This window comes from Somniosus microcephalus, chromosome 11, assembly GCF_052327205.1.
Source record: "Somniosus microcephalus isolate GS21.2 chromosome 11, FLI_Smic_1.0, whole genome shotgun sequence".
Lineage (NCBI taxonomy): Eukaryota > Metazoa > Chordata > Chondrichthyes > Squaliformes > Somniosidae > Somniosus > Somniosus microcephalus.
Window position 1 is genome coordinate 199,711,959 of NC_140997.1, and position 69,580 is coordinate 199,781,538.

The 69,580-nt window shown below is 44.7% G+C and overlaps 1 protein-coding gene across 2 annotated transcripts; it reads left to right on the forward strand.

The window, feature by feature from the left end:
- The first annotated feature begins 5,548 nt into the window (after positions 1-5,548).
- On the forward strand, positions 5,549-49,546 carry LOC147111116 (caspase recruitment domain-containing protein 19-like). Of its 2 annotated transcripts, XM_086001676.1 has the most exons (6): positions 5,550-5,864; positions 24,996-25,132; positions 30,750-30,903; positions 31,595-31,663; positions 36,680-36,751; positions 40,290-49,546. In XM_086001676.1, exons 1-6 carry the CDS (start codon positions 5,858-5,860, stop codon positions 40,403-40,405), a joined length of 555 nt encoding a protein of 184 aa, XP_085857802.1. In that variant the 5' UTR covers positions 5,550-5,857; the 3' UTR covers positions 40,406-49,546. The 2 variants fall into 2 exon arrangements, with proteins under 2 accessions (XP_085857803.1, XP_085857802.1); XM_086001677.1 differs by lacking the exon at positions 36,680-36,751 and having other exon boundaries at positions 5,549-5,864.
- The last annotated feature ends 20,034 nt before the right edge of the window (positions 49,547-69,580 follow it).

Here is a 69,580-nt window from a genome sequence, read left to right on the forward strand (position 1 = left end):
TCAATCTCCCCTCTATCTCATCCTCTTACTGTGGGCCTGCAGCCCTATGGGGCTTCTCATCATTCTGCTGCTTACGCACAATTGTGCAGCATGCAGCAAATGATGCTATTGGAGACACTCATTCATTCAATCTCTTAACGTTATCGCTGTGCACAGCACCCAGGCCGCAAATCTTTCTTGCGCCTTCTGACCTATCAGTGGACGATATGTCTGACAGGGTCAGGGGCGTTTTTGCAGTGGCGCTACTTAAAGAGCAGGTGTCGGGCGGCCATTTTAATTTTGGCCGACTGCCAGCACCTGCCCCCTTTCACTTTTGTATGCGGGGTGCCGGCCGCGATCGCTCAGTCTGGCACTTCTCGAGTGCCGGGCTGTTTTCATGGCACCCCGCTCCCAGGTGGTCCAGCAGGGCCCCGGTGCGTGCGGCGCTAGGCCCCTCCCCTTTAATCAGGGGCGGAGGCCTGCAATGACATGGCGCTGCTGCACGTAGCGTTGTGATATTCAGTCATAGCACCCCACCTCCTGCTTGGGACGCTACTACTGAACTTATGGTGGAGGGGCCCTAACTTTTTTGGGCCGCTAAAATTAGCGCCCCGGTGACGTTAGCACCCCAAAATGGGGCCACGCAATGTTTCCGCCATGAACTTTCAGGGCATGGCTGTGGGGAGGTGAAAGATGGCAGGAGGAAGTAGGGAAGGGGCAGGACATTTGACTGCATTGTGGGGGGGGGGGGGTGGGAGAAGCAGAAAGTAGTTGCAGAGGGAAGGAAGGGTGCTCAGAGCTGATGGGAGTGGATGGCGAGGGGCGATAGGTGGGAGCAGTGAGGGAAGAGTGGGAAGAGATTTGAATCCTTCGCCCCACCATTCTCAAGACGTTTTAAAGGGTTTTCCAATAGTAAGCTAGAAAAGTCTGTTACTTAAACAGTAATGAGTGCTATCAGTGCTATTTGCAATTTGAATAGGGGGTTCCCCAGTCAGTTAGTGTGGGGGAACGCCTTAAGGAAATCCTGCCTGCGCTCAAAGTAAAGCCACATTTCTCACTGTAAGCAGGAATCTGCTTTAAATTGATGGTGTTTTTGCTTTTTAAAAGCAGGACAGCTTTTAAAAATGCGTAAAATGCCTAACTTGCATTAGGCTTTGTAGTCTTCGAGGGACACACATCTCCACTTCAGCAGAAGATTAGTACATTGTGCTTCATATGGTATAATGTTCCTCTCCTTAGAAAATAGCACATCCTCTAATAATATGGATCGCTACATTGCTAATATATTTAAAATATAAATAAATTAAAAATATATGTAGAAATGATAGATCTTAAACAACACCTTTACAGTGGGAACGGTTTTGTAAAAATAACATTCCTGGCCTAAAGTGGGCTTTGGCTTCATTAGAATTAATATTAGATTAGCTCAGCTGTACTGTTTTATTTTCCTCTGTAAAGCAACAAAAAGGCCAAAATATCTCATTCTGAATATATAACACAGAATATTTGGCAGCATTGTTCTGAGGAATCCGTTTTTGAATTTTTCACATCCTGTAGTGAATGATGTAATTGAATAAAGTAATTCAGCAGCTGATGAAAATGAAAATACAGTTTATGATGAAATGTCTGAAACAGTTCCAAAGTGAGCCGAATTGAAATGTTGTGAGATCTGCTATTTTGTTTATAGCTGAGGATGAATACCTTGAAGCTGCTGTATTGGAAAGTGAGAGCTTCATGTCTCTGTGAGGAGAATTTATTGAGTAAGTATCTTATTTTCAGATGGCTACTTTATCACGCTTTCACTTTTTCGATTTTACATAGCACATCCTCAAAAAACAGAGTTAAATATGCAAGCAAACTGTCAGTGTACTCTAAATGTTAGTCTAATAAGTCTGGCCCTTTAACTATATTAAATGGGAAGGAAAGTGTAGGAGTGAATACTTTTGTTCAAAGTACAAAGGGTTACTTACTAGAAATGTTGTCATTTTTTCCAAAACTCTTCTGAAGGATCTCCCAGCCTTCTAGCTGCTCCACTGTTGTCGATTACGGGCAGCCGGCCATGTGGCACAGCCTAAAGGCTGCCCAAACCTTGGAAATCATTACAGACTGGAAAATCTGACCATAAACGAGCAGGGGGGGACCCTGTTTGAGGATCTCCATTTCTATGGTGATATTAATATTTTTTTAAAATTATGAAATGAATTTCTGGAAAGAATATCATATTGCTTTATAAGGGGAAGTACGCTAAACAAAAAGTACTTTCACTACACTTTACTTACCCTTTAAGTCAAGGATGTCATTTGAAAAATTAGATGTCAGTGTATTTTTACCTGACATTTGCAATTTTTTGGGGGGGGGGAGGGGCATAAAAATACAAATAAATTCAACAAAGGGAAGTGCAGAATCCCAAAAGACTATGCAGTTCATCTGCTGGTTCCAAAACTAATAAACCTCAATTAGCTACTTCCTCAGTGATCAAATTCTCTCTCAGCTTTTTATGCAATCTGTCTCCATTGTTTCCATGGACAATCTGTTCCACACATTCACCACCCTCTGTGTGAAGTAATGAAATCTAAACTGTCTGTGTGCCTTCCCTCTTCTAAGCTTGAATTCCTGTCCCCTGGTTTGGGAGTTTATGGCAATATGAAACATATTATTGGGGTTTAATTTGTCTATTCCCTTAAAAATCTTAATTACTTGAATAATACATCCCCTGAGCCTTGCTAGAATATGGCGAGCAGAATGATACATAATACAGCAGTTGTGGACATACAAGTGCCTTGTACAAACTTAAGAACACCTCCTGAGATTTGTGCTCTATCTTTCTGGCTATCTTTCTTTACACTTTCAGTGGCATATTTGTCTGAATTTTCTGTTTCTTTCGGTACTTCCTCTGTTACCACAGTAAATTTAGCTTCTGTGCAGGGGAGAAAACCCACAGACTCCTCCAAGAACACAGAAAAGAAGGATTAGTTTAGTATGCATGCTAATCTTTGCTCCCTTGATATCATGTCATCTTTGGGTTCTTTCATAGGTCCCATTACTTTATTTTTCACCTGCTTACTGTGAATACATTTATAAACATGATTAACAGTTCTCAACATTCCCTGTTATCCTACCTCCTTTATCTCGTTTGTATATTTGTTTTGGTTCACCGTGCTACTCCCAACTTTACACTTTAGGGACATTAACCTAGAAAGTGAAACACGCAGCACCCATTTTTCAAGCAAAAACAGGCACGGAAGGGTACAATATGGTGTACGGCATGCGCATGCTTATTTCGTGCCAGTTATGCACCGTATTGGTTAGGGCATCCTGTAGGAGCCCAGGTCGTCCGCCTGAAACTAGCTTATGCAAACCTGGGGCCAAGCGGCTATTTGTGGCCCCAGCAGCTATTTCAGGCCCCTTTACAAAATTGTTTCCCAACTGACTGTAGCATGCACCGTGCATGCTGTGGTCAGTTTTCTCAAGCAAAAAACAGCCAAACCAGCGGTCTTTAAAGGGACTGCTCGAGGTTGCCAGCACAAAGGTAAATTATTTACTTGCCTCAAGGTGGAGCCAGAATGAGCATGAGTGCTGCTCCAGGCTCCAGATTAAAACTGTGGGGTGCTGCCAGCCTCTGCTCACCCCGCTCCCGATCTCCTCTTTCCCTGGACTCACCCTGGGCCTGTGCCAGCGCCCCAGTGGCCAACTTGCATCCTCTTCAGGACCGGAACACTGGGGCACGAGTGGTATCCCCTGCACGCCTGTTGCATCCTGATGATACTATAGAGGACCTATTATGCCTAGTCCTCTTGCACAGCAGTTTTGGTGTGGCAACTTGTGACCACAGTTAGGTCCAAGCCCGAAGCCGAGTGCAAACCAATTTCAAGGCCAATGTCTTTTTTTATATCATTACCTCTTGCATTATTTCCATTGTTGCTCATATTGGGCTTGCCCCTTCTTTCCTAGTACTGTAGTATGCATCTGTTCTGTACTCCGCAGACAGTATTTCTAAACAGAATCTGCTTTTCCCTTCTAACAGTGCTGTCCAGTCCAGTTTACTCAGTTTACCCCTTGAAATCTGCCTTTCTAGAGTTGAATATTATCCTCTTTTCCATCATAAGCCTATCCTTAAACTCTACCATATTGTGGTCGCTGTTGCCAACTCTGACCTGCTCTACTACTTATTGGTTGTTACTTAATGTCAGGTCCAATAATGCCCTTGCTCTCATGGATTCATGTCACATTTTTATGCTAGGCACTGCATCACCAACCACTCTCACAAGCAGACTTTGCATCCCCAAAAATCCAGAGTGTATCTTTATATCTGCCCAATTTCTCAATAAATGATAGCAAGGCCCTGACATTGAACAGGGAATCCTTGCCAATGAACGCTGACTTAACTGGAACTTCAGTAGCTGGATTGATTGCGTACTTTATCAGACCGAGATTTTGGCTATAAGCCAGCAGGCAGTTTATTTAACTAAGAACAGGTATATGAATAATACTTTTATACTCTCATTTACAAAACAAAGGCTGGGCTATATTTCAACATCACTAGATCCCTGAAAATTATTGCTCTCTTCTTATGTGACAAAACCCTATGTTAGAGTCAAATAGCCTAGACCCCCTCCTGACTATAGACTGATTCTCTAGCTGGATTTAGGCAACCACAGATAAACTCTCAAATTGAGGCTTCGAGCCTACCAAAGGACTACAGCCTATCCAAATAGTTTAATCTTCATTATAATTAGGTTTCCTTTCACATAAAAGGCTACAGCTCCCCTCCAATTTGTAACTCTAGGAAGTAATTTGTACCTTATATAGCCAGTGTCAGCTGTGGCTGAGATGGTAGTACACTCACCTCTGGGTCAGAAGGTTGTGGGTTCAAGCCCCACTCCAGGGAGTTGTGCACATTAAGTTAAGTTGACACTCCAGTGCATTGCTGAGGGAGTAAGTGAAGAAAACGTTATTCCCAATGTCCTGGCCAATATTTCTCCCTCAACCAACATAACAAAAACAGATTATATGGTCATTTTCACAGTGCTGTTTGTGGGAGCTTGCTGTGTGTGAATTGGCTGCTGCCATTCCTGTGTGACTTCACTTGAAAAGTACTTCATTGGCTGTAAAGTGCTTTGAGATATCCAGTGGTCGTGAAAGGCGCTATAGAAATGCAAGTTAAAAAAAATGTTTACACAACCCTTGACATTGTTGAACAGGGTTTCTGTGATGCCTATTATATTGAAATCTCCCTGTCTAACAAGAAGCTCCAGGTGTCCTATTTTATCCTTGACTCCTATAGAACTTTAAGGCATCCACTTCCCCCCATATCCTACACTGATGTGTTTATTTATTTTGTCATAATTTCCCTGGGTACACTGTTATAGTCTGTGCCTGCCTACACCACTTGCAACGTCATCTAGCAGCCCTATAAACATCTAGCTTCTATATCTCTTCTATCTCCATTTTCTTCTCTCTAGGTGTCTCTTTGCCTCTTCCTCTTGCCTTTTATTTAAATGTCCTCTCCTTACTGTATTATTTCCCATCTCAAAACAAACGCCCTGTCCACCACCTGCCTGATACAGGCTCAAATCGAAAATTGCCCCCACTCTTGGCAGCATCTCACTGAGCCGGCCTCCGGTAGTTTAGTTAAATGTAATCCTCATTCGCCCTCCTCCTGAACAGACACCTCTACCAATTTTAAAAAAATGTGATCTCTACTTATTTAAACAACGTTGCCATGTCTCTCTCCGTGAGGAGGGAAGCGTTTTTCCGCCTGTAACCCGACACCGTGAGGTGGGGCTCTGACTTGGGCTTTCTGTCGGCTGGAGAAAGGAAACGCGGAAGTCAAGAGTCAGTGAGCTGGGGTAGAGTGACGGAGCCGAGCGGCAGCGCCATGTCAGGTCAGTGCCTAGTGGGACCGCAGAAAGTGCGGTCAAACCTCAAGAGGGCGAGAGCATGATGGAGCGGCCAGATCGGGTGTCCCCCCCCCAAAGCCTGGGGCTCCGTGCATTTGGTTAATTTTAACGCAAACGGCGGGCGGGGGGAGCCTTGCACTGGTGGCGCCGCCGCCTTGCTACTTTCTGGCATCTGTATGGTTTGGTTTTGTTTTGTTTTGGGATTTTCCCTCCCTTTCGGTGCTGCCTGTGATCCCCGCTCCCAAAGCCTGTCCTTGAATGATTCGTCCGGACACCACACACAGCGCCAGGGCGCAACCAGCTAACCTTGGCACCATCAGGCGGCGCCTGTCCTGTCATTGCAGATTACTCATCTAATCACAAACTTAAAAACTACCTTTCCATACTCTTTGCATTAAATCTGAACGTCAGTCCCAGGAGCAATTGGATTACATTTTGGCCAAACGTCTTATGCCATGATTATATACGTATGAAGACTGGCACTGCACGACCCAGGCCAATTCCAATTACACCAGTAAATGCCAACTCGTTCTAGATTAAAAACATTTAAATGTGCGGACCACATGAAATTACGTAACACGTTATAACACGTTTACAATGTGATTGTATGTATATGTGTATTTTAAAATTTTCAGCCTTGTTTTCAAATCCTGCCATGGCCTCACCCCTCCCTATCTCTGTAATCTCCTCCAGCCTCACAACCCACCAAGATATCTGCGCTCCTCTAATTCTACCCTCTTGAGCATCCCTGATTTTAATGGCTCAACCATTAGTGGCCGTGCTTTCAGCTGCCAAAACACTAAGCTCTGGAATTCCCTCCCGAAACTGCTCCGGCTCTCTACCTCTCTTTCCTTCTGGGCGGTCTACACAGAGCGGGATTAAACAGAGTGGACTTGAACAGAGTGTTTTATTTGGGAATTTGGAAAGAGTGGGAATTTGGAGAAGAGGAGTTGTTGCTTTTTGCCTACACTACTTGTAGTGCTTTGTGTTACAGGTAGATATTTAAATTCAGTACTCTTAACTTAATCTAGTAAGTAGTCAAGAAACTACACTGTAAACGAAGTTACCTAATTAAAAAATTTAGTTAAATTTAAATAAAACAAGGTCATATAGGGATGGCAGTGCAGGTGGTGTGCCGCAACTGCAGCATGTGGGAGTTTGTGGAGAGCATTGTAATTCCGGACAACCATGTTTGCAGTAAGTGCCTGCATCTTGAGGAACTTCAGCTCCGAGCTTCTGAGCTGGAGTCTGAGGTGCAAACATTGCGGGGCATTAGGGATGGGGAGAGTTACCTGGACATTTTGATCCAGGAGGCAGTAACACCCTTTAGGTTAGGTAGTGGTACAGGTCTGGTTAGTGGTCAGGGAAAGGAGGGTGTGACTGCAACTCAGGCAGGTAAGGGGACCCCAGGTGCAGTGCTGGAGGAGCCTCAGCCTTTGCCCTTGTCCAATAGGTATGAGGTTCTTGCTGCCTGTGTGGATGAAGGAAAAGCCAGCAGGATGGATGAGCAAGCTGACCATGGCACCATGGTGCAGCAGGCCATTCAAGTGGGGGGAGTGAAAGGGAATGTAGTTGTGTTGGGGACAGTATAGTCAGGGGGCTAGATACTATTCTCTGCAGCCGCGGTCAAGAGTTCCAAAGGTTGTGTTGCCTGCCCGGTGCCAGGGTTAAAAATATCTCCAGAACTTGGAGTGGGAGGGGGGAGGATCCAGTTGTCGTGGTCCACGTAGGAACCAACGACATAGGTAGAACTAGGAATGAGGTTCTGCTGAGGGAGTTTGAGGAGCTAGGATCCAAATTAAAAAGCAGAACCTCAAAGGTAATAATCTCTGGATTGTTACCTGAGCCACGTGCAAATTGGCACAGGGACAAACAGATTAGAGGTTTAAATGCGTGGCTCAAAGAGTGGTGTGGGAGGAAGGGGTTTCAGTTCATGGGGCACTGGCACCAGTACTGGGGAAAGAGGGAGCTGTTTCATTGGGACGGGCTCCACTTAAACTGGGCTGAGACCAGTGAAGGGGGCGGTGGGAGGATTCAGGAAAGAGCAAATTTAAAAGCAGTGTGAAAAATGTCAACCATAGTAGAGTTTGGGGTTAAAAATAAGCAGAGTGGGTCAGGAAAGGACAGAGAGAGTAACAAAGGTAATAAGGCATCAGTGACTAAGTTGACATCAAGGAAAAAGAGAAATAAGTTAAAGCTAAAGGCGCTATATCTGAAAGTGCGAAGCATTCGCAACAAAATAGATGAATTAATAGCACAGATAGGAATTAACAGGTTTGATCTAATAGCCATAACGGAGACATGGTTGCAAAGTGGCCAAGGTTGGGAACTAAATATTCCAGGATATTTAATTTTTAGAAGAGATAGGCAAAATGGAAAAGGAGGAGGGGTAGCCCTGATAATAAAGGATGGGATAAAGACAGTAGAGAGAAAAGATCTTAGCTCTGAAAATCAAGAAGTCGATTCAGTTTGGGTGGAGCTAAGAAACAGCAAGGGGCAGAAAACATTGGTGGGAGTTGTTTATAGGCCCCCAAACAGTAGTTGTAATGTAGGGCAGAGTATAAATCAGGAAATTAGAGGTGCATATAACAAGGGTAATGCAGTAATCATGGGGGACTTTAATCTACATATAGACTGGGTAAACCAAATTTGCAGTAATAGGGTGGAGGACGAATTCATGGAATATATGCAATATAGTTTTCTAGATCAGTATGTTGAGGAACCAACTAGGGAACAGGTTATTTTAGATCTAGTATTGTGCAATGAGAAAGGGTTAATTAATAACCTTGGAGTAAAGGGGCCTTCAGGGAAGAGTGACCATAATATGATAGAATTTTATATTGAGCTTGAAAGTGATTTAGTTAAATCTGAAACTAGGGTCTTAAATCTAAACAAAGCAAACTAAGTAGGTATGAGGGGTGAGTTGGCTAAGGTAGATTGGGAAACTTCATTAAAAGGTATGACGGTAGAGAAGCAATGGCTAGCATTTAAAGAATTAATACATAATTTACAACAAATATACATTCCTTTAAGGCTCAAAAGCCCCACAGGAAAAGGGATCCAACTGTGGCTAACAAGAGAAGTTAAAGATAGTATTAGATCAAAGGAAGAGGCTTATAATGTTGCCAAAAAGAGTAGTACGCCTGAGGATTGGGAGGATTTTAGAATTCAGCAAAGGAGAACCAAGAAATTGATAAAGAAAGGGAAAATAGAATATGAGAGTAAACTAGTGAGAGACATAAAAACAGACTGTAAAAGCTTCTATAGGTATGTAAAAAGGAAAAGATTAGCAAAAGTAAATGTGGGCCCCTTACAGGTTGAGACAGGAGAAATTATAATGGGGAATAAGAAAATGGCAGAGAAATTAAACAAATACTTTGTGTCTGTCTTCATGGAAGAAGGCGCAAAAAACTTCCTGGAAATAGTGGAGAACCAAGGCTCTAGCGAGATTGAGGAACCAAAAGAAATTAGTATTGGTAAAAAAAATAGTACTGGAGAAATGAATGGGACTGAAAGCCAATAAATCCCCTGGACCTGATGGCCTACATCCTAGGGTTTTGAAAGAGGTGGATATAGAGATAGTGGATGCATTGGTTGTCATTTTCCAAAATGCCTTAGATTCTAGAATGGTTCCCGTGGATTGGAACGTGGCAAATATAATTAAGAAAGGAGGGAGAGAGAGAACGGGGAACTACAGACCAATTAGCCTGACATCAGTAGTAGGGAAAATGCTAGAATCTATTATTAATGATGTGGTAACAGGGCACTTGGAAAATAATAATAGGATTGGGCAGATAGTAAATTAATTTAAATTAATTAAAGGGAAGGTCATGCCAGGAGAGCCCAGCCCCGTGATATGCTCCTCTTGCTCTATGTGGGAATTCAGGGACACTGCCGGTGCCCCTGATGACCACGTGTGCCAGAGATGCATCCATCTGCAGCTACTAGCAGACCGCATTGAGGCGCTGGAGCTGCGGGTGGATGGGTTGTTGAGCATTCACGATGCTGAGAGGGTCGTGGATAACACGTTTAGTGAGTTGGTCACACTGCAGGTAAGGGCTGCACAGGAAGATAGGAAATGGGTGACCACCAGGCGGAGCAATAGAAGCAGGCAGGTAGTGCAGGAGACCCCTGTGACCATTCCCCTCTCAAACAGGTATACCAATTTGGATACTGTTGAGGGGGATGACTCACCAGGGGAAGGCAGCAGCAGCCAACTTCCTGGCACTGGGGGTGCTCCTGCTGCCCAGGAAGGGAGGAAAAAGAGTGGGAGAGCAATAGTGGTAGGGGATTCTATAGTAAGGGGAACAGATAGGTGTTTCTGTGGCCGTAGACGTGAATCCAGGATGGTTTGTTGCCTCCCTGGTGCCAGGGTCAAGGATGTCACTGAGCGGCTGCAGGGCATTCTGGAGGGGGAGGGTGAACAGCCAGAGGTCGTGGTCCACATTGGTACCAACGACATAGGTAAAAAGAGGGATGAGGTCCTGCAGCAAGAATTTAGGGAGCTAGGTGGAAGATTAAGGAGCAGGACCTCAAAGGTTGTAATCTCTGGATTACTCCCGGTGCCACGTGCTAGTGAGTATAGGAATAGGAAGATAGAACAGATGAATGCGTGGCTAAAGGGATGGTGCAGGAGGGAGGGCTTTAGTTTCCTGGATCACTGGGTCTGCTTCTGGGAAAGGTGGGACTTGTACAAGTCGGACGGTTTACACCTGAACCAGAGGGGAACCAATATCCTTGCGGGGAGGTTTGCTAGCACTGCTGGGGGGGGGTTTAAACTAACTTGGCAGGGGGATGGGATACAGAGTGGAGCTATAGTAGGGGGTGATTTACAGCCAAATACGGAGGAAAAAACAAGTCAGTTGGGAAGGCAGAGCAAATATGTGAAGGCAAAAGGGAATATGGCAGGGCTGGAAGGCATTTATTTTAATGCAAGGAGTCTTGCAAATAAGGTGGATGAACTGAAGTTGTTGTTGAACACATGGGAGTACGATATTGTTGTTATCACGGAGACATGGTTGAGGGAGGGTCAGGACTGGCAGCTCAATATTCCGGGGTATAGAATACTCAGGCGAGACAGAGGGGGGTGTAAAAGGGGAGGGGGTGTTGCAATATTAATTAAGGAGTCAATTACTGCTGTAAGGAGGGACGATATATTAGCGGGTTCCTCTAATGAGGCCATCTGGGTAGAACTTAAAAACAAAAAGGGGGCAAGCACTTTGCTGGGAGTGTACTATAGGCCCCCAAACAGTCAGGGGGCGATAGAGGAACAGGTATGTCGGCAAATCTCAGAGAAGTGCGAAAATAATAGGGTAATAATAGTGGGGGATTTCAACTTCCCCAATATTAATTGGGATAGTCAGAGTGTGAAAGGCTTAGAGGGTGCAGAATTCTTAAAGTGCATCCAGGAGAGCTTTTTGAGCCAACATGTAGAAAGTCCTACAAGAGAGGGGGCGGTACTGGACCTAATTCTAGGGAATGTAGCCGGGCAAGTGGTGGAAGTGTCAGTAAGAGAGCATTTTGGCGACAGTGACCATAATTCGGTGAGATTTAAGGTGGTCATGGAAAAAGACAAAGACGGCCCGGAAATAAGGGTTCTAAATTGGGGGAAGGCCGATTTTAATATGATAAGGCAGGATCTGGTCAAAGTGGACTGGGAGCAGCTACTTATAGGAAAATCCACATCAAAACAGTGGGAGACTTTCAGAAGGGAAATAGAGAGAGTACAACGCCAACATGTTCCTGTAAAGGTCAAGGGTGGGACCAACAAGCAAAGGGAACCTTGGATGACAAGGGATATACAAAAATGCATTAGGAAAAAAAGGGGGGCTTTTGGCAATTACAAAAGACTAAAGATGGAGGAAGCCCTAGAGGAGTATAAAAAGTGCAGGGGCATACTTAAAAGAGAAATTAGGAGGGCGAGGAGGGGCCATGAAATAACACTGGCGAGCAAAATAAAGGAAAATCCTAAGATGTTTTATAAGTATATTAAGGGCAAGAGGATAACCAGGGAAAGGGTAGGGCCGATTAGGGACCAAAGTGGCAATCTGTGTGTAGAGCCAGATGATGTAGGCGGGGTTTTAAATGAATTTTTTGCATCTGTGTTCACTATGGAGAAAGACGATGTAGACATAGAAATCGGGCAAGGGGACTGTGACATACTTGAACATATTAGCATCGAGAGGGAGGAGGTACTAGCGGTTTTAGCAGGCCAAAAAGTGGATAAATCCCCAGGCCCGGACGAGATGTATCCCAGGCTGTTGTGAGGCAAAGGAGGAGATTGCAGGGGCTCTGACACAAATTTTCAGAACCTCTCTGGCCACAGGGGATGTACCAGAGGACTGGAGAACAGCTAACGTAGTACCATTATTCAAGAAGGGTAGCAGGGATAAACCAGGGAATTACAGGCCAGTGAGCCTAACATCTGTGGTAGGGAAATTATTGGAAAAAATTCTGAGGGACAAAATTAGTCACCACTTGGAGAGGCAAGGATTAATCGGGGATAGTCAGCATGGCTTTGTCAAGGGTAAATCATGTCTGACCAATCTGATTGAATTTTTCGAGGGGGTGACTAGGTGTGTGGATGAGGGAAATGCTGTGGATGTGGTTTACATGGACTTCAGTAAAGCTTTTGACAAAGTCCTGCATAGGAGACTGGTCAAGAAGGTAAGAGCCCATGGGATCCAGGGTGCCTTGGCGCGTTGGATCCTAAACTGGCTGAGTGGCAGGAGGCAGAGGGTGATGGTCGAAGGTTGCTTTTGTGACTGGAAGCCTATATCCAGTGGGGTACCTCAGGGATCGGTGCTGGGTCCCTTGCTGTTTGTGATCTACATAAATGATTTGGAGGAGAATGTAAAAGGTATGATCAGTAAGTTCGCAGATGACACGAAAATTGGTGGGGTGGTAAATTGCGAGGAGGAAAGCCTCAGGCTACAGGACGATATAAACGGGTTGGTCAGATGGGCGGAAAAGTGGCAAATGGAATTTAACCCTGAAAAGTGCGAGGTGATGCATTTTGGACGGACAAATAAGGCAAGGGAATACACAATGAGTGGTAGGACCCTAGGAAGTACAGAGGGTCAGAGGGACCTTGGTGTACATGTACATAGATCCCTGAAGGCAGCGGAACAGGTAGATAAGGTGGTTAAAAAGGCATATGGGATACTTGCCTTCATTAGCCGAGGCATAGAATATAAGAGCAGGGAGGTTATGATGGAGCTGTACAAAACGCTGGTGAGGCCACAGCTGGAGTACTGTGTGCAGTTCTGGTCGCCTCACTATAGGAAGGATGTGATTGCTTTGGAGAGGGTGCAGAGAAGATTCACCAGGATGTTACCTGGGATGGAGCGCCTCAGCTATGAAGAAAGGCTAAACAGGCTGGGGTTGTTTTCCTTGGAGCAAAGAAGGCTGAGGGGGGACCTGATTGAGGTGTACAAAATGATGAGGGGCATAGATAGGGTAGATAAAGAGGAACTTTTCCCCTTAGTAGGGGGGTCAATAACAAGGGGGCATAGATTCAGGGTAAGGGGCAGGAGATTTAGAGGGGATTTGAGGAGGAACTTTTTCACCCAGAGGGTGGTTGGAATCTGGAACTCACTGCCTGAAAGGGTGGTAGAGGCAGGAACCCTCACAACATTCAAGAAGCATTTGGATGAGCACTTGAAATGCCATTGCATACAAGGCTATGGACCAAATGCTGGAAAATGGGATTAGACTGGACAGGGATTGATGGACGGCGCAGACACGATGGGCCGAAGGGCCTCTTTCTGTGCTGTAAAACTCTATGACTCTAACGCGGATTTAAGAAAGGGAAATCTTGTTTGACGAATCTGTTAGAGTTGAGCTTGTAACTAGCAGAATATATAAGGGGGAACCAGTGGATGTGGTGTATTTGGATTTTCAGAAGGCATTCGATAAGGTGCCACACAAGAGGTTATTAAACAAAATTAGGGCTCATGGGATTGGGGATAATATACTAGCATGGACTGAGGATTGGTTAACGGACAGAAAACAGAGAGTAGGAATAAACGTGTCATTTTCGGGTTGGCAGGCTGTAACTAGTGGGGCACCACAAGGATCAGTGCTTGGGCCTCAGCTAGTCAGTGATTTGGATGAGGGGACCAAATGTAATATATCCAAGTTTGCTGATGAAACAAAGCTGGGTGGGAATGTAAGTTGTGAGGAAGATGCAAGGAGGCTTCAAGGGCATATAGACAGGCTAAGTGAGTGGGAAAGAACATGGCAAATGGAATATAATGTGAAGTTATCCACTTTGGTAGGAATATTAGAAAAGCAGAATATTTTTTAAATGGTGAGAGATTGGGAAATGTTGGTGTTCAGAGGAACTTGGGTGTCCTTGTACACGAATCACTGAAAGTTAACATGCAGGTACAGCAAGCAATTAGGAAAGCAAATGGTATGTTGGCCTTTATTACAAGAGGATTTGAGTATAAGAGTAAAGACGTCTTACTGCAATTATATAGGGCCCTGGCGAGACCACACCTGGAATATTGTGTACAGTTTTGGTCTACTTACCTAAGGAAGGATATACTTGCCATAGAGGGAGTGCAACAAAGGTTCACCAGACTGGTTCCTGGGATGGGGGGGATTGTCCTATGAGGAGAGATTGAGTAGACTGGGCCTATATTCTCTAGAGTTTAGAAGAATGAGAGGTGATCTCATTAAAACATACAACATTCTTACAGGGCTTGACGAGGTAGATGTAGTGAGGATGTTTCCCCTGGCTGGGGAGTCTAGAACCAGGGGTCACAGTCTCAGAATAAGGGGTCGGCCATTTAGGACTGAAATGAGGAGAAATTTCTTCACTCAGAAGGTGGTGAATCTTTGGAATTCTCTACCCCAGAGGGTCAGTCGTTGAGTATATTCAAGACAGAGCTCGATAGATTTTTGAATATTAAGGGAATCAAGGGATATCGGGATAGTGCAGGAAAGTGGAGATGAGATAGAAGATCAGCCATGATCTTATTGAATGGCGGAGCAGGCTCGAAGGACCAAATGGCCTACTCCTGCTCCTATTTCTTATGTTCTTAAAGACGCTCCTTAAAACCTACCTCTTTGACCAAGCTTTTGGTCATGTGCCCTAATTTCTCCTTATGTGGCTCGGTGTCAAATTTTGTTTTATAACCCTCCTGTGAAGCGCCTTGGGACGTTTAACTATGTTAACGATGTTATATAAATACAAGTTGTTGTTGTATATAGGTTTGTAAATGGACACAGTAGAAATTGGGATAGCTGGCTCTTTTTCCTATATAAAATGCATTCCTTTAAACTTCCAGCTATTCCGTAGTTTCAATTATGTTTGCTAAGGTAATCTGGAAAGCATTACGTTCACAAATCAGTATGGAAACACTGGTAAGGAGTGTAATTATGTTTTCACGGCATCTACTGTTTCCACAAATTAGGAACAGACCCTCAATCAATGGAGTCTAACAGAAATTGGTTTGAACCCATTCAGGAAGAATTTGAACTGGTTATCCAGTGCTTTGAAAATTGGATTGCGTATGGAAACAGGAAGCAGTCTGAATTGAGAATAACAGTTTAAATAGGCCATGAAAGAGACATACTGACTCAGAATTTGCTGGAGCAGGGAATTTTGCGGTGTTCCCCGTTGGAATTTTTATCTCATCATTCAGCTCGGAAAAAAATGGCACTGCTAATTGCTGGAAGTGCGAGCTGATAATGTGCGAGGTTAACAGGGCATCAGGAACCTTGGTGAATGCCAGGACTAACAGTCTATCTCCCTAACCAATGAGAGTGAAGGATTGAGAAAGAAACAGGAGCAACAGAGAAGGAAATAGGGTGAATTAGTCAAATTAGATACAGAAAGAGAAATCAAGATGGGGAAAGAAAGATTGTATTAAGAATGAGGAAAAAAGAGATAGGAAAATAAGTAAAAATTAAACATTTAAAAAACCTTTAGGAACAATTTACTACCTGTAGGAATGAGACTCCACTGTTCTGTTTCTGGGCTGAAGAGGTTGTGTGGCACATTAATCTCGCCATTAAAAGGGTCGTTAAGTTGTTAAGTGCCAGTCCTAACTTTTTGTGGCGAGTTTAATTCGTTTTAACAGAGCAAATGCAATTGTTTGACACTTCTGGGGAGGTTGATGGCAAGCTCCTGTTTTTGCGAGACTAATGTGTGGCGATTCGCAACTCACAGCGTATCTCTTTCTTGCCACAAATTGCTGGGTTACTTACAGATTAATAAAGGTGTGCATATGAAACTTACTGTTATTTTCCCAGTAAATTCTGGGCCATTACATTTTCTTACACTTATTTTCCCCCTCCTTTTTTTGCAAGTTTTCTCCTTTCCCCTCCTTCCCTGAAAGCGGTTGGTTGACTCATTGGTCGGGTACAGTTTAATGAGTACCAGGCACCCTCTGGTACCTTGCCTCAACAGCAGAGCAGCCCGGCAGAGTTTGTGCATATTTTTTTGTGCGGGACATGTTGTGGAGTCTGTGTTCATTGTACAGCAACACTTGTTTAAGTGAAAATGCTTTGCTTAAAGGAGCTCATCATTTTCCAGGTGCTGAACTTGTATCTGGGCTTGACAACTGAGCCAAATGTTGCTGGGACTAGCAGTCCTGTGACACCTCATTGCAGTGTTTTCTCAGACATTATTTAACGTTCAACAACAAAAGCTCTTGTTTCGGTTAGATTTGGGAAAGTAACAAACTTGACCTTTGGCGACCTCCACTTACTGGGGCAGAGTATTGCATCCTCTGCCACAGCTGGAACAGGAGCAGGGTGGGGATAGTGTGGGACAACTGTGGAGGGCCGTCTGGCCAGTCTGCCTACTGGGATGCCCCATGTGTTGATGTTTGTTGAGGTTTGGGAGGGAGGGAGGCCTGTGCTGTGGTTGCTGTGGGAAGCTGATAGCGGATGTAGGCTTGCCAACCCTCCAGGATTGTCCTGGAGTCTCCAGGAATTAAAAAATGAATTTCCCGTAAACAGTTGCGAGCAATCCAGGCAAAAAAAAATCATCAGGACATAAAAAAATCAATCAGAGATGGGGGGGAAAAAGGCTGTTTGACTGACAGTCAAGAATCAGCCAATCGGGTAACAGAGTCTGTTCATTTTCCATTTGGCCTGGGAAGGCGATGTGCCACAAGGATGGATGTGTCAGGTGACCAATGGTGGGAGCCTGAGGTCAGTTGGAGGTGGAAGGTCATATGATGAAACCTCCCTGAATATATCCAACCAGAGTTGGGAAGCTGAAATGGAAGCTTTGTGGAGAACTTAAATATGAGAGGGGAGAAATTATTAAAAAGGTAAAGAAAACATGGTGAGAAAGTGAACAAACTTGTAAAATCTCACTCATTTGAAGTAATGCTACCTCATTTTGATTTAAAAATGTAACATTTTGATACAACCCGCACTAAAGAATATAAGCAAAGCTCAATTTGTTTAAATACATCTGCAGTTTGCAAAACTTTTATCATGAATATCTAGCTCCTAACATTTCCAATGAAAACAAGGCAGTGGGAGTGGGGGGAGACTGAGGAAAAAGGATGGAGGGGGTGGTAGAGAAAGGGGGAATGGAGAGGGCAGTAGGAGAGAAACAGAAATGGAGAGAGGTAATGAGAGTGTCAGAGGAGCAGACTGCATTGTACATAGGATTACATACATAGGATATACGGCACAGAAACAGGCCATTCGGCCCAACCAGTCCATGCCCGGCGATAATGCTCCACTCGAGCCTCCTCCCGACTTTCCTCATCTAAATCTATCAGCGTAACCCTCTATTCCCTTCTCCCTCATATGCTTGTCTAGCCTCCCCTTAAATGCAACTATACTATTCGCTTCAACCACTCCCTGTGGTAGCGAGTTCCACATTCTCACCACTCTTTGGGTAAAGAAGTTTCTTCTGAATTCCCTATTGGATTTCTTGGTGACTATCTTATATTGATGGCCTCTAGTGGAAACATTCTCTCTGTATCCACTCTATCAAAACCTTTCATAATTTTAAAGACCTCTATTAAGTCACCCCTCAGCCTTTTTTCAAGAGAAAAGAGACCCAGCCTGTCCATTCTTTCCTGATATGTATACCCTCGCATTTCTGGTATCATCCTTGTAAATCTTCTCTGCACCCTCTCCAGTGCCTCTATATCCTTTTTATAATATGGCGACCAGAACTGCATGCAGTACAAGTGTGGTCTAACCTAGCATTGCGGAGATAAGCCCAACTCCACATGTTAAGAGACCGCTTTGCAGAATCAGCGACTGAGTTGCCACACCAACTAATCTTGCGGTTTCTTTCTTTTCCTGTTCCTCTTTCCTCAATCAGAAGTGTAATGCGGCCTAGAGTGAGGCTCACACCCTACACCCTGGCTGAGATCTTGTGACTAGAGCTGTGGTGGGTGGGCTAACACATGTGATCCACATTGTCTGCCACCTGCTTATCCACCAAAGGCAGCTGGGCAAAAAATTACTCTTGTTTTTTTTCTAAATGATTCTGTAGATATTGCAAAGAGCTAGGAAACACCAGTATCATGAGAGCAGGCAACAATTATTTTGGAGCATTGAGAGCTATTGTAAATGCACCCTACACAGCTTTCACCCTGCATATATTTTACAATTAAACTGCGAACTTCTGGCCAGCACCAATGATATCTGAATGGATTTACAGCAGTTAAATAGTGAGATGCATGAAGTTTAAGCTGTTCTATTTAATTTCATTGTGACTGTGCTCTTCTCTTAGGCAGTCCCTTGGAACCGAGGATGACTTGCTTGCACAGTGAAAATGAGTTCTCAGGTGACTGATGAGTCCAATGTGGGACCTACAGTCTCTGTCACAGGTGGGGCAGACGGTGGTTGAAGGGGTGGATGGGTGGGGTGCTTGGGTTGATGTGCGCTCCTTCCGCTGTTTGCACTTGGCTTCCACTTGCTCCTGGCGAAGAGACTCGAGGTGTTCGGCGCCTTCCCGGATGCTTCTCCTCCACTTTGTGTGGTCTTGGGCCAGGGATTCCCAGGTGTCGGTGAGGATGTTGCTCTTTTCCAAGGAGGCTTTGAGGGTGTCCTTGAAGCGTTTCCTCTGCCCACCTGGGGCTCTCTTGCCGTGTCGGAGCTCCGAGTAGAGCGCTTGTTTTGGGAGTCTCGTATCGGGCATGCGGACAATGTGGCCCGTCCATCGGAGCTGATTGAGCGTGGTCAAAGCTTCGATGCTGGGGATGTTGGCCTGAGCAAGAACACTGACGTTGGTGCGCCTATCCTGCCAATGGATTTGCAGGATCTTGAGGAGGCAGCGTTGGTGGTACCTCTCCAGTGCATTGAGGTGCCTGCTGTACATGGTCCATGTCTCTGAGACATACAGGAGGGCAGGTATCACTACTGCTCTGTAGACCATGAGCTTGGTGCCGGGTTTGAGGTCCTGGTCTTCAAACACTCTCTTCATCAGGCGACCGAAGGCTGCACTGGCACACTGAAGGCGGTGTTGGACTTCGTCATCGACGTCTGCCCTTGTTGACGGTAGGCTCCCGAGGTATGGAAAGTGGTCCACGTTGTCCAAGGCCTCGTCGTGGATTTTGATAATCGGGGAGCAGTACTGCGTGGCGGGGGCAGGTTGGTAGAGGACCTTTTGTCTTACGGATGTTTAGTGTAAGGCCCATGCTCTCGTACGCTTCGGTGAAGGTGTTGACAATGGTTTGGAGTTCGACCTCCGAGTGTGCACAGATGCAAGCGTCGTCTGCATAATGTAATTCGACGACAGAGGAAGGGACGACCTTGGATCTGGACTGGAGGCGACGGAGGTTGAACAGTTTCCGGTTTGTTCTATAAATTAGCTCCACTCCAGCAGGGAGCTTACTGAGGGTGAGATAGAGCATTGCAGCAAGGAAGATCAAGACGAGCGTTGGTGCGATGACACAGCCTTGCTTGACCCCGGTCCGTACGTGAATGGGTCTGTGGTGGAACCGTTGGTCAGGATCACGGCTTGCATGTTGTCGTGAAGCAGATGGAGGATGGTGACAAACTTTTGAGGGCAGCTGAATTTGAGGAGGACACTCCATAATCCCTCATGGTTGACAGTGTCGAAGGTCTTTGTGAGGTTAAAGAAGGCCATGTACAGCGGTTGGTGCTGTTCCCTGCATTTCTCTTGTAATTGACGCGCGGTGAAGATCATGTCCATTGTGCTCCTTAGTGGGTGGAATCCGCATTGCGACTCTGGGAGGAGCTCTTCAGCCACTGGGAGAGGGTGAATGAGTAGGATTTTTGCGATGACTTTTCCTGTGGCAGACAGCAGGGAAACTCCTCTGTAATTACCTAAATCGGACTTGTCACCTTTCTTGAAGATGGTCACAATTATGGCGTCTCTGAGATCCCCTGGTATGCTCTCCTCCTTCCAGATAAGTGAAATGAGTTCATGAATTCGCGCCAGTAGTGCTTCTCCGCTATGCTTTAGCGCCTCGGCGGGATTCCATCTGCTCCTGAGGCCTTGTTCTTCAGTTGTCAGGTGGCCTTTTCAACCTCATGCCGGGCTGGAGTTGTGCTGAGGTGGTAGCAGGTAGCATGTTGCGGGATGGAGTTGAGGACACTCGTATCAAAGACAGAGTCTCGGTTAAGGAGATCTTCAAAGTGCTCCTTCCAGCGGGCACTAACTGCCTCCCTGTCCTTGATGAGTACCTCTCCGTTCTTGGCCCACAGTGGGGTAGGACCTTGGGTGCTTGGGCCGTAGGTGGTCTTGACTGCGCTAAAGAATCCACGCACGTCGTGGTTGTCGGCTAGCTGCTGGATCTCCTGCGCTTTCTCCACCTACCATCTGTTCTTTAGTCGCAAGTTTTTTGTTGGACCTCGGCCTTCAGGCGTCTGTAGAGCTGCTTTCTTGCTCTTGAGTTCTGTTGCTGTTTCCAGATCAGGAATGCCTTGCGCTTGTAGCTTATTAGTTCCTGGATCTCCTGGTCGTTCTCGTCGAACCAGCCTTGGTGTTTCCTGGTTGAGTGACCGAGCGTCTCTTCACAGGTGCTGATTATGGAGGCCTTGAGTGCAGACCAGGCGCTGTGGACACTCTGTGTCTCTGAATTACTGGGAGCCATCAGGTTGGTTGTGAGACGCAGGCTGAATAGGGCTTTCTTAGTGGGGTCTTTGAGTGCTCCAGCGTTGATTTTCCTGCGGCATTGTTTATGTTGCCGCCGCTGTTTTGGGGCTACATTGATGGAGATAACAGAGCGGATTAGGGGCCAGTGCTTGGAGCGAGGGTGCTGCCATGAAGCCTTGTACTTGTTTCTCTGACGGAACAAGGTGTTGGTTATGACAAGGCCGTGTTCTAAGCATTTCGCCAGGAGCAGGGTACCGTTGGAGTTGGCTTTCCCTACCCCCTCTCTGCCGATCACACCTCCCCAAATGTCTGTGTCCTTTCCAACTCTGGCATTAAAGTCACCAAGGAGGATCAGCTTGTCGCCCGTTGGGACTTGGGACAGGGATTGTTCGAGGCTGGAGTAGAATTCCTCTTTGGTATTATCTGTGGCTTCCAGTGTTGGGGCGTACACACTGATGACCGTAGCGCACTGGTTCCGGGCTAGGGTGAGCCGAAGAGTCGTGAGGCGCTCGTTTATACTGCTAGGGGAGTCTTTGAGATGCCCAACTAGTTCATTTTTTATGGCGAAGCCTACCCCAAGGAGGCAGCATTCTTCTTCAGGTTTGCCTTTCCAGAAGACAGTGTAGCCACTGCCTTGCTCCTTGAGCTGGCCTTCCCCTGCCCGCTTGGTCTCGCTTAGGGCGGCGATGTCTATGTCGAAACGTCTGAGCTCCCGGGCAAAGATAGCAGTACGGCATTCCGGTCCGTCACTGTTGGGGTTGCCCATGAGGGTCCTGACATTCCAGGTCCCGAACTTCATTTTAAAGGGTGGAAGATGCCTGTGCGTGAATTCTTTTAACGTGGGGTGGCCGTTGCACACCAGCTACCACATGGGCTTGACAGAGCAAGGTCTTGGTCCAATGGCAAGGGGGTCCAAGACGATTGGGGACCAGGCTCTGCTGTGTGTGTGTGTCTAACTGTGCTAGTAGTGTGCTGTAACCCTATCCATATTGGAGTACCTTTTACCTTTATAATCCCGAATGTCTGATCAAAAGTACTGTAGTGATCAACCTTGTATAAGTTGACTCAATATGTTTCATTAGATTAAAAATCGATCAAGTATGAAGTAGTGTAAGTGTAAGTGTACTACAATGAACCAGAATGCACAATGAACCAGAATGCACCATTTTTAATATAATGTTCAAGATTTTCTTGGGGCACATGGTTCCAGGTTATTTTACGAATACAGGTATTGGAGAGCAGTATTTGGACGGAGTGTATAGAACTTTAGAAGTTGAGAAATCACTGCACAAATGGCTACAGTGATTGTCGACAGGCCATTTTAATTTGGGGATATAAAAGCTAAGTCCAATCCTGTCTTTACCTCATGTCCTTGCGTGCATTTCCAGCAGAAGTCACTGGATAACAATCAGGAGTGGGATCCATGGCCAATCTTCTCCTCCCTAACCCAAAACTCTGACGTAAATGATCGCACCCCTATTGCCATCCTCACTGAAATCAACTAATTTAGCACAGGCCAGATTTAATCTGGAATCTTCCTGATCTATAGGCCTTCGCCATTCACTGCCTTAAGTAAAATAAAGTAAAGCAGGAGAGTTTCACGGTCCATTTTCCAATCTCAAGGTAAGGCAAGTAATTTGTTGCGGCACGAATCTTATCACTAAGATCCACTCATAAAGCTGCATTTTCTCTGCCTCTCAGACATTTTATGTGAAATTGTGGTATTTGGGCAGAAATCCACGCTATATATAGTACGGGAAACTCTTTTATCCGGCACCGATGGGACCGGCGTGGTGCCGGCTTATCAAAAAGTCCGGATTACAGATGAGGTATAGTAAAAGGTACGAGAGCCCCATACACGGCCACAGATCCAGACGTCCCTGTTGCATGGCAACAGGTGCAGGAACCCCGGCCACAGATCCAGGCGTCTCTGTTGCATAGCAACAGGTGCAGGAACCCCGGTTACATGGCCACAGATCCAGGAACGGCCACTAATATGAAGTAAAACTTACCTGAACCTACTCCTGAATTTTTCCGGTTATTTAGGTGCCGGTAAATCGAGAGTTTCCTGTAAATAGAAATTCATAGGACTTGTCCCGGAGTCACTGTGGTGTGCTTCACCACTTATCCTACCTTTAGGCTACAATTCAAAACCATTACAATTCAAATGTGCAGAAAGTCTTCAATATTCTTGCACTATTTTCAAACACAACCTAAAAAATGTAATTTTGTACAGTGGTTTTTGCCAGATGGTGAATTAAAATGGGAGATCATTAAAAAAATAAAACAATCCTCTATTGAAAAATAGCATTAGAAATGCTGGGAACATTTTGAGAAAACAATTTCAGTATCTCTGGTCTTTGGCCAACTGCAGTTTGTAGATTAATAGTCAATGTACCTGAGTCATGGAGGGGAAAATATGTTGGGGTTCTCGCAGCTGATTACTACCAAGGAATCCTGCTAGAAAGTGTATTTTATCGATATACTTTGAGGCCATAATCAGACTTGATTCTATTGCTCTCCACTGTTAATGCTCAACGTTTAGTCTAATTCTATCTATTTGTCCAATAGAAATAGGATTTGCATTGACACAAATTGGAATGTGTTATTTGCATCAATTTTTTGAAATCAGCTCATTATTATAACTCTGCATAGGTTCTGGTGTAGATTTGGACGTATGCAGAAAGCACACAATTTTCCACTCCCGACAATAATGTGTCGTTGAAATATAAAGGAATGGGATCAATTAAAGGGGAATGTCACGATAGAGCGGCAGAACTTCTGAAAGCCTTTGAAAAGGTTCAGAAGGCATCTCAACCCATTACAGTCCCCGCTGCATACAGTGGTGCTAGAGCGATTTGACCGCTATGTGCAGTGGACGGAAAAGCCATAATAGGTTGTAGCAATGAAATAACGCCCGGAGTTAAAAGTGCAAACAGCTGATTGAAGCTCCCTGATGTGTTCACTTTCGTGTGGAGATGCCGGAGTTGGACTGGGGTGGACAAATGTAAAAAGTCACACAACACCAGGTTATAGTCCAACAGCTTTATTTGAAATCACAAGCTTTCGGAGCGCTGCTCCTTCTTCAGGTGAAGAAGGAGCAGCGCTCCGAAAGCTTGTGATTTCAAATAAAGCTGTTGGACTATAACCTGATGTTGTGTGACTTTTTTTACATGTGTTCACTTTCCAACTGCCTCCCGTAATTGTTAACAATGCAAACAACTGATTGAAGTTGCTGGAAGACCTGGCTTTCCCTTAAATCAGCGGAGCTTTTAAACCGGTAAGTATTGAACGGCACAAAATAGTTAGCGCACTTGATATATTTTCAGCAGTACCTTTGCCATTTACTCCTATGGCGATGGTTAGCGCCATTTGCCCAACATAAGCAGCTGCCCGTGATAAGCGTGGACGGTGTAAGGGGTGGGGACTGTAGTAGCCTTTGTCAAGGTTGAAGGGAGCATGCCTGCATGGAAGTGGAGCCAAGTTTCAGACCACAGCTGACTATTGTTGTTACTGAATGTACCTATGTAATCTGATTAGGTTTGTTGGTCAATGCGCCTAAAAACACATATTCCTTGGGAAAAAAATGAGTCTAAATTGGGTAGAAGAGCAAAGGGATCTAGGAGTATAGATTCACAAATCATTAAAAGTAGCAACACAGGTTAACATGGCCATGTGCCTAAAACTTGGCTAAAAAAACAGTTTGACCTTGTTTCCAGTCATCTCTAGTGTTTATTAGGCTTGTGTGGAAGTGGAATTGCTTTTCGCGTTATAGAAACTCCAGTTTTATTGCAATCTGTGAGGTTGTTCGGAGTGGTTGCAATTAAGCGGGTTTGTCTGTACTGAAAACGTGAACAATGAAAGTGCTAAAGTTTTCGGTGGTGGTTTATCACAGGTCACAGCAGTATATGGAGGCATAACACTAAACATCCTCCCCTGCCCTCCCACCAAATATCTAGATTTAGCAGGAGTGCAAGAACCGTTTAACAACAACATGCTAAATGTGACTCTGATTTGTTAAATGATACCATGCAGACGTATGCTGATGTTGTGGTATTTTACAGACTACTGCAATCGGCTGGAAAAGGACACACAATTTCTAACAAATGAAGGTACACTCAACGAGAAACTGGTGGACAGAATTGTTCTTCATCTGTACAGAATCTATCCCCAAATTCTGAATAATACAGAAGCTGAAATGGTAGGAGAAGTGCATATGTACAGTTACTACGTGCTATAACATGCAAGTTTATAACCCTTTAAATCTTTTTGTCATCTTACTGGTAAATGTATATTTTGAACTCAATAATAATTATTTTTTTTTAAGTACAGTGGTGGGTCAGTGGCACAACTAACTCATCATTGTGCCAATCTGCTGCAGAAGCTTGTAGCAGAGTTTGCATCCCTAAACCCTCCGTGACTCTCACATTGTCAGGGGTGACGATGCAGGGAGACGATGCAGGAAGGGACAATCAGAAGGGGAATCAACCCATAGCAGTTTTTGTCACCTCCTTCTGGCTGCTTTCAAACAACTTTGTAACAGGACAGGAACAGACCAGGGAATAGCGCATTGTGTGAGGGAACTGAAACAGGACGGTAATCATAGCGATTACAGCACAGAGGGCAGCCATTTGGTCTGTTGTGTTTGTGCTGTTGCTCACACTTCATCTCACCCTTCAACTGGAGCTGTCTAATCAGATTCATTACTCTGCCCTTTTGCTGGATCCTTTATTTTCTTGCTTTTCAAATATGTATCTAATTCTCTTTTAATTGCTGTTAGTCCATGCCTCATTAGCCTCTTGTGGTGAAATATTCTGTATTCTAATAACCCTGTGTGGAAAAAATTCTTCCAACGTCCTCCTTTGTTCTTCTAGTGATAACGTTGAGTCTGTGCCGTGCCACCCCCCCCCCCCCCCATACTGATTCAGCAACCATTGAAGACAATCTTTCACTATTTATAAAATATTCTGGGAACACTCAGCAAATCAGTCAGCATCTGTGGGTAGAACAGACAAGTTAGTGTTTTGGGCGTAAACTCTTATCTGTTCTCTCCACATATAGGGCTGAATTTTGCCGGCACTCAGAGGGCGGGTTCGGAGGCAGGTCCCCTGTCAAAATCAAAAAGATTGACAGTGGGACGGTATCCCGCTCTGAACCCGCCTCCTTGTGAGTTTCCCTAGTGCCGGTTCTGCCTGCGCTTTGTAGACACGGCACTAAGCGGCAGGTCATACAATTGTGCTAGTTAAGAGAGTGTTTAAAGCCATTTAATCACCATTTTACCAGGTACAAAGCATTTTCCCAAGTTTTCCACGCGATTCCTGTCGCTCGGGGATCATGCCAGGTAAGTATGTCGGATTCTGAACAACTCTCCATTTCTTTGAACAGATAAAAGCTGCAAAAGCTACCATTTTACAGCTGGTCACTTTCCAACGTCAGAAGCTGGAGCATTAATGATTTGGAACCCACTTTTGAGCTTTATGCACTTTTGAAGTGTTTGAAGTATTCTCTCTATCCACTGTCATCTCCTTGGAACAACCTATCTCAACATTGACAGATTACTTCTATCAGCGCAACCTCACCTGCCATCTATTCCGTCAGCATCGGAGCCCTTGAAAAAATCTCACTTTGGTCCTCAGAATCCCAACACGATCAGCCCCAACACCAGCAGCACCAACATCCACACCAACCTTCTCCGCAATCAACTGATGCTGCACTGGACACATGGCATTATCATCCGTGCACATTGCTGCCCGGGACACCAGTGATGGCCTCACCATAGCCACATTTTCTTCACTTGACGCTGTACACCCTGGCTGCCACATGATGCACCAGGTTGGCACCACCCCACACCAACATTATACAGCATCCCTACAATGTCCAAGCCATTCCTTTCACACTCATCACCACTGCGGGGGGTACCGTTATGTTTCACCATTCACTGCAACTCACAAAACCACTTCCAAAGGTGGACGCAAATCTGTCCAAGAAGGCAAAGTGTTCAAAATAAAGATTTCAATGTTTGACAGCACACTACCAGAAACCTCACATAAACATTGGCTAAACCACCCAAGTTGTGTGTTGTTAGTTGGTATGATTGGACTAGGATGAGGGTGAGTGTGAGGGGTGGCTAGTGAGATGGGGAAGTGATAATGTAAATAGAGAGGGATGGGTGGAGGTGCAAGGTAAGCTGGTGTGAGTAAGGATGTGCAGGAGTAGGGTAGGGAAGGCAGAATGATGGGGATGTGATGAGTGGTACAGGAGGATGGGGTTGAGTGTGGCTTGGCAATAATGTTTCGTGATCTACTGAGATCATTGAAAGGTTTGCGCTACTGCAGCCTGGTCCTCCTGACGACATCGCTGCTTGTGTCCTCCTGTGCAATGTGCAACCAGGCTGATCTCCTGGGGCGGTCTCTTCTGCCCATGGGAAGGGAAGAGAACCTCCCTGCGTGCTGTGACTCACTCCATAAGCATATGGAGGGAGTCATGGGAGAGCCTGGGTGCAGCCCTGCACCTTTGTGCAGTGCTTGTCAGTGTTTGCAGTGCTTCAGAACCCTGACAGCAGAACTCTCAAAATCAATGTGGACATGGCTCCTTTGAGGAAACCAGCTGATGACGCGTCATCAAATGACGTCATCAGACCCACTTTCTTTTAATTGGCTGGGAACCTCGCAGGGCGGGCTTAACCAGCCCAATCAGGTCAAAATCACTTGGAGGAAGCGGGATGGAGACGGGTGCGGAGTTTGAAGCCGCTGTCTGCTCCAGCCGCACCGGACTCGCCACGGCTGGCGAAAACGCGGCCACGGTGTCTGACCTGCTGAATGTTTACAGCATTTTCTGTTTTTGCTATATTTTGCTTTTTAGAATCGCTATTTACCCTCTCAAATTCTTTCATAATTTAGAAAACTTCCATTTGATTTATTTCTTAACCTTCTGTGTTCCAGTGAGAAAAGCCACAATTTTTTAAGGCTTCTTAACTCCTCATTCCCAGTATCATTCTAAGAAATCTTTGCTGTAACCTTCCTATGGGTTTAACATCCTTCCTATAGTAGGGTACCCAGAACTGCATGCAGTACTCCCAACTGTGGCCTAATGTCCTGTGAAAATTCAACAGCCTTTTTTTGCTTTTCTATTCAGTGCCATGTATAAGACCGAGAATCCCATTTCCTTCTTTTACAGTCTTTTCAATCTGCACACTTTTAAAGATTTATTTATCTGCATCCCTAGATCTCTCTGTTCCTTCACTCTGTTGAGAATCTATTTGGGGACCACTTTTTCATGTACCTGTATTTTTTTTTTGAAATGTGTAACGTTAATATTTATCTGCACAGAACAAAAGTTTTGAATTGGGGGAATCCGGTACCTTGTCCAAGTGGCCATTCTTTGTGCGCTGCTACAGTGAGTGTTGACAGATATTCAGTTGTTGGGGAGCGGGTTGGGAAAGAAGGGAAAATGTAACCAGTTCGTGAACGTAATGAGGAAAAGGCAGGAAAAGAAATTGTACAATCTCTTCTCTAACTTATTGCACAGCCTCCATACTTCCCTCAGTGTTTCCTCCTTCATGCAACCTATCCCCTCTTTGCTATTGGACCTGCCATGCCACTTATCATTCCTAGGTCTACTGCTGGCAACTAGAGGACATGTGGCCCAGGATCACTCTCCCTCTGATTGGTAAGTCATTGTGTGAAGAACACAAAAGGAGACATACTCGAGCATACAGCTCCACAGTCCAATCAGCCCTTACTAACTATATTGTATTAATCATATTCTTCGGGTGCTTTCTTAGATGTTCTTTGTCATCTGCTTTGAGAAAATATTCATGAGATGTCTACTTGTCACTCCACTATAATTGCTTGTCTAGGTCCTTTTCAATCAGTGCTAACAACCTGAACTCCCTTAGGATTAGGGCAAATTTCAAATGAGAATCATATGACAACCTATTGTTTGCTAATATGATGAAAATGATAGAGTACTGTACTAGTAAAACAGTGTTTCCACAATCAGGTAGCACAGAATAACTGGATAAATCATAATACACCCCAGCTATGAAATGAATTGTCTGAGGCTAAATTTTCAGCTCTTTTCTCCCAAATATGAATTAATTTTGAGTCTAGACTTCTGCAATCTAGGTTTTGATCGGAAATGAGTCACCATAGGTACTAGAAGTTGAATTTCATAATGAAAAATATTTAACAATGTCCATATATTTTGGTGCAATTTAAATATCTTCTGTTAGTGCTCTTCTAATGTTAACCTTTGTTACAGGCTTATACTTTTTTAAAATTTATCACAAATGTTCAGCTACTCTGTGAACTCAGTTTTGAACACAATCTACAGGAAACTTTGGTAAATCCGGAGGTTAACTGTCCGGAATGCTCGAGCCACCGGCAAAAATCAGGAGCCGTTTCGTTAGTTTCTTTTTTCTTTTCGTTGCTTTTTTTTCACCAGTCAGGCTCTGCAAGGTCTCGCTGAAGCTGTTGCTAAGCTACAGAGACGCTTGCAAGGTACGGCCGACTGTTTATAAGCTGTTGCTAAGCAACAGGGTTTGTTGCCAGATATGGAGCTCAAAATCTCCGTATGTTTCAACATTAGCGCTGGTTTGTCCAGCAGTTTTGATGGGACAGCAACAGCTCGGTCCCGTCGGTGCCGGATAGCACAAAGTTTCCTGTAATACTATTGTGTACAGACATCTTTTTCTTTCTCGTCCTTGAGTTTCCGAATTAAAACTGCCTGACTCTTCCTGCTCTTGACTGCTGAACACAAAGGCATAACCTTCATTTGTAAGAAGCTTGCTTATCAAGATTAAAGCATTATTTCAGACAATTTGACCATGAATTATTCCAGTTAAGGTTAGAGTTTCTTATCAGTACAAATAACATCTTTTCAGTATTCTTCAGTTAAGGTAGTCTCCCAAAATATACATTAACTGGTGACAACTGCCTGATTAGAGCTATGTTCATTTTTCAGCATAAATAAAAAGGTACTTTAAACTCTAACAGTGAGCAGTTGCTTTTGCTTTAACACCTTTTGATCTCCACGCCTCCTTCTATTGTGAAGTTCTTCATTGATTATCTTGTTTATTAGGGCTTTTGTTTAAGGTCAGCAAGGTTTCTGAAAATCCCTCAGCAAAATATTGATCGAGAAATTAACTGGATAGTGGCAGGTGAACCACAGCTTCTCTTACAGACGCCACTGCATACATCAATGATGGAGTCACAAGAATGTGAACAAACCTTAACTTTCATTTTGCCAAATTAAATATCAGGACACAGCTGAAAATTAAAAAGAAAGACTTGCATTTATATAGCACCTTTCACGACCAAACTGCTTTGCAGCAAATTAAGTACTTTTGAAGTGCTGTCACTGTAGGATACATGGCAGCCAATTTGCGCACAGCAAGGTCCCACAAACAGCAATATGGCGATGACCAGCTAATCTGTTTTTTAGGTGTGGGTTCAGGGCTAAATATTGGCCAGGATACCAGGGAGAACTGCCCTGCTTTTCTTTGAATAGTGCATTGGGATCTTTTACGTCCAGCTGAGAGGGAAGATGGGGTCTCTGTTTAATGCCGCATCCGAAAGACGGCATCTCCAACAGCGCAGCGCACCCTCAGCGCTGGAGTGTCAGCCTAGATTTTGTGCTCGAGTCGCTGGAGTTGGTTTTGAACCTTCTGACTCAAGGTGAGAGTGCTACCCATTAAGCCAAGGCTGGTATCATTAAGATAAATGGTCCAGTCACCAAATGAAGGTAAATTAGTACGTGTCCTGATGTGTTGCACATCTGGTGATACTGATACTGAACCTTGCATTTTCTTCCAACAGTTCAGGAATGTAAACACTCCAGTGTGTGCTAGAATATCTGAGCTCCTCCTTCATCTGCAGAACAAGAACAACAGAGCCTGTAAGGAATTTTACAATGCTTTGGAGATAAATGATGCACAGATATACAGCAACCTGCCAAGCAAATATCTGGCCAGTAAGTTTTCAACTTAATGAAAATATTAAGTGGCTCTTTTCACCTGTAATATTGCATTTTATGAAAGCTCCAACAGTTAATACAAGTTAATTGTACAAGACAATATTATCTGTATAACACAGAAACACCATGGACCACATCAGAGTTTATTTTGATATAAACAAGAATGTGCTAACCACAGTCATTTTCTGGTGACTTAATGCTGTTGTGCTATACTTCAGTAATATTCTTAACCTGAATACAGTTGGAGCTCTGCATTTAGTCATAATCACTATCCAGTGATCTGCAAGTGGGGATGTGTGGACATTGGTTGGGCACAGCATTGGGTTTGGTTGATTTCAATGGAATGAAAATTGGGCGGGCTCTATAAAGAGTGTATGATCCAGGTGATGAAGAAGAAAATCTACCTCATTATCATTTCACTTACGTGTGACTTTGTTATGATGAAAGTGATGCACATCTGGTTACTTCCCTCCCCAAAACAAAAAGCAGATTTGCCAAATAATTTTGTTGTGATGACCATTCTCCTTTCAAGTCTTGCATGGTGTGATTGCTCCAAGGACCAATATAAGCAATCTTTTGGAGTGCATGACGTCTTAACCTGTTCTGACATACAGCCCTTTAGATTATGTTTGCTTACACAGTGCAGAAAAGTGAAACTAAATAGTAACTGCATTACTTTCTTTCACAGAAACAACAGGATCAATGGGAGGTAACATGGATACCTACAACAGGGAGAAATACATACTCAATGACAGGGGTAATTCATTTTTAAAATACAATTTTTTGGAGCTAAATGAGCAGTTGATACAAAAATGCGTAAGAATACTCTGAACCGTTTTGTATAATTGCTGTATTTGATTGAAATTAGTGTGTCAAAATGAATATTTCACAAGAAGGAGTACTGCAGTGAAAGCTCAAAAAAATCATTTTTGAGAGCACAAACTTCAGCAATATAAATTCATTATGTAAAATAAGGTAAGTTTGCACCTCCGTCCATTTTAAGGTTTTATTTCACCAACAACTATGTCAGTATTAAAGTCTGTGCAGTAATTGGAGAGAGCTAAAGAGGGAAAAATTCGGTCGCGCCCCCTTTGGGGCGCTAACTTTGCTGGGGCGCTACTTTTAGTGCCCCGATAAAGTTAGCACCCCTGTGCCGTAAATTGAGTGGGAGCACCCCAAGCAGGAGGCGGGGCGCTACTGGAAGCGCTCCCCCTCCTTTTTGGCGCGCTACCATTCAATATCGCGGCGCTACATGCAACATCGCCACGCGTGTTGGCACGTAGTGCCGCGATATTACAGGCCTCCCTCCCCTGATTAAAGGGGATGGGCCTAGCTGAGGCCCTGCTGGACTACCGGGGAGCGGGGTGCCGGGAAAAGAGCCCGGCACTTAAGAGGAGCGCCGGGCTGACCGATTGCGGCCAGCATCCCGCAGGAGGAGGCGAAAGGGGGCAGGTGCTGGCAGGCGGCCCAAAAAAATGGCCGCCCGGCACCTGTGCTTTAATTTGCGCCGCCGTAGCCGCAAAAACTCCACCCTGACCGTGACGGACATATTGTCCGGCGGTAGGTCATAGCGCACAACTAAAGTTTGCGGGCGGGGCGCTGCGCCGAGCGATGATGTCATCGCCAGAGGCACAGCGCCGCAGGGCACTACCCGTGCCATGCCCAGGTGCTAGGGGCTTTGTACCCCATTAGCGTCCGCTAACAGGAGGCGTAAAGCAACCCAATTTTTCCCCCAAAGTGTTTAGATGTGAGGTGAGATTATGTGGGAGTGATGGAGTCAAATTTTAACTATGTGCTACCCCCAGTGGTCTGTCCAGTCCCACTTCATATTGTTTGACAGCTGTTGGTGAAATAAAGTGGTGCATGTCAACAAAGCCTTAGATTTTTGACCAGTTTCTCGGTTTTTCTTTTGACTATTAATAAATCTCAACTGCAAACACAAATGCAAAATACTGCAGATGTTGGAAATCTGAAATAAAAACAGAATGCTGAGAATACTCAGCAGGTCAGGCAGCATCTGTGGAGAAAGAAACAGAGTTAACGTTTCAGGTCGATGACCTTTCGTCAGGACTGGAAAAAGTTAGAGATAGAACAGGTTTTAAGCAAGTGCAGGGGCAGGGATAGGGGGAGGGGGAGGGGGAGGAAAGAACAACAGGTAAGGTCTGTGATAGGATGGAAGGCAGGAGAGATTAAAATACAAAAGGGGCGATGGCACGAGGCAAAAGGAATGATAATGGGACAAGTTAAGAAACAAAAGATGAGCCTAGAAGAGGTGTAAATGGGAATGGCAGGATGATCAACAGCTGCCATGGTAAAAAATAGAGGCCAAGGTTATGGTCTGAAATTGTTGAACTCGATGTTGAGTCCAGAAGGCTGTAAAGGGCCTAATCGAAAGATGAGGTGCTGTTCCTCAAGCTTACGTTGAGCTTCATTGGAACAGTGTAAGAGGCCTAGGACCGAGAGGTCAAAGTGGGAGTGGAGCGGAGAATGAAAGTGACAGGCAACTGGAAGCTCGGGATCACGCTTACGGACTGAACGGCGGTGTTCCGCAAAGCGGTCGCCCAATCTGCGTTTGGTCTCCCCAATGTAGAGGAGACCGCATCGTGAGCAGCGAATACAGTATACTAAATTGCAAGAAGTGCAAGTAAATCGTTGTTTCACCTGGAAGGAGTATTTGGGGCCCTGGACAGTGAGAAGGGAGGAGGTAAAAGGGCAGATGTTGCATCTCCTGCACTTGCATGGGAAGGTGCCGTGGGAAGGGAAGGGGAGGGGGTGTTGGGGGTGATTGAGGAGTGGACCAGGGTGTTGCGGAGGGAGCGGTCCCTTCGGAATGCTGAAAGGGGAGGGGAGGGAAAGATGTGTTTGGTGGTGGGATCACGCTGGAGGTGGCGGAAATGGCGGAGGATGATCCGTTGAACGTGGAGGCTGGTGGGGTGAAAGGTGAGGACCAGGGGAACCCTGTCGTGGTTCTGGGAGGCAGGGGAAGGGGTGGGAGCAGAAGTGCGGGAAATAGAACGGACACGGTCGAGGGCCGTGTCAACCACAGTAGAGGGGAATCCTCAGTTGAGAAGAAAGGATGACATGTCGGGAGCACTGGTGTGGAAGGTGGCATCGTCAGAGCAGATGCGATGGAGACAGAGAAACTGGGAGAATGAAATAGAGCCCTTACAGGAAGCTGGGTGGGAGGAAGTGTAGTCCAGGTAGCTGTGGGAGTATCTGGGCTTATAGTAGATGTTTGTCAATAGCCTATCCCCAGAAATGGAGACAGAGAAGTCGAGGAAGGGAAGGGAAGGGAAGAGTCGGAGATGGACCATGTGAAGGTGAGGGAAGGGTGGAAATTGTAGGCAAAGTGAATGACATTTTCTAGTTCAGGGCGAGAGCAGGAAATGGCACCGATACAGTCATCAATGTACCGGAAAAAGAGGTGAGGGAGGGGACCCGAGTAGGACTGGAACAAAGAATGTTCCACACATCCCACGAAAAGGCAGGCAAAGCTGGAACCCATGTAGGTTCCCATAGCAACACCTTTAATTTGGAGGAAGTGAGTGGAATCATAGGAGAAGTTGTTCAATGTGAGAACAAGTTCAGCCAGGCAGAGAAGAGTGGTGGTGGATGGGGACTGGTTGGGCCTCTTCAAGGAAGAAGCAGAGCGCCCTCAGGCTGTCCTCCGCTGTTATAATATATAAACCTCAACTGTTTGATTACACTTTCATAAATGACAACTTTTGTTGGCTACTGGAAGTGTATTCAGTAAAGGGGTTGGTATTAAATATATTGCAGCTATGTCAAATACTTAATTTAATGCACTATGCTTGTTTTGCTGATCATTGTAATCTCAGATTAATGTTGACTTGCTGTGTCTGGAATGTTATGCACCCGATCTTAATCACTTTAAGGCTGGAAATGTATCACAAATGTCCACTGCAACCTATTTTCTGTGGAAAAAAAGAAAGAATGAAAGAGCCCAGGTGAATTTGGAGCCACCTTCCCCTGGTGATTTTGAAACAGAGCGTCGATTCAGTACAGCTATATATTTATTAATTAAATGCGGAATGAGTCACAGTCTGGTTTTCTGGGGAAATTTCAGTACCTTTGATGGTGGATCTTCCACCACCTCTGCATGAAGAAAAGAGCCCAAATGTAACTGGCTGCTTTTTTTTATCAGACTCATACGCAAATGGTTAACCCTTTCCTGTCCATTCCTTTTTTGTAAATGGAAATTCCTGCCTGGTTTTGTCTGATTTGGATGGGAGAGGAGGATTAAAAAAATTTGCAGGTTACTGTCATTTCACTCTCTACTTAAAACTGCAATTACAATGATCTGTTTTATAAAGCTAAACTGTGATGTTTAATGCGTTAATGCTGTAGTCAGCTTTGGATGTTAATCAGCCACAATCTTGTGTCTACATGTGTTCCATCATGTCCATTTCCTATTGGCGTTTTAGGCTGAGTAATCAGTTTCCCTTTGTGCTATTTTAAAACCAACTTTCTCTTCCTGTCTTTGGACTACCCTGTGCTATGTGCCATTCTCAAACTAATAGAGCAGCCAAGCAACAGGTTCTCAGAATTCTGCCAATGTTGGTGATAAGTTGACCTCTAGCTTGAGCGTGTCTGTAATGGTCTGTTCTTACCTCTGTTGGAGATGTCTGTGGTCCCCATTCAGTGCTCCTCCCTTCTCAATTGCACTGTTGAGTTTAGTAACTCGCTGTATAAAGAAGATTAGAGTGAGCGAGCATCGTACTGCTCTAGGCCACAGTGGATTGAAGCACCAACACTCAGACTGAGTACATTCAAATAAATATCATTGATTTTTATTGTATATTTTGAAAATGTTTTCAATCCTGACATTAGGTAACATGTGGAGCAAGAGATCCTAAATGTATTCCATATGTATATGGTAAATTTGTTCTGGTTTCATTAACTGCAAAATGTATATAAACTAAAGCCGTAGATATGTTTTTTTTAATTCATTCACGGGATGTGGGCGTCGCTGGCAAGGCCAGCATTTATTCCCCATCCCTAATTGTCCTTAATACAAGCCTTGGGCTTCAGAGCTCTTGTTTGCTTTCTCGAGCATCTCACCTCCTGACTCCCCAAAGCCTTTCCACCACCTACAAGGCACAAGTCAGGGGTTTGATGGAATACTCTCCACTTGCCTGGATGAGTGCAGCTCCAACAACACTCAAGAAGCTCGACACCATCCAGGACAAAGCAGCCCGCTTGATTGGCACCCCATCCACCACCTTAAACATTCACTCCCTCCATCACCGGCTCACCGTGGCTGCAGTGTGTACCATCTACAAGATGCACAATTGCAACTCGCCAAGGCTTCTTCGGCAGCACCTCCCAAACCTGCGGCCTCTACCACCTAGAAGGACAAGGGCAGCAGGTGCATGGGAGCACCATCACCTGCAAGTTCCCCTCCAAGTTACACACCATCCTGACTTGGAAATATATTGCCGTTCCTTCATCATTGCTGGATCAAATCCTGGAACTCCCTCAGTAACAGCACTGGGAGTACCTTCAACACACAGATTGCAGCGGTTCAAGAAGGCAGCTCACCACCACCTTCTCAAGGGCTATTAGGGGTGGGCAATAAATGCTGGCCTTGCCAGTGATGCCCACATCCCACGAACAAATAAAAAAAGAGCCTGCGTTATGATTGACTTGTTTGAGTAGAATGGTCATGTAACTGGTCCAGCAATCCAATTCAAACTCTTAATCTAAAACCCATAATAAATTGGGTGTCACTAAGTGTTGCATTCATTTTCAGGTCCTGTGTTTTTTCTGGCTTGCTTTAGTGTTGCCGCAGGATTGGCTTTCCTTCTGTATTACTGTAAAGAAGGTAAGAGTGTATAATGAGTTTTTTAAAAAGTGATGAATTAAACTAATGTTAGAATGTCATGTCTGCCCCATAGTCTCCAGGCAGCCATAAAGGTTTTGCTTTTAGTGGTTAGATTTACACAGACTGCAGAAAAGTCTGAAGAAATCATTTTTGTGCAGCTACAGTGCCTTATATTTGCGTATCTCTAGCTATATGAATGTGAGTAAAGTAAACCTCTGTTTACTCACACTCATATAAATCACCTTTGTGAAACCATCGATTTTTATACATTTAAATGTTATAAAGGGAATTCCTCACTTTACTAAAGAATCGAAGCGGTGTCTACCTTTTTAACATACATTAAATAGTGTGCCACTATTTGTTCAATCAAAACAGTAACCCTATCATTGTGCAGATTCTATGTGCATCTGAAGAAATTAAATTTAAAAACTAGTTCAATTGAAGTACCGTAGTTGGTTGGTATGTGTATTCCTATTGCCAAATAAAGGGCAATAAATAGCATTGCAGACATGAACTGTAATGCCCTGTACCTGAAAACAACGTACATTTTTATACAGTCATAGAGTCAACAGCACAGAAGGAGGCCATTCGGCCCATCAAGTCCCTGCCGGCTCTCTGTAGAGCAATCCAGTCAGTCCCATTCCCCCGCTCTATTCCTGTAGCCCTGCAAGTTTATTTCCCTCAAGTGCCTATCCAGTCTCCCCTTGAAAACATTGAGTGTCTCCGCTTCCACCACTTCCATCAGCAGCGAGTTCCAGGTCCTCATCACTCGCTGCATAAAAATGTTTTTCCTCACATCCCCCTGTATCTCTTGCCCAAAACCTTAAATCTGTGTCCCCTAGTCCTTGTACCATCAACTAGTGGGAACAGCCATTCCCCGTCTGGCCTATCCAAACCCGTCATAATCCTGTACACTTCTATCAAATCACCCCACAACCGCTTTTGCTCTAATGAAAACAAATCCAGCTTCTTCAACCTGTCCTTGTAGCTAAGATCCCCCATCCCTGGAACCAATCTCCTCTGCACCCTCTCAGGACCTTCACATCCTTCCTAAAGTGTGGTGACCAGAACTGGACGCAATACTCCAGTTGTGGCCTAACCAGCACTTTATAAAGGGCCAGCATAACTTCTCTACTTTTGTACTCAATACCTCTATTTATGAAGCCCTCATATAATGAAAGACGTTGCAAAACACTCTACAGAGCACAGGGAGGCGGAAGGAAAAACATAAAGACTGAGAGCTGGTGCAAAAAGAATGGTCAAAAAGAAGTGGTTTTCGACGGCTTTTGAAAGCAGTGATGGAGGTGGCAAGTTTGAAGAAATCCGAGAAGGAGTTCTAAAGCACAGCAGCATGATGGGTGAATGATTAAACTGCCAGTGGTGGAGTAGAGGAAGCAGAGGTTGAAAAGTAAACTCCTGTTTGAGGAGCAGAGCATGCATGCTGGGTTGTATGGCTGGAGCACATTGCTGAGGTAGGGTGGGCTGAGACTATGGAAGTATGGATTAGGGAGATGACCCCTGGATTAGGGAGAGGCTGAATCAGCCTGGGCTCCTGCTCCTCATCCCAGTCGAATGACCCCTGGGTTAGAGGGAGAGGGTGAATCAGCCAGATTCCTCCTCCTGATCCCTGTCCAGTGACCCATCGGTTAGTGGGAGAGGGTGAATCAGCCCTGGTTCCTGCTCCTGATACATGTCCAATGACCCCTTTGTTAGGGAGGGGATGAATCAGTCCGGGAACCGATTCTGATCCTTGTCCAGTGACCCCTGCATTAGGGAGGGGGTGAATCAGCCCGGGTTCCTGATTCTGATCCCTGTCCAGTGACCCCTGCATTAGTGAGGGGGTGAAGTAACCCAGGTTCCTTATTTAAGGAAGGATATACTTGCATTGGAGGCAGTTCAGAGAAGGTTCACTAGGTTGATTCCTGAGTTGAAGGGGTTGTCTTATAAGGAAAGGTTGAGCAGTTTGGGCCTATACTCATTGGCGTTTAGAAGAATGAGAGGTGATCTTATTGAAACATAAGATTCTGAGGGGGCTTGACCGGGTAGATGCAGGGAGGATGTTTCCCCTTGTGAGGGAATCTAGAACTAGGGGGCATAGTTTCAGGACAAGGGGTCGCCCATTTAAAACGGAGATGAGGAGGAATTTCTTCTCTGAGGGTCGTGAATCCTTGGAATTCTCTACCCCAGAGAGCTGTGTAGGCTGGGTCATTGAATATATTCAAGGCGGAGAGAAACAGATTTTTGAAAAACAGGGGAATCGAGGGTTATGGGGAGCGGGCAGGAAAGTGGTGTTGCGGCCAAGATCAGATCAACCATGATCTTATTGAGTGGTGGAGCAGGCTTGAGGGGCCGAATGGCCTACTCCTGCTCCTATTTCTTATGTTCTTATGTGAAAAGGAGGGCAAAGATCTTGAAAACAATGTGCTGGCTCACCTGAGCCAGTGTAGCCTGGCAAGGACAGGACTGATGGATGCACAGGACTTTGTGAACGAGTTGTAATTTGTGGAGAGTGAAGGCTGGCTAGTAGTGTATTTAAGAAGGCAAGCCATAAGGCGATGATTAGAATTAGGGATAGAAACAGAAAATGCTGGAAATACTCGGCAGGTCAGGCAGGTCATTGGCCTGAAACGTTAACTCTGTTTCTCTCTCTACAGATGCTGCCTGACCTGCTGAGTATTTCCAGCATTTTCTGTTTCTATTTCCGATTTCCAGCATCCGCAGTATTTTGATTTTGAATTAGAATTCGGGTTTTGTAGCAATGAGGAGAGATAGGAGTGGAGGCAAGTGATGTTGCAAAGGTGGAAGAAAGTTGTCTTGGTAATGGATGTGGGGATGGAAGCAAGTAAATGTGTGTAATTTAAAGTTTTACAGTCATTTTGTGAACTGTGTTCAGAAGGCGTCAATAGCACTGTTCTCTTGTCATACATATTTAATCGGTTGCTACTGAAGGTGATACATGAACTCAAACAGAGATGAAGGTAACTTTATGAAGCTCTCTTGCCATAACACCAGGTCAAAACTTGATCTATAGATTGGGCTGCCAGTCATTTATGCAATGTGATTTGTTTTTTTGTTTAATATCCAGTAGTGGGAAGCAAACCTACAAACTAGGTTAAAATGTGATAAGACTATATTTCATGAAGTTGTGTGGGTGAAATCTATCTGATCATCACTAATTTTAACTACATCACACAGTTCAACTGAAGTCCAAAATTATTGATGATAAGATGATAAAACAATATTAGTTTTGTGTTGAATTTCCTCATGTACCCAGACCTCATTCAATTGAAGGCAGCGAGAATGAGCCACTAACAGCACGTAAGAAAATGCTTTTCGGTAATTTCACTCATGACTGCTTATGAATTGACTGCAGATGAGTTTCTTCTAGTCTAGCCTAATGATTTATGACAAATATAAATTATTCATTTTATTTATCAATGGTTCAGAAAATTAATGCTTTAAAGTTAGCAGTCAGACTATTTGTATATTTGAAATTGACATGGCAGAGAGATTTATTGATTTATAATTTTATCTGCAGATACTAAATTTGAAAGTGCTGCAAAGAAGATCCTAGGATTCTCTTCCCTTGGTGTTGGAAGACGAGCTAGAAGGTACTTGTTAGCGTACTTTGAAGACCAGTCAAAGAGCAACTAATTAAAGAGCAGCACTTCAGCGACTAGCATGTCTGCCTTGTCAACAAACGACTGGGAACACACATACTTTCATTTTACAGGACAGTTCGTCTGCCGATACCAAAGATGGCTATGTTTATCTATTTGTATTTAAAGTAAATGCGCTTGCCAGAAATATTATTACCTCCTTTCAGCACGTGATGTGGGCCCACAATGGTATAATCTGCAATATCAAGAAAAGCATGTGGCGTTCACCTCCTGTGCCCACACAGTGCTGGCAGCTGATATGCAAAAACAGGTATTCAGCTATCCATCCTTTTTAATGAAAGTACTGTAACTGTAAGATTTAAGCCAGCTGTTTTGGATAGTTCACTGACCCTCAACAGAAATAAATTCCAAGTGTTCAGGGATTTGTAATGAATGTTACCTCTTACTGAGAGCTCTTGAGATTGTTCTAGATGAGTTAAAAACTGCAATTATACTGGTGGTGCAAGTGCAGTGACAGGGCTATTAAAGCATGGTGTACGCAGATATACCGTCTGCTTGCGTAGCTATGAGTGGAGGTGATGACAGCAGAGCTCCTTGCATACCTGCTGAAACAGATAGCTGGAGTGATTTCCTATTACTGGTATATATTTTTTTTACTGATTCTATATATAAAAAGAATTGGCTTTCCTATCAGAAAATTCTAATTTGTTGAAAAGGAAAGCAGCCTCTTGTACCACCAGAGCTTTTTAAAAAGAAGTAAAAGACCAAATTCACAGTGATTGCAGTTACAGCGTAGCTGTGTGAAACTAATGTGAGGCAACCACCAGCGGTGTTCTTGCTTACCTCAAGACAGCCAAAAGATTGGAGAAAAACCATCAATATTAAGCTGCACTTTTAGCACAGGGAAAGCAAAGCTCTTGACACCTGGCTTGTGTTTGAATGCAGTATACTGGCGGCATTAGATAGTCTCATCTCTTGGTGGCAAGAGGCACCACATAATCACCATGTGGATGGAGCTGCGAAAGGCCTTAATTGAATGTGTGGAGAATGGGAATGCCACTTGAAGTTTAGTCTCTGAGGTCTGGCAATGTGGCACTGACCTACCCATACAGTACCTGCTTGACTTTGTGACTGGTACTCCCATTCTCCATTGTCAACTTGAACCCGGACAGAAATAAGTAGTTTAAAGAGGCGTTTATATATCTATAATAACATATCTTACCATTTGCTAATTTATCAATTCTAAAGGTTCTATCTCGCATTAAATGCTGGAGCCCTTTTGTTACTGATTTTCTCATTTCTAGAATGAAACTAAACCTCACCAGACCCTGCGACAATGAGGTCCTGACTGCTGATAGTTACCAACACCATTACTTGTAATGTCAGCAGCCAAACAGTTGGATCTGCTGTGGTTCTACAATAAATTATTTTTAAGAGATGTTAGATTGCAGTTTAGCTTGGTTTACCATTATCTTTCTTTACAATCAATTTCCTGCTTATCAGCAACTTGAACTTTGGCATAACAGGAACAGGATTGAAAGCTTACAGTTACAAAACTGCAAATAATGCTAGTTTTTCTGATGAGAAAACATTATTGATCTTTTGGTAACTGAGGGTCTTAAAAATGAACTAGTAAATACGTCATCTGTCTGATGTTTTTCTTGAAACTGTTTCCCTTTCATTAGTTGCACAGAAGATATATGTCAGGAAGTTGAGACATACATTTTGAGCAGCTATCTGATGTACTTTCTGAATAACAAATAATTTAATATTTAAATTTGCAGCTGAGAATCTCATTATGTTCCTGCAATTAAATGCAAGACATTTAGAGTCTGACTATTCAGCAGCTTTCATGTTATTACCATTCTAAAGATATCTAATGGTAAGCATTCTTAGGTCAGAATCATAACTTGTTATTAAACGAGGCACCCTCATTTTAAAGGATTAAAGTGTTAGAAAATATTTCCTTTGTACCAGTAATTGCAGGTAAGTGGTAGACTGGTAGAGTTTGTAAAGGTTGTTTAGAAAACCCCAAAGGTTCAGATTGACTTGCATCCTGTTTAAGGATTTGATGACACTGTGGTCTCACTCTAAGCGATAAGGTGCAAGAAACTTTGGTTCTTGGCCTTTATGACTTCAGGGAATTTATACTGTAACACTGTTGATCATTTTGAAACAGTGAGATCTACAGCTAGCAGATACTTCATCTGTCTGACATTTCTCATGGAACACACAGTTCTTGACTTGAACAGGGGATACACATCAGGAAGCAGAAATTATGAGAAATAAAGATCGAGTGGTTTGAACTGCTATCTTGATGCGTAATTCTTCCTTACCATAAAAGGTTTAACATATTTTAAATAATAAGGTTGGTTCCTTCTTGATGTAACTTTTTTGTGATGTATCATGCTATGCAAGGAGAGGTACTTGGCAGCAGGATGTGATTAACATTATGACCTTCACAGGTTACTGTCACGGAGCGAGAGGAGAGTCCCTATGCGTTTGTTGTTTAATGTTGAGTTTGGTAAAAGAGAAAGTGGACCAAAGAGCATCTGTGAGGCAGAAAACCTATTAAAGAAACAGAGTATTGAGAATTAGAGGGGGGTCATGCTTAATAATGAATAAAGATGAATACAGGAATGGATCAAGCCAGGAAAGAGACAGAGTAGCATGGCAGGAAAACTATCCAGCAACACATGAGCGGGAAGAGTTTGAGGGCTACACAGTAACATTGGGAAACTAATTCCAACAGCATTAAGCAAGACGCATAACACACCAGTCATAAGACCATCAGTGTGATATATTCGGCAGTATCTGTCTTGCACTGTGCTCCCGAATTTCTTTAAAGGAGCATTCCACCATAAATGGAGTCCCTGACACTAGCGCTATTATAGTAATTGAGGCAAATCTCCAGAATTGTTTGGCTTTGTCTCTGTTTCTGTGCCCACTGCTACATTTGCAACAAAATGAAATTCATTGAGCTCCTCTCTCTTTATATTGATACCACAGGCCTGCAGAATGGAACTAGCAATTTGAATTATGTCATCATGTCGAATGCTTTGCAAACCAGTACTCGTGAAATTGCTTGCATCAGGTGGGGGGGGAAAAATGGCAAAATCATGAACAACTTGTGAATTAAGAGGGTGTTGTGTTAATCTGTTTAAAAATGAAATGAATGCATAGCCTGGTGTGTGTAAATGTGTGCAATATCACTCCAGGGTTTATTTAATTTTTTTGTATTTTTAGCAGAGACAGCAAGGCAAGCTCCATTATAACCATTAACAATTAGCAATTGGTAGATGTTTGTCAACAGACCAAGTGTACAGTACTAAATCCATATTCAGTCTCCGTGGAAAACAGCAAAACACTCCAGTAAGAAAACAAACTTTAGTTTGAGGGCAATTAAGATATATATCTTTGGGAAAAAACGTAAACACAGTGTGCTTGGACTTCTGTAATGTGATAGCAATATATTCTGCACACTAATTCTTATTTTTAACTTATATTCATATTTAACCTCTAGGAAGCTTCGTGATCTCTGCACCAAAGCTTCTTCCAATGATATTGTTTTGTCTGGTTTTTACCATTGGTTGTACTTGATCCCAAGAATCCTTTCTCAGCTTTCACCATTTTTCATCTATAGTTCCCTGATTGATTCTGATATCAGAGATTTCTCTGTTCCTGGTATATTGGTGCATCATTGACTGTTCTGTGCAATGATAGAAGTTTCATTCAGGTGTTCTCATATAGACCGTTCTCAATGTCAGTAGGCTGTCGATGGTAGGAGAAGGAAGAGCAAGGAAATGTGAGCCACTTCCCCATAGGGCAAGTAAACTCAGGCTTTCCTTATCATTTCTAATTGGCTAGTTGGAGAACAGCATTATTAGTGTGCTAGAAACATAGAAGATCGGAGCAGGAGTAGGCCATTCGGCCCCTCAAGCCTGCTCCGCCATTTAATGAGATCGTGGCTGATCATCCAAATTCAGTACCCTGTCCCTGCTTTCTCCCCATATCCCTTGATCCCTTTAGCCTTAAGAAATATATCTAACTCCTTCTTGAATATATTTAATGAATTGGCCTCAACTGCCTTCTGTGGTAGAGAATTCCACAGGTTCACTACTCTCTGGGTGAAGAAATTCCCCCTTATCTCAGTCCTAAATGGCTTACCTCTTATCCTTAGACTGTGACCCCTGGTTCTGGACTCCCCCGCCATCGGGAACATCCTTCCTGCATCTAGTCTGTCTAGTCCTGTTAGAATTTTATAAGTTTCAATGAGATCCCCTCTCATTCTTCTAAACTCCAGCGAATATAAGCCCAATCGACCCAATCTCTCCTCATACGTCGTTCCTGCCATCCCAGGTATCAGTCTGGTGAATCTTCGCTGCACTCCCTCCATGGCAAGAACATCCTTCCTCAGATAAGGCGACCAAAACTGCACACAATACCAAGGCCCTGTACAACTGCAGCAAGACATCCTTGCTCCTGTACTCGAATCCTCTCGCTATGAAGGCCAACATACCATTTGCCTTCTTAACCGCCTGCTGCACCTGCATGCTTACCTTCAGCGACTGGTGCACAAGGACACCCAGGTCTCATTGCACTTCCCCTTCTCCCAATCTATTGCCGTTCAGATAATCTGCCTTCCTGTTTTTGCCACCAAAGTGGATAACCTCGCATTTATCCACATTATACTGCATCTGCCATGCATCTGCCCAATCACCCAACCTGTCCAAATCATACTGGAGTTTCTCTGCATCCTCCTCACAGCACACACGCCCGCCTAGCTTTGTGTCATCTGCAAACTTGGAGATATTACATTTAGTTCCCTCATCTAGATCATTAATATATATGGTGAATAGCTGGGGTCCTAGCACCGATCCCTGCGGTACCCCACTAGTCACTGTCTGCCACTCGGAAAAAGACCCATTTATTCCAACCCTTTGCTTCCTGTCTGCCAACCAGTTCTCTATCCAAGTCAGTACCTTACCCCCAATCCCATGTGCTTTAACTTTGCATGCTAATCTCTTATGCGGGACCTTATCGAAAGCCTTCTGAAAGTCCAAATACACCACATCCACTGGTTCTGCCTTATCTATTCTACCAGTTACATCCTCAAAAAATTCCAGTAGATTAGTCAAGCACAATTTACCTTTTGTAAATCCATGTTGACTTTGTACGACCCTGTCACTGTTTTCCAAATGCTCTGCTATTACATATTTTATAATGGACTCTAGCATTTTCCCCACTACTGATGTCAGGCTTACCGGTCTATAATTCCCTGTTTTCTCTCTACTGTCTTTTTTAAATAGTGGGTTACATTAGCTACCCTCCAATCCATGGGAACTGTGCCTGAGTCTATAGAATTTTGGAAGATGACCAGCAATGCATCTACTATTTCTAGGGCCACTTCCTTAAGTACCCTAGGATGTAGATTATCAGGCCCTGGGGATTTATCGGCCTTCAATCCCGTCAATTTCCCTAACACCATTTCCTTACAAATACTGATTTCATTCAGTTCCTCCTTCTCATTAGACCCTATTTTCCCTGACATCTCTGGGAGGTTATTTGTGTCCTCCTTTGTGAAGACAGAACCAAAGTATGTATTTAATTGGTCAGCCATTTCTTTGTTCCCCATTATAAATTCCCCAGATTCTGACTGCAAGGGACCTGCGCTTGACTTCACCAATCTTTTTCTCTTCACATATCTATAGAAGCTTTTACAGTCAGTTTTTATGTTCTCTGCAAGCTTACTCTCATACTCTATTTTCCCCCTCTTAATTAATCTTTTTGTCCTCCTTTGCTGAATCCTAAACTGCTCCCAATCCTCAGGTTTGCTGCTTTTTCTGGCCAATTTATATGTCCTCTCCTTGGATCTTATGCTATAGAAGTAGATGACCTGCTTTATTTCTCAGCTCATTTAGGGCTGAGTTGAGGAGGAACTTCTTCACTCAGAGTTGTGAATCTTTGGAATTCTCTATCCCAGAGGGCTGTGGATGCTGAGTCAATGGCCCATAAATTCCGTTCCCTACGGGTGTGTACACGCTGTGTACTCACCCATAGGGCCAACGGAAGTGCCGGTTTTACGCATGCACTGCGCATGCCCTGGAAACCGGAACTTCCGTTCTTCAAAGAAAGGGCTTGACTGGTCAAATGCCTGCGCCAGAGAGGCAGCGCGTACGGCTGCAACTTCTGTTTTTTTCAGCAGTTGCTTCAGTCCAGGTAAGTCTGAAACAGCTGCGCCTGGAAAACAGGCACAAGGCCGGCAGCTCCTTGGCGCAATGCCTGCTTTTAACAAGGTAAGAGGTGAAGAAAGTAAAAGAAATTTTTTTTTCCCTCTGATTTATCATTTTAAAATACTTTAATTTTTAGCCCCGTTAAAACTTTAATCATTTTTTTCAAAAATTAAAATTTTTGTTTAAAATAGTTAATTTATGTAATTTATAGTCATTTTAAAAATGTGATTTAAAAAAAAAAAATTATTTGAAGTTTTACTTATGTTTTGGGGCTGATCTCTATTCATAGATTTGACAGGTCTTCCTGTGTATCCCAGGGATGCTGCGAACTACATGCGCCCCTGGGATACGCGTGCCCTGCACACCAGCAGTTTGAGGAGGCACATCATGGAATTCTGCGCCTCCCGGGAGCCCTCCAGTCCAGGCGCAGAGTTTTCAGGATCGCAGCCCTCCGCCCGCAGGAGGGCTGCGAATGGAATTTCTGGGCCATTGAGTATATTCAAGGCTGAGATCGATAGATTTTTGGACTCTAGGGGAATCGAGGGATACGGAGATCGGGCAGGAAAGTGGAGTTGAGGTCGAAAATCATCCATGATCTTAATGAATGGCGGAGCAGGCTCGAAGGGCCATATGGCCTACTCCTGCTGCTAATTCTTATGTTCTATGGGACAGTGGCGTTGATTTTAACTATCAGGAGGACTGGTCCATTTTGAGAGCCGGGCCTCATTACCACTTACGTGGCGGGCTGCAAGTGTCAAATTGGTGTCCCGATGCAATTTGCCAGCTCCGCTCCAGCTCGGCACAATTTGGGGCAGTCAGGAGGCCAACCCGGCCGGGAAAAAAGTAGATCCAGTGGCGGGGGGAGCGGCGAAATGTCATACTCAATATGCACAGGTAAATGAGGCTCCCACCCAGCAGAAGGTCCTGGGAAAATGGCAGCAGAGTGGGAACAGGGCGGTAAGTCTACCATCTCCATTTTAACTCTGCTACCACCTCAGTTACTGCTGAGCGGAGGGAGTTTAAGTCTAACCCAGTGTTTGAAGTGGGGAAACTGAAGGATTGGGAGTGACGATTAAAAATGGAGGAAGGGTTCTTCAACTCAAAAGATCATTTATGTTGCATTCAAACTACCAGGTTAACATTGGTGTAAAGTGTTTTTGGCTTCACACCAACACAACACTTGTGGAGTATAAATCAGGACTGAACAGACTCCAAAATGTAATAGATGAACTGTTGCATCCAGGGAATCTCGCAGCTCTGCATTCTGATACCAGGTCAGGTCCTGGTTCTGGATTCAGGCTTCTTTTTTCCAAAGAGAGGGTGCAGAAAAGAATTACGAGAATGATTCTAGGGATGAGGGACTTCAGTTACGTAGATAGACTGGAGAAGCTTGAGGGCGACTCCAGAACAAGGGGGCATAACTATAAGATACCCACTAACAGATCAAATAAAGAATTTAGGAGGAATTTCTTTACACAGAAATTGGTGAGAATGGTTGGAACAGATAGCTTTTATGCATTTAAGTGGAGGCTTGATGCATACCTTGGGGGAAAGGAATAGAAGGATAGGGGGGCAGATTGGGAAGAGGTAATTAGAGTGGGTGGAGGCTCGAGTAGAGTCTAATACCAGCATAGAAAAGTTGGGCTAAATGACTTGCTTATGTGCTGCAGATTCTACGTATCATAGAATCATACAGCATAGCAGGAGGCCATTCGGTTTATTGTGCCTGTGCCGGTTCTTTGTAAGAGCTATCCAATTAGGTTCACTTCCTTGCTCTTTCCCCATAGCCGGGCAAATTTTTCCTTTTCAAGTATATATCCAATTCCCTTTTAAAATTACTATGGAATCTGCTTCCACTGTCCTGTAAGGCAGTGCATTCCAGATCATCATAACTCGCTGCGTAAAAAATCCTCATCTCTTCCCTGGTTCTTTTGCCAATAATCTTAAATCTGGTTACCAACCCTCCTGCCGGTGCAAACAGGTTCTCCTTATCTATTCCATCAAAATCTTTCATAATTTTGAATACCTCCATTAAATCTCTCTTAACCTCTGCTCTGAGGAGAACAATCCCAGCTTCTCTAATCTCTCCATATAACTGAAGTCCCTCATCCCTGGTACCAATCTCGTAAATCTCCTCTGCACCGTCTCCAAGGCCTTGACATCCTTTCTAAAGTACGGTGCCCAGAATTGGACACAATACTCCAGCTGAGGCCTAACCCACGTAGATGCTCTTCTCATTTCATACGTCCTAATGGTCTTACATTGTCAGCAATTTTCATCCATTAGATTTATGTAGAAGTAAATGAGACTGTCCGTTAAATACATGTTTATTCAGGTGGGGCAGTATGTTTGTATACTAAATTATTCTTTGCTACTGGATAGGAAGACAAAGATACTGGTTTACAAAAGCAAAATATGTGGATGCTGGAAATCTGAAATAAAAACAGAAAATGCTGGAAATACTCAGCAGATCAGGCAGCATCTGTGGAGAGAGAATCAGAGTTAACGTTTCAGGTCGATGACCTTTCATCAGAACTGGTTTGCCTACTGGTTGTATTACAGAGGGAGGGAGACTGAATGACTGAAGTTAGTAGAAGCCTGAGAGTCATTCACTTCCATGCCCTTTCAATAGAGCTATTGTGCAACGAGAGGAAAAGTAAAATGGGAGAGGAAATATAGATCTTTTTGTAAGTACTTTCTAGTTACAATTAGGGATTAGCATTTTCAATCATTACAAATACCACTCTGTATATTCCCTGTATAACCCACACCTTCAGAAAGTATCAAGACGAAACTCTGCTGTTACTTCATTACATTAGCCTGCAATAATACTGTATAGCATTTGGCAGTTCATTGCAGTGCCACTACAAGTAAGAGGTGTAAAATGACTGGTATGCAATTTCCACTGTTACTGATTTGTATTAAAAACAGTTTTTATACAAGTGACATTTTCCAACTTATGAGTTTTAATTTTTTTTTAAAGAACAGGGTTTAATCAATTTCAAGTCCGCAACTATAACTGTGCAGTACAATGCACATTTCTCCAGGAACTGTTATACTCTGGAGGGTTTTGCTCTAACATATCATTTTGCTCTGTACAAACTCCCTTTCTTCCTGTACCCTCACCTCAGAATTAGATGAAAAATATTATCAGATTATTCTGAACCAGGTTTGTTGTTTTGTTGCTGAATTAATCTGCCTTCAAAAAGCTTTCATCTTGATTTGTGGCATTGGCCCAGAAATTCAGGTCTCCACGGGTGAGTACGCACGGGGTACTCACCCGTAGGCCTAACGGAAGTGCCGGTTTCGTGCATGCACTGCGCATGCGCGGGAAACCGGCACTTCCATTCCCCTGAAAGAAGGGGTTCAGAAGTCGAACGCGTACGCTGGAGACTTCCGTTTTTTTGCAGGTTTCTCCGGGAGGGTAAGTCTCCAGGAGTTACACATGTAAAAAGCAGGCGCAAAGCCTGCTTTTAACAAGGTAAGTGGTGAATTAATTAAAATTAAAACATTTTTTCCACAGGTTTATTATTTTTTAATACATTAAAGAAAGGTAAGTTCATTCTTAGCCCCGTTAGAAAATGTAATAAATTTTTTCAAAAATTAATTGTTTAAAATAGTTTATGTAATTTATAGTTATTTTAAAAATGTGGTTTAAAAAAAAAATTATTTGAAGTTTTAGTGGTGTTTTGGGGCTTATAGTATTTATAGTTTTGACAGCTCTTCCTGTCAATTTTATGAATGGGCACCATTCCCTGCTACCATTGGCTCTCCATGGCCCATCGAACTAACTGCCCCTGGGATACGCAAGCACTGCGTGCTGGCAGTTGGAGCAGGATCGGAATCCCACGCGGGCCCGCAGCTCAACGGCCGGCGCGCTAGGTAAGTGCAGGTCGGAGGCTTGCACCTGCGGGAAGCCTCCGACCCGAATTTCTGGGCCATTATCTTTATGAATCTGAAAGCCAATTGTGTGAATTATGAAGAGGAATCATTTGTTGTTTGTTACAAAATTCAGCAAGTGAAACTTGTGCAATGTTTCCATATTTCTCATAATATCTATCCCAAAGAGGCAGAATTGCACCCTTACTGTGACATTGAAACTCAGGGCTGTAGTTTTACTTTTCTGGTCCTTTTTAGATTTAAATATGTGACACATTAAATTTCTGTAATCCCAAACTTTTTTTAAATCCGTTTTTTATTGGCAGTTATTGAACCACATAGTATTTTTAAAAAAGAGTTCATATTATGGCGCTGTGTCCATCTACCTATTCCTCAGCATGTAAATAACTTAGAAACTGTGCGATGGAAATGAATGCTAGAACACTCCTTTACAAAATACTGCACTCGTCCATTCATTATTTATTTGTGTCTTTCCTGGTTGTTTTCCCTTGGAACACCTGGTCATTTATTTCCCTGGCTTGGAGATTGTGCCACTAGGTAGAGGGTACACGGTCTAGGATAATCATATTCTCTACTTCTGGAAAAGGTTAAATGCCACTCAAGCTCTGAGCGCCCCCAACCTACTCCATTTTCTTTTATTTCTGCTTGTGATGTCCTTGACCAGGTATTGCTGATATTTTCTGTCTGGATTGCATGACCTCCACCTCTTTTAATTTTGTACTTTGTATAGTGTGATTTTTGAGTTGGTTTATTCATTTTTTTGTAAATGTTTTTTTTTTCATGTACTCACTTGTGTCATGTTATTGTATGGGTTAAAACTGCAAAATAAAATGTTTTTTTTTAAAAAAGCAAAAGTTTCATTGTGTTTTCCTAAACCAGGAAAAGCTCGTAATTTTAAGTACATTTGCCGCCACCCCCCCCCCCCCCCCAAGAAAAAATTGATGCAGGCAGTAAAAAAAATCATCGACGTGCCCCATCTTATTTGATATTTTCCTTAATAATGAAGGAGGAAAATTGCTGAGCAAGAAAAATAAATTAAATGCACGTTCTCACAAATCGATGTGTAAAATGCAAATTTATGCGTAAAATGATAGGTCTGATCAACAGAAACTTTTTAGATGTTCAGTTATTGTGTATGTAGCCTTAAATTGCATCACCTGCTTATCTAGAATCTTACAGCTGAGAAGTAAACATTGTCTGTCTTGGAATAATCGTGCAATGCCTGCATGTAAATGTTCTACTCAGTGTTGGCATCTGTCACCTTGATTAACACAAAATTCTCAAAGCACTTGAGGTGGGGGGTGGCAAACATTTTTAAGGAAAAATATACCTGTTCCATATTCAATGATTCTATGATAGCTGAGCAATTTCTTGTTTTCTGTTGGTTAAGTGGGTAAATTATATGTCATGGGGTGGAACTAATACATTGGCTGCAGAGGACAGACTGACCTTGCCTTTGGACCAGCTGGGTGTGGAAAAGCACCTCCTGCTGAATTTCATGGGATGCGTTAGGGGCGCCACGCCCAGGCTCTAGCTGCTTTGCGCCCTGGGGCGCTAACTGGAGGCGTACTGTAGGATTCGCAAAATCCAGAAAATACAGTCTAGATTGGTAAAACCCCTGAAATGGCCACATTATGAGAACACAAAATGGAGTTTGCAGTTCTCATGGCTCAGTTCAAAAGGACACACCAGCAGTATCTTACAGCAGCCTGAATCATCACCGATTAGAAGATTCCAGAACTTACTGCTATTGATGTGATAATATGGTTACAGCAGTAACGAACTCATAAACAAAAGTATTTGCACCTGGAGGTGCGCTAATTGCTAGCAAAACGCAAACCCATCTCTGAAATCGCTGAGCACAGGAAAAAAAAACATTATCTGTACCAAACTCAGAGGGACACAGGACAGATCCCATCAGTTTCATTTACAAGACATTAAAATAAAGTACTTGCTTTTGTCAAAGCAGCCTGCCCATTACCTTGACAAAAGAAAACCCCTGATTTGGCACCGAGATAAGGACAAGGAAACAGTATAACTTGAGGGAAATTCTAACAGGCTAGATTCATTCAGTGAGATTCAGACAGATCCATCACAGATTCACACAGACACAAGGTCAAGGACAGAGCGAGGAGGACCCACAAGATTGTGCAGGAGGAGAGATTCAGCCAGACTCAGACAGATCCACAAGATTCACCAGAAGCAGTGAAGTCCAAGTCCAGATACCATCAGGAGTTCGAAGACCGTGCGGAAGAGGAGACGGCTCGAGGAGTTCGGAGGACTTCCAAGTATGTGCAGGAGAGCGGGTCCAGGAGCCGGTCCCATAAGGAAGATTGGAGATCTCGGACGTAACAAGGAGTACCAAGGTCCAGGAGGGTTTTAAAATTCTGGTGAGCATAAAGGCCCAACTCTACCTAACTGACATAGTTGAGGTATATTTTAGCAACGGGAGGGTTTGTAACATTAAGGGTTTTGTAATTCAGGAGTGTGATTTATCCCACAATGTATCCGTGCGCTTTTCCCACCCCCGTTTTAGTATACTGCTGATTAAGAATTGTTGTATGATTTAAGATAGTCAAAGTTATTCCTTGTGTGTTAAATTTTAGTTCCCACTGGGAGATGTGCTAATGATTTTTGTCTAAATTGATTCTTGCATTCTCTGTGTTTATTCTCCTTGAAAATAAAGATATTTCTGATTTAAAACTCACCTTGCCTCACCTGATCCATTTGTCTTCCGAGTCATAAGTTGGGCCACACACCAAGGTTGTCTGGCAATAAGCCCAGTGTCTAGAACCGGTGAGGGGGGAGCACTTTGGAACCGCTCACGAGCAGTGCAAAATCAAAACCGATCTAGCACACCATAAGCTCGTTAAAACAACCCCTTACAGTACAGCAACCCAATTTCCCCCCCACACTCTCTCCAGCACTGTAACATTCTCCTTAACCATACTACCACACAACCTCCTATCCTTCCTTCCCTATCTTCCCTGAACACCTTATATCTAGGAATATTTAATACCTAATCCTACCCTTTTTTGAACCAGTTAAATGCAAATATTCTTCATAAATGTGTAGCAAATTCAAAACACAAAATTACAATATTATTGACTGTCTTCATATGCTGATCATGCTGCACATCTGTTGGAGAAAATCTGTGCCTATCAAAATGACAGCAAGAACTGCAGTGTATAATGTTTCATTAAATACGATTCCATAAATCAGTCTTTAAATCACAAAAGGCTTGCCTGTACCTATTATCGCTAACCTTTTCCCTGCTAACTTTTTGAATAACTTAATGATTTCAGGTTTGACAGTGAAGTAAGATATTAAAAATTGAGCATAATAGGGCAAGACAACCAGGATTCAGTTGCAGCACCAATGTACAAGGTGGAAGTAATGGGTTAATTCATACTCTGAGTTAAACGATATAGAGATCTGTATATTACATTTACCCAGCTAAGTTTTAAAACATGATTAGGTGACTGCTGAGAGATTAAACTGCAGAGCAACTCGTAGGAAGATTAGGGAGGATGTCTGGTCGGCCAGGCAGGCAACACACATACAAGATAACATATCGAAGAATTCGTTTATTATAAACTACAACAGGGTACCATTCTTCAAAGTGTGGTGGGACTAATTAGAATGTGCTTGCTTTGCAGAAGTAACCCGAGAACAAGGCCAAAAGTCTGTGCTTTGCGCACCATAACAAGGACTGTTATCGTAAGGAAACATGTAACGAGCAACACCACTTGACTACGGGCAATTAGATGGTTGTAAAGCAATTAAGATGAGGCCCATAGTCACAGGACGTGATGGGACCAATTGATAACTGGAATGTGGGATTCGGGGGCGGCAGGAAGAGGAAATGTCACGGTTTTATAATTGCAATTTAGCTATAACTCTATATGCTGATAAGCTTTACCCCCGCCCCTAGGGCAGGATATGACTGATAAGATTATGTATACAAATGTAACTCACTAAACTTTCGGTGGAGTCTGAAAGGTTCTCGGCCTGAATAAACCGTTGTGACTTCAATTAGTTGGTCTGTCTTTCTTTCAACAAGCCGGTGACGTCGACCTTGTATATCACTTGGTCCGCACTTTGGGGGCTTACTTCAATTGGCGACGAGGATGGGATACGCGATCTGAACAAGACTCTTGGACAACGATAACCTAAGATGGGTGAGTATGTTTTAATTACCACCTGTAAAATTAGAGGTTAATCGCTGGCGAGATGTCAAGTAAGGATCGACGTACAAAAGAACTATAAATAGAAAGACACCTTTAATTGAAGGAGGTTAAAAAGTAAACCAACAGGGGCGGAAAGTCCCCTAACCCGGGAGGCAGGAAATCCTTTTAGCCAAGAGGCGGCGAAACCGACAGGGGCGGAAAGTCCCCTAACCCGGGAGACGGGAAATCCTTTTAGCCAAGAGTGGGCAAAACCGACAGGGGCGGAAAGTCCCCTAACTCAGGAGGTGGGAAATCCTTTAAGCCGAGAGGCGGCGAAACCTCAATGAATGAATGGGTGCACCATAGCGAGTGAATGAAATAAAACTCAACAGTCACAAAGAGGTTAAAACTCAAAACCTCGTGACTAAAGGGTTGGTGTGTGTGTGGAACGAAACAGAGTGATTGACAGGAAGTAAAGAAGGAAATCTGAGAAGAGATATATAAAGTGAGATGAATGAATTTAGAATCATGGGAAGAAAAAAGGAGATGGAAAGGAGGATTCCCCACTGTGGAGGGACCTGGATTCTGTAACCCAATTCCTGGTAGATAAAAATAAATAAAAAGACAGTGCAGAGAGCCAAAAGGCTTAGTGGGGGGGAGAAACCAAAGATAAAGAGGGAATGGTAATCTGAGCTTGGTACCAGAAACAATGTAAGGAATCAAAACAGAAGGGAGAGATAAAGAAGGAAAAAGATCTAATTTGCAGGCGAACCAATTTGAAAACCCAGCAAAGGAAAAAAAAAGAAACAAACAGGGATTTGGAAAGCTAGGGAAAGCTGCTGAGTCTAATTTAAAAAGAAAAAGATAAACTTAAAGCTTTACCAACATGGAAGTTATTAGCATCTGTACCGAGACAAGTAAAACACAAGATTTGCTGAGTGAAAGGAACCTTAAAAGTATGCTGGAATTTCAGGCTGTATAAAGTTGTGTGTTAAAGTGTGAATGTTTTCCTGACTAGGAATGTTTAAGAGGTTACAATATTCCTTTGTCTGAAAGTCTGTCCTTTAAAAAAAGAAATGTCTGCTGTGTGTGTTTTAGCTCCACCCACTTCTGTGTTTTAAAAAAGAGCATTTAACCCTTTTGTCTTGTCTTGGATTTTGGAAGTTTTAAGAATGTGCGAATAAGATTGTGCCCTCAGAATGAAAAAAAACCTACTACAATTTAAGTTAAGCTGGAGTGTAAAAACTGAGAAGAGCAACAAAAAGTTTGTTTTCCAAAAGATTAAGTTTCAGTCTAAGATTTAACCTTGAAGTTATGAGGTAAATTAACCTATTAAAACCAGACTTTCATTGTGGCCACAGTGAAATTCTGGTTGGTGTAAATTGGAGTAGTCCGAATTGAATAAGATAACTCCATTCCGCAAGAATATCCAATAGTGGCAGGTCCCTCTACAATATTTAATTGACTATGGTACTGGGAGCCCTATAGAATGCGGGACTAGAGTTAAACCCTAGAAAGGTACAGGTAGGGAAGGATGAAGTAATCTACCTAGGATATATATAGTAACACAAGGGAAGAGACAAATGCCCGAAGACAGAAAGGTGGGTTAATAAAGAACAGTACCTTGAGAGCCAGGTGATAAGTAATCAGAATCAGTGTGACGTGTGGCCATTGAAGGAAGCAGATTAAAGACTTAGGGCTGCTCGATCGGGAGTTTGTGATTCTGTGTAATATGGAGGATTTAAGGAAATTGCCCAGTAATATGAATAAGTTGGGGCTAGGAGGGGATCCTTTTAAAAAGCTATAGCAGACGTAGAGCAAATGAGACTCCGGCAGCATATGCCGACAGACTGTGGCCCACATGGGAGGGGCTTTAGGACCAAGAGGACAGCTAGCGGAGCTGCACGCAATCACTGGCTGCGTGCTTTGATTTATCAGTCCAGTACTTAAAGCAGCTATGGTCAGATTTTGATCCAGAAGATGGGGTAAATACAAAGGCTAAAGTTGTGAGGAAAATGACCCTGCGCTTTGAGGTGCACCATACAGATAAAAGGAATATCGGGGTAATGAATAAGCCAAAGGGCAAGGTTTGTGAAATGAAAAGGGGAAGCCCTCAGAGATGACAGCAGGAAGGGACCGCGCCAGAGAGGGGAGGGGGTCAGGCAGGTACTAGGGCTATTTAATTATTGCCGGAACTTTATCCCAGAATATGCAGAAATGGCCCAGCCTATACAGGATTTGATCAAAGGGGGAAACCATCCCAGGAGCTGGTGGACCATGAAACAGCTTTTGTAAAGTGAAACAAGCCCTGAGGTTAGCCAAAGGAAAAAGTGTAAACATATACAGATAGTCGGTATGCCTTTGGGGTGGTGTCTGATTACAAAATGGTAGCCTGGAGTAGGCAAGGATATATGACACCAGGAGGAGGACCCATTAGACACGAGAATATAATCAAGGAATTAGTAGGAACCTCTCTCCTACCTAAAGAGTGCGCAATAATAAATTAAAGCACACAAGAGGATTACTGACCGACACCAACAGGGCAATGCATGAGCAGATGAGGCAGCTAAGCGAGCAGCTGAGAAAGGGAATCTGACCAATGAAGCCCAAGTGTTCATATTTAGTTAAAGTGTGAAACCACAACTCCGGAATGTTTTTTTTGGGTTACGTGAAGTGACGCAATAATGTTTTGCTCCACCTTCAAAAGCCTGCAAAGGAGTTAACCCTTTCCACTGACAGCTGTTTAAGTTCACCAAGCAACAACTTCAGTATTACTGAATAGAATTTAAAGATATTGGACATTATTAAATTTAAGTTTCTTAATGTTAAGTTAATATTTCCCCACAGTGATAGAAGGAAAATTATGATTTGATAAATGGAAGTTATCTTATAAACTAATTGCAGCACCGTCTCAAGTGGCCAGAAGACTGCTTGGGAGGCTGTCCTGTTACCCAAAGATAAATCTAGACAGATAGTTAGAGACATGAGGCCAAAGACCAACAGATTATACGGGATCTAGAACAGGATACACGGGACGACCAGAAGGAGGTCCCAGCTGTAGGTAGCAAGGTGATGGCAGAAATAATACCAGCCAAACCAGGGCTAGCACCCAGATGGTCAGGACCTTATGAAGTATTAATGAACAGTGACACATGCGCTTGTATAGATGGGTCCGGAACGGGTAAAGGAAGGTGGAAGCACTGGACTCAGTTAAAAAATATATAACAAAGACAATGAGTAAGCCAGAGATGGTGCCCTTTTGAGCAGAGTGAGGAGTATACTAGAAGGTATGAAGAATGGGAAGGGGAGTTACTACTATGCCAGCACGGTGGCATAGTGGTTAGCACTGTTGCCTCACAGCGCCAGGGACCCGGGTTCGAATCCGGCTCGGGTGACTGTCTGTGTGGAGTTTGCACATTCTCCCCATGTTTGCGTGGGTTTCCTCCGGGTGCTCCGGTTTCCTCCCACAGTCCAAAAGATGTGCGGGTTAGGCTGATTGGCTATGATAAATTGAACCTTAGTGTTAGGGCGATTAAATACGTGGGGTTACGGGGATAGGGTGGGATATGTGTTGGTGTAGGGGTTACGGGGATCGGGTGGGATATGTGTCGGTGCAGGCTCGATGGGCCGAAATGGCCTCTATCTGCACTGTGGGGTTTCGGTGATTCTGTTCTGTTTCTGTGATATATCAATGATAGGGCTGTGTATGATGATAATGTTATATGCCATAGTTTGCATCTTCAGGTATGTCTGGAGACAGAGCCACAGAACAAGAAATGAACCAGATGTACAGCATTTTGAACTGATAGGACGGATAAGAATAGAATAATTCTAATTGGCTGGTGATGACCAGCCCCCTTTTTGTAATTACAGGAACATTGGACGTCCGGAATGAGATGGAGCGTCCTCGCCTTGATCCTAGGGATGAACATAAGTATTGCCATTGTCGAGGGGGATTAGTAATAAGGAGAACACAGGATGAGGTGTATTTTAGTGTTGGCACATAGAGTTATTAAGCTTGCCATAAATATGAGTACTTTTGAGATGCAAAACAAATATGGAACTCCCTATGGGTAAAACAATTAGAGGGTCCACAGGGAAAATCTATCTTACAAAGATGTAAGAAACGGGGAGTATTGAAAATGGCCGGAGCAGGGTATGCGGCCGGGTTAGCAACAGTTAATAGCTTGGACATAGAAGGAGTAAACAAAGGAGTAGAAGAACTACGAGCAAAAATAGAGAAGTTACTAAAACAAGCTACTGGAAATAGCTGGCAATTGACACTGGCAGGGAAACAAACAATAATGCAATTGTTGGGGGTGGAAGAGATAGTAGCCCCCCATGTAGAAACAATCAATACAATTATTGATCGACTTAATAACGCTTCTCACCAAACCGATAAGGAACTAATATATGCCATGTATGGCTCATGGCTATTGTCGAATGCTCAGCACAACATGAGGCAAATAAATAATGGACAGATCCCTGATTGGATTACTAATGAGGATCTGGAACCTTGGATTGACACAAATAAAAGCCTATGCAAGGGGCATAAAATGGGACAAGTATACCGGGCAGGCAATTGTCTGATCCCATGGACTAAGATGATTGGCTTTGTATTGGCCATCCCACAACTCCCAGAAGAGGGACAGCCCCTATACGACGTGATTAATATAGGAGAGGTACAAAGGGAGAGTTGAGTTAAGTATCATGATGTCCCTACCCAGGCACTTTGGGAAAGGGATGAAGATAATAAACAGAAGAATGGAACCTTAAGGGGTGTGGTAATGGACGGGTGCCACCACAAGGGAAGGACATGGGTGTGCACACACACCCCCACCGAGGGAGACACATCCGAGTGCGGATTTACAAAAATCACCAATTGCACCCTTGAGGTACACCCAAGGGGGATACACCGGACAAGGGTAGCACCAAGGAACAACGGGACATTTTGTGTCACCACAATCGAACAGAAATATGAATATCAAGATATGGCTTGTCCCATTCCCCAACCAAACCTTTGTTTTGGTTTAAAGATACCTACACAGATAGGAAAACCTGGTCACGATAATATGGGACTTAATAAAAAGGTCGACACTTATGTCATACCAGAGCCCAAGGCAATTCCTAAGTTAGAGGAAGCTTGGGAGAAATTATGGCAGGAAACGAAGGAAATTTTAAAGTATTATCATAAAATAGAAGAAGATTTAAAGAAACAACAAAACGACATTAGTACAACATTAGAGGAAATTCACCCACCTCCTCCTATTTTGATAATTGGGGATCAGGATGGTTGGGGACGTTGGGCGCCTCAGTGATACAAGGCATAATGATCTTCCTCATGATTGTTATTACGATATATTGTGCATTTTTGCTGCTCCAGTGCCTCTGCACCAGAATGAGTAAAGCCGAAATTGGTGCCGTGAAAGAAGTCAAACCTAAGGAGAGGCAGGTAGAGAAGTTAAGTATGGAAAACTCCCCCGCCTCTCCAAGGCAAATGGTGTAAGACATGATATGAAGCCCTGAAATTACAAGGGATTAATTGGGCATGGTAATTAAGGACCAGGCCAGCCAACCATAAGACAGGGGTGGCAGAAGGAGGGTGGTGAATGAGGATTGGTGAGTGATGACAGTCTCGAATTGGCACGTCACACACCCAACGCGGGAATGAGGGACAAGCTTGAGCGGAAAGCCTAAACCATTAATGCAGGGTCTAAGGGGCCCCGGGAATGGTTACACCGGAAGGAATGCAGAAAGGAAAGACCACCATAATGAAAAGCCCACCGTAAAGGAAAGACCACCATACCGCGTGGAGGGAAGTCGGCCTCCAGATTGATAGGATATATATACATGTATAACCTAGACTGGTAGAAGGCCAGGGAGTGCACGCTCTGGCAGACACCAGGGAGTGGAAATACATGTTGACCTGTATTGGAACAATTGTCCAAAAGGTCAAAAGGGGGGACTGAAGTAAGATATTAAAAATTGGGCATAACCAGGATTCAGTTGCAGCACCAATGTACAAGGTGGAGGTAATGGGTTAATTCATACTCTGGGTTAAACGATATAGAGATCTGTATATTGCATTTACCCAGCTAAGTTTTAAAACATGATTAGGTGACTGCTGAGAGATTAAATTGCAGAGCAACTCGTAGGAAGATTAGGGAGGATGTCTGGTCAGCTAGGCAGGCAACACACATACAAGATAACATATCGAAGAATTTGTTTATTATAAACTACAACAGGGTTCCATTCTTCAAAGTATGGTGGTGTGGGGGACTACGGTCTCCCGCGTAAAGAAATAGGCAACACAGCGAGCTACAAGAAATAGGTCTTTACTCCAACTCTCACAATACAGTACTGAATGCGTGAAGCCCGCGAACCTATGATGACTCACAGATTGGTCACCTGCTGGAACCTGATTGGTTTTCCTTCTCTCAGCAGCAGGCAAGTCTGAACGTGCCTTATTCCTCTCAGCTTGCAACTGTCTTGCGGGGGGAGGGGAATACAGCAGTTAAAAGGGGATTATACAGGTTTATCTACATACACACAGTGTTTCCCCGATGTGGCAACACCACATACACCCCCCCAGAATCCTCGTTAACTGTAAAAGTCAGTCTCTGCGGAGGTTTGACCGAGCGGCTGTAGTAGCCATCTGGCGTGTGAGGAGGGCTGTCTGGGAGGTCGGCCGGTTGGTTCATCGGCTGGTCTGCCGGTGGGCTGGCTGGACAGGCTGCCGGCGAAGGTGGGGCGGCGGTCGGGAAGTAAGGTTCTGGCGTGTCTTGGTCCTCTTGTGGGGCCGCCGCCAACGCGGGAGGTCTGCCCCGCCGTGGGGGAAGAGCCGGCCGAAACGGGAAGCTGAGGTCCAGGTGCGCTGGTTTGAGGCGGTCTGCTGAAATAAGGTCCAGCTTCCCGCCGACGTCGATAAGAAAAGCTTTGTCCCCCGTCTCCAATACTGGGAAGGGGCCGGTGTATGGTGCCTGCAGCGGGCCTCTGTGCGCGTCCCGGCGCACGAAGACGAACTCCGCATGTCGTAAGTCTCGAGGCACGTAGGACGGCTGCGGGCCGTGTTGCAAAGTGGGCACTGGATGGAATTGCTGGGCCGCGTCCTGGTGCAGGGAAAGCTGTCTGGCGGCCGACCACGGCTCCGTTGTCGGGGAGGAAGTCGCCTGGTACTCTGAGCGGTTGGCCGTAGACCATCTCGGCCGCGGAGGTCCTCTTTGGGAGCGGTACGCAATCCCAGGAGAACCCAGGGTAGTTTGTCGATCCAGCTGGTGTCGGCCAGGCTGGCGCGGAGGGAGGCTCTCAAAGAACGATGAAAGCGCTCGCAGAGCCCGTTGGCTTGCGGGTGGTAGGCTGTTGTCCTGTGCAACTTGGTGCCGAGGCTGGCGGTGATGGCATTCCACAAGTGGGAGGTGAACTGGGGGCCTCTGTCCGAGGATATGTCGATCGGCACGCCGAACCGGGCCACCCATGTCGAGACGAATGCTCGCGCGACGTCGGTCGTGGTGGTGGAGGCAAGGGGAACCACCTCGGGCCATCTGGTGGTGCGGTCGACGATCGTGAGCAGGTGTGTAAAACCGTGCGACGGCGGCAAGGGGCCTACCAGATCGATGTGGACATGGTCAAAACCCTTCTCGGGCACCGGGAAACACTCCAATGGCGCCTTGGTGTGCTGCTGGACCTTAGCGCGCTGACACGGCACGCATGTGTTGGTCCAGTCTCTCACATCCTTGTGGAGTCCAGGCCAGACGAACTTGGCGGACATAAGTTTCTGAGATGCACGCATCCCTGGATGTGAGAGGCCGTGGATGATGTCGAAAACTCGCTTGCGCCAGGTGGATGGAATGACCGGCCTAGGCGAGGGGACTGAGACGTCGCACAGGAGGGTTGTGTCGGCCTGTGGTGGGTTCCCCAGCAGGTCGAGAACTTCGGCGGCGGTAGAGCTTGCTAGTGCTGAGACTACGTGGAGGTACCTTTCTTCATCGTCTTGAACCCTGCGAAGGGTGAATTGGGCCTCCGAGTGCGCGAACCAAGCTGGTGCTTGGTGTTTCCAGAAGGTGGGTAGCTTCAAGGACGCGGCGCCGGCCGACATCAGGCTGCTGCTGGTTGCCATCGGGTCGTTGCTGGCCTCTGTAGGGCTGCGTGAGTTGGGGGCTTCGGCCGCCGACATTCGGGGTCACCAATGTGGGGGACTACGGTCTCCTGTGTAAAGAAATAGGCAACACAGCGAGCTACAAGAAATAGGTCTTTACTCCAACTCTCACAATACAGTACTGAATTCGTGAAGCCCGCGAACCTATGATGACTCACGGATTGGTCACCTGCTGGAACCTGATTGGTTTTCCTTCTCTCAGCAGCAGGCAAGTCTGAACGTGCCTTATTCCTCTCAGCTTGCAACTGTCTTGCGGGGGGAGGGGAATACAGCAGTTAAAAGGGGATTATACAGGTTTATCTACATACACACAGTGTTTCCCCAATGTGGCAATGCCACAGTGGGACTAATTAGAATGTGCTTGCTTTGCAGAAGTAACCCGAGAACAAGGCCAAAAGTCTGTGCTTTGCACGCCATAACAAGGACTGTTATCTTAAGGAAACATGTAACGAGCAACACCACCTGGCTACGGGCAATTAGATGGTTGTAAAGCAATTAAGATGAGGCCCATAGTCACAGGACGTGATGGGACCAATTGATAACTGGAATGTGGGATTTGGGGGCGGCAGGAAGAGGAAATGTCACGGTTTTATAACTGCAATTTAGCTATAACTCTATATGCTGATAAGCTTTACCCCCGCCCCTAGGGCAGGATATGACTGATAAGATTATGTATACAAATGTAACTCACTAAACTTTCGGTGGAGTTGGTTTCAGACAGTGATCTGAAAGGTTCTCCCCAGGCCTGAATAAACCGTTGTGACTTCAATTAGTTGGTCTGTCTTTCTTTCAACAAGCCGGTGATGTCGACCTTGTATATCACTTGGTCCGCACTTTGGGGGCTTACTTCAACAGCTTTAGCACTAGAGCATTCCATTTCTCACTTGAGCCTGTGTATGAATCATTGGCTCAAAAACATTTATGCGATTCCTACACTGCAACAACAGAACAACATTGAAGTGTCGAAATGGCAGTTAAAACCGTGTTGCTTTATTCTCCCTGCTACATTCAGCTTAATGTGTTTTGAATTTTACCCTAATTTATGAGTGCAACAATGTAATTGTGGTGATGGCACTCCATGAGGAAGGATGTTCTTGCCATGGAGGGAGTGCAGCGAAGATTCACCAGATTGATACCTGGGATGGCAGGAATGACTTATGAGGAGAGACTGGGTCGATTGGGCTTATACTTGCTGGAGTTTAGAAGAATGAGAGGGGATCTCATTGAAACTTATAAAATTCTAACAGGACTGGACAGACTGGATGCAGGAAGGATGTTCCCAATGGCCGGGGAGTCCAGAACCAGGGGTCACAGTCTAAGGATAAGGAGTAAGCCATTTAGGACAGAGATGAGAAGGAATTTCTTCACCCAGAGAGTGGTGAACCTATGGAATTCTCTACCACAGAAGGCAGTGGAGGCCAATTCATTAAATATATTCAAGAAGGAGTTGGATATATTTCGGCTAAAGGGATCAAGGGATATGGGGAGAAAGCAGGGACAGGGTACTGAATTTGGATGATCAGCCATGATCGCATTGAATGGCGGAGCAGGCTCGAGGGGCCGAATGGCCGACTCCTGCTCCTATCTTCTATGTTTCTATGTTTGGATGGAACCAGAGAGTGTTCTGTATTGTGTTGCTTGCTATCCCTGATGATGTACAGAACTACTTTGTCACCTCACTCTACCGGGCCGAGTGAGGTTAACTCACACCAGTCACAGGATTGAGCGTATTCTATTGACACTGGCTGCGATTTCCCCTACCTCAGCGGGTCCATGGCGGGCGACGTTGGTTGCGGGTGTTGGCCCTGCTGCTGGCCCCAGCCCGCTGTCCAAAGTGATTTTACATTAATTGGGCTTGTTAATCTCGCCCAGCGCATTTGCCGACCAATTGAAGGAAGCGGGTCTGATGATGTCATTTGATGACGCATCATCAGCCGGTTTCCTTAAAGGGACCATGTGCAAATTAATTTTGGCAGTTGTGCTGTCAATGTTCTACAGCATTGAGGTGCTGCAAACACTGACGAGCACTGCACAGAGGTGCACGGTTGCACCCAGGCTCTCCCATGACTCCCTCCATATGCTTATGGAGGGAGTCACAGCACACAATGAGGTTCTCTTCCCTTCCCATGGGCGGAAGAGACCTCCCCAGGAGTTCAACACAGCTTGGTTGCACATTGCACAGGAGGACAGAAGCAGGGATGTCATCAGGACGACCAGGCTGCAGTGGCACAAACCTTTCAATGATCTCAGTAGATCATGAAACGTTACTGCAAAGCCACACTCAACCTCATCCTGCTGTGCCATTCATCACATTCCCATCAGTCTGCCTTCCCTACCTTACCTCTGTACATACTTACTTTTTTTTTAGTCCCTTATGGGTTGTGGGCGTCACTGACAAGGCCAGCATTTATTGCTCATCCCTAGTTGCCCTTGAGAAGGTGGTGGTGAGCCACCTTCTTGAACCGCTGCAGTCCGTGTGGTGAATGTACTCCCACAGTGCTGTTAGGGAGGGAGTTCCAGGATTTTGACCCAGCGACGATGAAGAATCGGCAATATACTTCTAAGTCAGAATAGTGTGTGACTTGGAGGGGAACTTGGAGGTGGTGGTGTTCCCATGCGCCTGCTGCCCTTGTCCTTCTAGGTGGAAGAGGTTGCGGGTTTTGGGAGGTGCTGCATAAGAAGCCTTGGCGAGTTGCTACAGTGCATCTTGTAGATGGTACACACTGCAGCCACGGTACGCCGGTGGTGGAGGGAGTGAATGTTTAAGGTGGTAGATGGGGTGCCAATCAAACGGGCTGCTTTGTCCTGGATGGTGTCGAGCTTCTTGAGTGTTGTTGGAGCTGCACTCATCCAGGCAAGTGGAGAGTATTCCATCACACTCCTTACTTGTGCCTTGTAGATGGTGGAAAGGCTTTGGGGAGTCAGGAGGTGAGACACTCAAATCAAATAAAATCAAATCAAATCAACTTTTATTGTCATTGTTAGTACACAAGTGCAGTACAACGAAACGTAGGCTTGCGGCTCCCGAGAGTGTACATTCTCTCGCCATAGAATACCTAGCCTTTGACCTGCTCTTGTTGCCACAGTATTTATATGGCTGGTCCAGTTAAGTTTCTGGTCAATGGTGACCCCCAGGGTGTTGATGGTGGGGGATTCGGCGATGGTAATGCCATTGAATGTCAACGGGAGGTGGTTAGATTCTCGCTTGTTGGAGATTGTCATTGCCTGGCATTTGTGTGGCACGAATGTTACCTGCCACCTATCAACCCAAGCCTGAACGTCGTCCAGGTCTTGTTGCATGCAGGCATGGACTGCTTCATTATCTGAGGAGTTGTGAATGGCGCTGAACACTGTGCAGTCATCAGCGAACATCCCCATTTCTGACCTTATGTTGGAGGGAAGGTCATTGCTGAAGCAACTGAAAATGATTGGGCCTAGGACACTGCCCTGAGGAGCACCTGCAGTGATGTCCTGGGGCTGTGATGATTGACCTTCAATCACCACAACCATCTTCCTTTGTGCTAGTTATGACTCAAGCCAGTTTACCAACTTACCTTGCACCTCCACCCATCCTTCTTTATCTACATTATCACTTCCCCATCTCACTAGCCACCCCTCACACTCGCCCTCATCCTAGTCCAATCATAACAACTAACAACACACAAGGGTGGGCAATTGTGTGTTTTAGCCAATGTTCATGTGAAGTTTCTGTGAATGTGCTGTCAAACATTGAAATCTTTATTTTCAACACTTTGGGGCCGATTTTCCCGCAAGTGCGGGGAATTGTCGGGTTCCCCGAATGTCGGGTTCCGACATGAATCTAAATGGGTCTGCCACATCGATGCAATTTTCCCTCAATTGGCCAATTCATTTCCAGTGTGTGGGAACCCTTGCTAATTGACTATTTCCAGTCAGAAAGCCCCACAGTATGATGTCATCATTCATGGTGCTTTCAAGGTCCACAGCAAGCACTGCATCCTCTGAAGGCTTCCAAATGAACCATACAGGATGGCAGAGGAGCCTGCAGCAGCTGTGGCTAGTGCCAGACCCTGAGCTGCCTCCAAATTCGACGAGGCTTCACTGCAGGCATTATTGGATGGGGTTAGGGCCCACAGGGAGGTCCTCTTCCCTAGGTCAGGGAGGAAGAGGCCTCCCACTGAGACCAAGGCTGCATGGATGCAGGTGTCAGCAGATGTCAATTCGCTGGGAGTCACCAGAAGAACCTTGGCATTACATCTCTAGCTCCTTCCTTTACTCCCCCACAGTACCATCCAGAGCCCCCGTCCCCACACTGGAGGAGGAAGAGGCTGTGCAGCCAGACTCCTCAGAGGAAGCTCCAACCTCTGAGAGCGCAGCGTCAGCAGAAGTAAGCGCACCCAGCACCAGCGCAGACACTCACACCTCGGGAGGACCTTCGGGACATAGAGTAGTGTTGTCACCTGGTGTTTCACAGCTCACAAGTGAGCATCAGCAGATTGTGGAGGCAGGGACAGCAGTGCAGAGTCCTCGTCGGAGGGCGCAGGACTCTGCCAGCTCATCTTGGCTGCATGTCGACCCTCTGCCTCTGGGTCCATCCACAAGAGAAGAGGTGATGGATCTCCATGCACAGATGCAGGAGTCTCTGGCAGGTTTTGTCTCCAGGGTCGTTGCGAGTGTGGAGCGAATGGAGGAGTCCATAGCGAAGATGAGCTGAGCCTTTGCGTAGTCATTGGCGCATGAACGCATCACCATGCAAAGGTTGGCACCCTCCATGGAGGAGATAAGTCGCCAGGGTATGGAAAACAAGGTGAGAGTTCATTATAGAATGACATCTCTTGAGGAGCAATGGGCATCTATTGAACAGAGAAACCAGACCTTCATGGAAGTCCTTCTGAGTAGGACTGCCAGTGCAGATGTGGGTCCCCATGGCCCCCTGATGCGCAGCAAGGTGCTCTCAAGCCACATCCAAGCGCTGGCCCCTTCTGGCCTGTGCAGCTTCAGGTGAGTGAGCAGCAGCCTGGTGCTCCTGCTGCTGATGCTGCTGTTCCTGGTTCTGCTGCTGACGCCTCTGCTGCTGGAGATCCTCTAATGGCATGAAGGGAAGGGAAAAAAGGCCTCCCATACTTCTGGTAGATGCCTCCGTTGAGGAAACGTTGAGTGAGGGGGCCGAGTGGTGCTTCACAGGAGCTCACACTGGAGAAGTGTGTGAGGCTCCAACCTTCCATAGCTGTGCCTAAGCCTTGAACAAGTTGCCCCAAACCTGAAACAACAAGGTCCTGCAACCTACAAATGCTGTCTGATTAAATCTCTTCTTTCCTGATTGACCTGCAGCTGAAAGTAAGCGAGCCGATATTGTTCACGCCAGGTTTCATCAGCGGTGTTCCCACCAGGCGTGTTTAGTGTGGGAAAAGGCTGAAAATAGCAAGGGCCCCTTAAAATGGCATTATAGATGCCAATTATTGGTGATTAGGGTGCCTAAAGACCAGTCCCACCTGCTGCGGGCGGGACTGATTCGGGTCGCATTGAAACGCCGGGGCGAAAGTCGGACGGGGCGGGGAATCAGGCAGGGAGGGGCGCGACCCCCTATTTTTGCGATTTAAAAAAAAAAAAAATCTTCCCCCCCTCCCCCCCCCCCCCCCCAACACGCCTGAAACCCCACCTGACGGCTCCAGGAAAATCAAGGCCTTTGTGTTCTTGGATGAATTTATGTGCACCTTTGGAAGTGGCTTAGTGAGTTGCAGTGAATGGTGAGACATAACGTACCCCCCCTCAACAGTGATGAGTGTGAAAGGAATGGCTTGGGCATTGTAGGGATGCTTTATTGTGTTGGTGTGGGGTGGTGCCAGCCTGGCGCATCATGTGGCAGCCAGGGTGTACAGCGTCAAGTGAAATAAATCTGGCCATGGTGAGGCCATCCTTGGCCTCCCAGGCAGCAATGTGGTTGGGTGCTGATGCCCTATGTCCTGTGCAGCATCAGTTGATTGTGGAGAAGGTTGATGTTGTTGTTGGGGTTGGGGCTGATCGTGGTGGGATTCTGAGGACCAAGGTGAGATAGTTTCAGGGGCACCAATGCTTATGTAATAGATGGCAGGTGAGGTTGAGATGACAAAAGTGATCTGTCAATGGTGAGAGAGGTTGTTCCAATGAGGTGGCACTGGATAGAGAGCTTACTCCAAATACTTGCAACCTGCATAAAGCTCAATCTGTCTTCCAAATGCAGTAAGCAACAGCGTCTGAGCTTGGAAAGTGAACAGCTGTGAGGTGGCAGCTTTTATAGCATATTTGCAGCTGTCAAGTAAAGAGATAATTTCATGGTAACACAACTCCCGACCTATTTACCTGACGTTATACCCGAGCAGCGGGGAACCCGTGGGCAACCTCGTAAAATTTAAAGGTGAGCCGAAAATACTTTTTAAGTGGCTCTTGACAAGATCATAATGACCTAAATTACCTCCCCCGCTGCTGTGTGTCGGGTATGTTCAGCGTTAACAAACCCGACAGCTGGGAAAGTCGTGTGGCGGCGGGTTGGCAGCGGGTTCCTTGAATAACCTGTTTTGTAGGTGTTTATATCTTATCCTACCAAGCAAAAGGTACCCGGCCCATTAGCAAAATACAACTGCACTTCAAAAGTAATTAATTGACTGTGAAGCACTTTGGAATGTCCTGAGGATGTGAAAGTGCTAAGTAAATGCAAGTTATTTCTTATTTTCATAGTCAATTGAAATAGTCAAGGGTTGCATGGTTATACTGCAACTTTACTATCAGTGTTGGGT

Bases quoted from the DNA above. Each gene is read 5' to 3' on its own strand.
- LOC147111116 (XM_086001676.1), top strand. The intron at 25,133-30,749 runs GTAGGAGAAGTG...TTCTTCCAACAG, and splicing joins ATAATACAGAAGCTGAAATG to TTCAGGAATGTAAACACTCC. The intron at 30,904-31,594 runs GTAAGTTTTCAA...TTTCTTTCACAG, and splicing joins GCCAAGCAAATATCTGGCCA to AAACAACAGGATCAATGGGA.